Source organism: Phoenix dactylifera, unplaced genomic scaffold, assembly GCF_009389715.1.
Source record: "Phoenix dactylifera cultivar Barhee BC4 unplaced genomic scaffold, palm_55x_up_171113_PBpolish2nd_filt_p 000334F, whole genome shotgun sequence".
Taxonomy (NCBI): domain Eukaryota; kingdom Viridiplantae; phylum Streptophyta; class Magnoliopsida; order Arecales; family Arecaceae; genus Phoenix; species Phoenix dactylifera.
Genome location: NW_024067797.1, coordinates 217,997 through 290,085, shown reverse-complemented (window position 1 = coordinate 290,085; position 72,089 = coordinate 217,997). Strand labels below are relative to the sequence as shown.

General features: G+C 39.9%; 2 protein-coding genes and 1 pseudogene across 2 annotated transcripts; 1 reads left to right on the top strand and 2 right to left on the bottom strand.

The window, feature by feature from the left end:
• Nucleotides 1–23,772: 23,772 nt before the first annotated feature.
• LOC103718454 (aspartyl protease family protein At5g10770-like) lies at nucleotides 23,773–28,117 on the bottom strand. Its single transcript, XM_008807287.4, has 2 exons — nucleotides 27,902–28,117; nucleotides 23,773–25,357 (listed from the first exon to the last, which is right to left on the bottom strand). The coding sequence occupies exons 1-2, from the start codon at nucleotides 27,996–27,998 to the stop codon at nucleotides 24,099–24,101; spliced, it is 1,356 nt and encodes a 451-aa protein (XP_008805509.1). The 5' UTR covers nucleotides 27,999–28,117; the 3' UTR covers nucleotides 23,773–24,098.
• Nucleotides 28,118–32,529: 4,412 nt separating this feature from the next.
• Nucleotides 32,530–46,583, bottom strand: LOC103698731 (protein GAMETE CELL DEFECTIVE 1, mitochondrial-like). The gene is given in 5 exon segments (XM_039118325.1): nucleotides 32,530–33,192; nucleotides 37,121–37,310; nucleotides 45,635–45,693; nucleotides 45,695–45,763; nucleotides 45,765–46,583. Coding segments are annotated over 5 exon segments (840 nt in total). The 5' UTR covers nucleotides 46,059–46,583; the 3' UTR covers nucleotides 32,530–32,964.
• A 4,715-nt stretch (nucleotides 46,584–51,298) lies between these two features.
• LOC103698448 lies at nucleotides 51,299–62,502 on the top strand (annotated as a pseudogene).
• Nucleotides 62,503–72,089: the final 9,587 nt, after the last annotated feature.

Genomic DNA, 72,089 nt, shown 5'->3' with positions numbered 1-72,089 from the left:
TCCCCTGCATAATCTATGTAAATCAGATATGTTCTACAAAATCCTCTGATGAGTTGTTTGTCTACTTATCTATTGGATGATATCCATCTCAATAGCAAACCTGATCAAATATATAATAAACAGTTCTGATTACCAGGATTAAGATTAGAGCTACAAACTAGTTATGTCGAATCAGGACATGCTTGACAATAATCGAATCCAATTTCACATTCGGTTCATTGTTGTAGACTCAGACCCAACATATTAACTGATTGGGTTGAGGTGGTCAGGTCTATAGAAAAAGTTTAAGATCTAGATGACCCGGGTTCCCATCGGAATCATATCCAACTTGAAATGTTCAGGTTTTGGTTGGAACCGGGTTCAGCCAGATCAGATTTATGATTTGAGCCAAGTATCCAGTTATTCTTTTATAGCTATAATATAATAATTGATAATTAAATATAAACTGCTAAAAAATTTAAAGAAAAGAAAAAAATTAATTTAAACTTGAATTTTTCATTCAGAACTTTTAATTTCATCTAAATACTTGATCATTCTCAAATTTAAGGACTACAATTTTTAAAATACTTATATTGATATACGTGAGGGTAAAATATGGATGTTTGAATATAACATAAGGGAAAATAAACGAGAAAATGCAACTAGAAGAGTCATTCCCTGTTCATAATTTGGAATTCGTGCCCCTAAGGCGTGTAGTGTTCATGGGCTTCGGAACCTTGAGCCCAATACCTGCGAAGGTGGACTCCAATTTCCAAGAAACAGGTGCAGGACCGAAGTAGAGAACATTTCCAGCATTTATACATCTACTACACCAGCTGTTGGTATAGGAAATGTCCTCAATTTTCTTTTCATTCATTCCAGGATGAGAAATCGATAATTGACTAGTTTTGATTATGTCATTTGGGTCTTTGCTCTTTCTGAAGCTATTACAACTTTCGCCCTGATAATAGTTTCTGTTCCCATTCATGTTCCAATTGCGAACAAGAAGGAAGTAAAGCGTGATCTATTCAAAAGAAATTGTTGAATGTTATAAGTCTTACTATTCATGTTCCAATTGCGAAAAAGGAAGAGGGAAGTAAAGCATGATCTATGCAAAAGAAATTGTTGAATGTTCTGACTCTAACTACTCATGTTCCAATTGGAAAAAAGGAAGAAGGAATTAAAGCATGATCTATTCAAAAGAAATTGTCGAATGTTCTAACTCTTACAATTCATTTTCCAATCGCGAAAAGGGAAGAGGGAAGTAAAGCATGGTCTATTTAAAAGAAATTGTTGAATGTTATAAGTCTTACTTTGAAATTAAATGTTCGTCTTTCTCCAACGACCTAGTATCGGTCTTCATCTTCTTACTTCTTTTCCTAGATACCAAGATCAAGCTGATGAAAAAATTTAGACTTGGACCTTTAATTTGATCACAATCTTCCAGAGGTGGGGTCCACAACATGGAGGTTAGCATTGGCCCAGGCAGTCTGATGGCCCACGTCACCCGTTTTTACCGAAGCTGGGCTCATGAGACGGCCCGTTAGATTAGACTGGGCCAGCTTATGGTTTGCCCTTTATCACAGTTTCCCTGCCTGCGAGTATAAACTATAGGGGCTACATGCTCTAATTAGAGGTCCTAAGCTAAAATAGACATCTCAGACAGAGAATTTGCCAATTTGATGTGTAGTTATCCCGTATCCTTTCTCTCTACACTGTACAAAATTTGTCAAGGGAGCTTTATAATTGTCATTATTATTTTTAGGGAAATGTACAATAAGACACCTCCAATTTTACTTGAGAATTACTTTGCACGTAAAATTTTAAACTTTTTCAATTAGCTACTCAAACATATTTTCCTACGTCAATATGGTCCGGCCATCTATCTCTGTTAGAAATCATAAATCATAACATATTAGTTATCAACTGATAATTAAAAACTATGTCATCTCCCAAATACCCTTATCTCGCTAATTAGGGTTGGCCTCTTCACCTTCTCCCCCAACTCCTTGTAGATCTCCGTCTTTCCCTTTGCGATAAGGGCTCCATCCTCTACTTCTTTGCCAAAATTCTTGCCACCACCAACAGCTTCCTCTCTCTCCTCCACCGAGATTACCGAAAGGATCAAGGCCAGAGCCTGCATCGACAAGGCCTAAGGCACCAGTATTGTTGTAGTCACCATTTAGATCCGCTAGGGGGATCGGTTGGTGCTTGAGCCTAGTAGCATAGAGCCGAGGAGAGGTGGCAGACTCAATTTTTTTTTTTTAGGAATAAGGATATTTTCATTTTTTGAGCCGGCCTGTTAATAGTGTCACAGGCTAGATTGATTGCTGAACCATATAAATACACACAAAAAAAGTTTTGAGAAGCTTAAAATTCTTCAAATTTTGTAGGGCAAGATGTTGTTTTACTATATTTTTCCCTTATTTTTATAAGAGGGAGATGAAGCATCATCCAACCCAACCAGACAAAAGTATTGAAATCGAAAAAGTTATACATCAATTGGGTAACATAATTATGTGAGATTTTTGCATCTTTGACAATTTCTTGATGCTAATTGGTGGTGCACCAAAAGAGGGACCATTTTGTGGCTATGCCATGTGGTGAGCACTATCTCTAGTTTAGCCTTGCCTAACTTGCGGGATGTTCCACATAGGTGATATCCCAATCACCATCAATGATCTCTAGGACCTGTGAAATTTGTACCTTCCCGAGCCCAAAGGCCCCACTGGTGGCGTTATGGGGCCACGCCCGGAATCGCCAGCCCCGGCGTGGACTCCATTTGGGTGCATTGAAATCTCGACGAGAGCCGACGAAGACGCGGTACCAATCACTTTGGAGGAATGCCGGGTGTCGCTCTCATTTTTTTCCCTTCAAAAGCGGGTTGATCTCCGCGCACTTCATTAAGGCCGGTAGTGCCGGCGACCCCCTTGCAGCCACTGGCGTTACAAATGGTTTCGTGCATCACCTGTTTTGTAGACTTTTGCTATGGCTTTTGTAACTCTTTAAATCTTGTACAATAACATCTTTATATCTTATACACAAGGTCATGAAGGTACCTTTCTATGTAGGCCATTGAGGTTGCATTTTATTGTGGGATAAATGAGAGCAGGTGGGCCAAATCTTATCTCTCCTTTTGAATTATTATGTTTTATTATAAGGTCCTACCATTATTGAGCTCCTTCACAACCCCATGGTCTCTATTTTATCTCGAGTTGCTCCTCCTATCATGGTCATAAGAGTATTGCTTCTAATCCTTTATGGGCTTGTTTGGTTCGCAGGAAGCATTTTTTTTTCTAGAAATATGATTCTTGAAAATCAAATTTCAAGGAAGAGGATGCCTCGGAAAGTACTTTTGGCATATTTGGTTGAGCATGAAAAAGTGATAGATTTTTAGAGTACTTAAGTTTGGTTGACTATCCACTTTCCTGAAAAAGTTACATATAATTCATATTATACGCTTAATAAAAATTAGGTCTTTAATGCCTCTTTAATGCTCAAGGGCCTTTTTGAAAAAAAAAATAAAAATTGAGTGATTTTCGGCTCATGGAAAAGTAATTCGTCAATCAAAAAAAATAAATGTTACTCCATGTTTTTTATGGAAAAGACTTTTCCATAAAATATAGGAATCATATTTCCATGGAAATACAACTTTTTCGTCTTTCTCCTTTGAAAACTCCAACCAAACAAGAGGCATCTCATTACTTCTCTTGTTGACCCTATTTGTTTATTACTCAATTCACTTATTTAACATAGCAGTAAGGGATCAATGCGGTATACAAGAAACCAGTGGGTGATTTCTAGCGGTTTTCAACTATTTTTGAACCAAACGTGGCTTGATAAGTAGCGGTTGCAGATGGGTCTGGAATAAGATGAATCTTGCCAAATTTATTGGGACTTTAATTCGAGATCTATGGATATGGATCTTGTTGGTAGTATCTCTATCTCAGCTCTATATCAAGCCACACATCAAAGATATTACCAATAGATCTTAAGCTCGAATTCTAGAAATTCTATTTTAGTTCGTGGTCTCCAATCTAGACCTAATCATAAATGTAATTTGGTTGGGTATGGACCGAGTAGATAAGACCCAACCTAACCTGGCTAATTCCAGTCCATTCTGCTGACCATCGTAGTAATAACGCCACTTGCACTCTGAAGTCACGGAGGGTGTAGGATGTGATGCCTTTTTATTGCTCAAACGCCTCACAGGTTTCAATCTTTTTCATAGGAACGCCTTTGTTTTCTCTTTTTTTTATTTTTAATTCGAGAACAGTATTTGCAGCCATCCAAATAGTTTTCGGGGATATTTTCTATGATCCAAATTCCTGTGAAGTCAATGAGACATGGATTATTTTGCATCACATCAATATCCATTTCTGTGAAACTGACATTATATATTGATGGATGCAAGGAGATGGCAGTGGAGTTGCTTTTTTTTTTTTTTTTTTTTTTTGGTAAATGAAAAAGGGGAAGAGAGGAGGAAAGGACAAGCCCACCTCCGCGTAGCAGCCTCCACTGAGCCCCCATCCCGCTAGGAGAATATTTGATGCGGGCAGAAATGACTGTGTGTTGGGCATCCCCACCCGTGAGCCCGGCTCGATTACCCCTCTAGGCTTCGGTACGAATACCACGTGTGAGTACGTCATACCTGACACCACCGAGGCTACCAGCAGAGCGATACATTCTTCCAGACCCCGTGTCCGAGTAGAGAGTATTCGGTCTTTATAATTTAATCGACGCTCGTGCGTTTCGAACTCGGAACCACTTGATTGGAAGTAAGGCCACGCTCCTATTGGGCTACCATCTCAATTGTTGGAGTTGCGTATTTTGTTATCGCTCTTAGTGTAATAAAAATAACTGGAAAGTTGAATACCAATTTGATAGGAATTTTTCTATATTCTAATGAACATTAAATACTTGAAATGAGAACAATTCGAAACATCCTATCAGGCCAACATCCCACGGATCCCTCAATTAACGGAGAGTCATCTGCAAATAAAAAGAGGCCTGTTTGGATGCTCAAACACCTCCTGTCCATGGATTACTGCTGGTACCTCCTGAAATGAGACAAGAATGAGGGATGTCTAGAGGGAAGAGCAGAAGAAATCAGAGATTGGTTGGTCCTGCAGGATGCCAATGTGAAACCCAGTGGACTAGGACTGGGCCGATCATGAGCCCAGCCAATTTTTGGGCCAAGATTTATGTGTGGTGCACGTGAGAAAGGCAGAAAAGAGGACTCCGGATGGGAGTCTTCTTCCTCTCTGATCGCGTCGGAGATCAGGAAGCTCATCGTGATCCAAAGACCGGCCGGTTAAGGCTGGAATTGTCTATTTAAAGATCTTCTCACTATAAAAAATCGGGCATTGCCGATGCTTTTTATTGTCTATACCGACGCTTATAAGCATTACTAGTTTTATTAGCGACGCTTTATAAAGCGTTGCAAAAGCATTGGCAATGTGAATGTTAAAAAAAAAATTGACGATGCTATAAGAAAGCGTTGCTTATAAGTGTCACCATTGCCGGCGCTTTTATACGTCGGCTAATAGCAAATGTTAACGCATCGCCAATTATAATTTTATAACAACGCTTAAAGTGTTGATATATTTTTCCGTGTTTCTAGTTCAGTTCTTAGCTCTGTAGAATCTCTGGCATCATCGCGCAATATTTGCAGAATTTTGAGTTTCAATATTCTCTTTCTAAAAAGTTAATACTAAATCCCTTCCCACCAAGGCCTTTCATGCATATATCCCACTCTGTAGAGGTACTCCATTAAGAAAACTGGCTAAGTTAATGCATCGAGCAAGGTCCAATCTTGATGTATGTGGAAAAAGAACAAAAAAATTTTAACCTCCAAAGTCCAAGCCACTAGAAATTTGCTTAACAAGCAGTCACTCATAAATAAAGAGACAAAGGAAGTGCATACTCACTTTGAGCATTTTGAGGCTAGCTTCGAGCCCTTGGATGAAAGCATTTGAAGATGTCGACTCAGAGCCCGCATGACGGAGAAATGGATGGCATCCATTAACGAAGTATGGACATTGCAGTTGAGCAACCCCATACAATCATCAAATCCAAAGGGACTCAAAAACAGTTGGACGTTGAACGATCTTAAGAAATTGTACACGGAGAATAAATAATTGATCGCTTCCTTGGGTCCCTAGAGGATGCAGGCAGAAGTAGCATCCAGATCTCTTGGGATGACACAAAGGCCCGAGCACGGTGTTGATCCCCTATTTGATTTTGATGAGCCCAAAATACATGTGTATATTTCTTATTGTACTAATGAATTCAAGTGAGTATTTCAGGCATAAATACCTTTAAACTTGAAAGAGATTTATTAGAAAATGGTTCAAGGACTTTAAGACATGTTTTTCTTGTGTTGGAACCATTTTTGTCTTTGGTCTGCACTCGAGTCGTCTCCTACTATTCACGAGACGTCTCTGGCACAAGTCTGTTGTCGAGCATATCCTTGAGTCGACTCATGGATAAGCGGAGTTGACTCCAACAGAAAAAGATCGAGAAGTGTTTTCAACGTTGCAGCTCCCGAGTCGACTCCTACTATTCACGAGCTGACTCCAATAGAAAAAGACAGAGAAGTGTTTTCAACGCTGCATTGCCCAAGCCGACTCCTACTGTTCACGAGCCGACTCTAACAGAAAAAGACAAAGAAGTGTTTTCAACGTTGCAGTGCCCGAGTCGACTCTTACTATTCGCGAGCCAACTCCAACAGGAAAAGACAGTGATGCCGAATCGGGAGGGAGAAATGGCTGTAGTGATGAGAACGTACTGTTGGGGTTGCTGTATGTTGTAGCTTTAAGATGGAAACAGCAGAAGAGGGAGAAGAGAATGAGGAGGAGGAAGAGAAGAGGGAGAAGAGAAGGAGGAAGAGAGGAGGGAAAGACGCGGGAGAAAAAATTATAAAACCTTCATTAAAACCTAATCATGAAAATAGGTCCCTATATATAGGGCCCAAATACACAATTTGCATAAATCCCCTTACACAGAAATATATCCTAATAAGCCCACAAATAATACAAATAAGCCCTAAAATGCAAATAAACCCAAAAATAAAAATAAAACAAATATGCAAATAAAATGGTGGCCTAGCTGATGTCCCCATCAGACAGAGAAGTGTTTTCAATGCTGCAGTGCCTGAGCCGACTCCTATCGTTCGCGAGCCGACTCCTACTGTTCGCGAGCCGACTCCAATAGAAAAAGACAGAGAGTCATTTTCAACAAGGCAGAGTGCGAGCCGTCTCCGGAACTTCTGAGCTGTCTCCCATAAAAAGAGCAGAATATTCACTTTTGAAGAAGCCATGAGCGAGTCGACTCCCGACATTCACGAACCGACTCTTATAAGAATCAATAGAGAACCATTTTGGAAGAGCCCGATCTCGAGTCGACTCCAAACAAACTCGAGCCATCTCCTATCTTAACCGAGCCGACTCGAAGACTAGCGAGACATCTCGGATCCCAACGGATAGTGTGTCAGGACGCCCAAAAATGTCAGAACAACTCTACTTTCTTCTCTAACGGCTAGTTTTCTGGGAGTAGTGATAAACTAGGTGGTCCCAAGTGTTTTTAAAAGGAGAACACATATTCCATTGATAGCATTCAAGAAAATCACCTACCAAAGAAAAGTTAGAGCAATTCAAAGCGAAGTAAAAGAGTTATTGCAATGCCAGTGAATTCTAAGTACTCTTTCCATTCAAAGCTCATTCAAGTGATCCTCATCCCCTAGAGCATTCAAGAGAGAGTCAAGTAAAGAAGAAGCCAAGTCTTACATCAGCAAATTCTGTTTAAAGGCTTCTTTCCTTTGCTATTCAGTTTATATTGTTATATTTGCTTTTCAAGAAGCTTGTAACTGTCTTAAACACTTTCTATCTACTTCTTGTTACTTGATTCAATGAGGGGATTGAATCAAGGGGAAAGGCATAGTCCAAGCCCGTGAATCGGACTGGGTTGTTTGTGAGCCCGAAAAACAAACAATTTGGTTTTAGTAGGTGAGCCAGAAAAAATCGACTGGGTTCATTGTGATCCCGAGAAAACAACAAGTTGGGTTGTGAGCTTGTAAAACAGCCGGCTGTAATCTGAGGATTATAGTGAACTCTCAAGGAAAGCTTGGAGAGTGGATGTAAGAGCAAGAGTTAGCTCCGAACCACTATAAAATTCTGTGTGTTTGTGTTGTGGCTTGTCTTTCTTTGATTCTTTACTATTTTCTTATAAATTATTTAATTGCATATGTTTAAAATCAAGAAAGTTTTCATAAATAATTTAAATAGTCTAATTTTAATTAGAACCCAATTCACCCTCCTCCCTCTTGGGTTGTCTTCTAGGCAACACATGGGCATAGTCACAAGAATTGTTGAAGAGTCAACATCCTCAGAGAGGTCATAGTCTAACCTACTAACCGAAGGGGTATCAGCTCCATTCCAGACATCCGCATCAAGTCTCTAGTGCCCAAGGAGGCCAACTGGTCTAGCTTCCTCTTCCTGTGGCTCAGCATCATATTCGATCCCCCATCATCGACCTTGAGGATCTTGCAGACCTACTGATGATCCACATCTTCGCGATGCCTATCCTCATACACGACGCCGTACGTTCTTCTGCCGCCATCGTAGGATGCGACCTTCCCCGTTTGCCTTTAGAATCGAAAGCCCCCTCCTCATATTTCATACAAGAGGGGGGTGGGGGGGGGGGCTTCGAATCGACACTAGAGAGGAGGCAAAGGGGGCTAGGGTTGATGGAAAATGAAGGCTGATGTGTTGGGATTGGGTTTTAAAGGGGTACTCGGCCTCCGACGGACAAGGAACTAACACAACTTATTCTTCTTATTATACGAATATGTTGTTCAAGAATAGGTTGTTTTCATCAATAGATGAAGGAATATGCCCAGAAGGAGCTGTCCTAGTCCTGTTAGTACAAAAAGGCTATTAGCCAGAATAGGCCCCCTTCGGCCTATGGCCTCGTCCCCCTCGGGGGGATAGTGAACGGTTCTTAAATTTTTATCTCAAATTGTGGTTACCTTCAACATGGAAGAAAATGCTTTTAAGCATCGTCTTATGTCCTAGATTTCCGACGACGCTTATAAGCGTCGTCTTAGGTTAGTGTTTAGGTGGTCTTTAAGTGGAAGTTAGTGTTAAGGAGGGGTTAGTGTGTAGGATTCCGATGACGCTTTTAAGCATCGTCTGCTCCCTTTCCTACCTATCAACCCCTGGCGTCCGACAACGCTTATAAACGTCGTCTTACTATTTGCTTTCGACAACGCTAATTAGTGTCGTCTTACTATTTGCTTTCCACGACGCTAATAAGCGTCGTCTTAGTTTTATCCCTGCCGATGCTATTCAGAAGCGTCGGCAAATTTTGGCGCCAGAGCTAAAATTACTGACGCTTCTACCTAGCATCGGCATATATTTGTTGGTATTTTTCTGTTTTCCTATAGTGATCCCGAGCTCCTCTTCCGGATCTTCTTTCTCGATTTGTCACCGGAAGGAGCTGCTGGACCACCTCGCCGAATCGAGATAGGTGCTCGTCATCTCCTTCTCTCTCTCTCTCTCTCCCCTAGTATTTTAGCTATAAACCATCATAATTTGAGTCGGAGGATCATAGGGAAATCGTCTGAAATAGGGATGCCCTATTTCAGTCTTCATCTTCCGATTCCGCCGCCATCGGCCGCCAGGTTTGGTCGGAGTTACGGTTGCCTGTGGCCGCCATCTGGTGGGTGGCTGGGCTATCGTGGCTGCCACCCCCTCAGACCTAGGGAGAATGGGGGAAGAAAAAGGAGAAGAGGAAGAGGAACTTCCCCGTTCATGAAGAGAGAAGAAAGAGGGGTTTCTCTCTCTTCTTCCCTCTTTCTCTCTCTTGTTTCTTTCTACAAAGTTTTCCTCTCTATCTAGACTTTCTTTCTCTAGAATTGATTGGATCCCGTAAGTATGACTCTTAGTGATTTCTGGATCGACCTAGGTGAAAGGTCCCGATCCAAGGTTGTCGAGTGGTGCGTCAGCCCCCACCTTAGCCCTTGCCAAATATTGTTAGATTTGATTGGATTATGATATATATATTATTTTGTAAAAAAAAAAAATTGATATGTATCAAATTTGAACTCTCAGCTTGACTATATTGTAAACTCTGCCAATTAGGAATTATACTTTGGCACTCTCATTATTATTAAGCTCATTAATTCTACTTCTTCCCCACCACAGGGTATAAATATTGTATTCTGGCCCATTCAATAAGGTATAAGTGTGGTATTCTGGCTCATTCTGCAAAATATAAGCGTAGTATTCTGGCCCACTCTGCAGGATATAAGAGTGGTATTCTGGCCCACTCCGTAGGATATAAGGGTGAGCCTATTTCTGGCCTAGCCATAAGGTATAAGTGTGAATGTAGTCTAAGATTATTGAGTTGAATGTAATTTATTTCGAATTAGATTTATGGTTACGCAAACGAATATTTAAAAGATATAATTTTTTATAGATTTCTATTTCGAAACGGAATTGATTATGTCTTTATACTGATTCATCATAATTTGTATTTATGTAATTATATGAATTATCTAATTAAGATATTTATTACTTACTGGGTCATCTAGCTTATTATATGATTTTTTTACTATTTTTACAGATCCAAAAAATTAGCTCGACTTGAAAATTTATCGTGAAAGAATGATGAGAGACAAGATTTTGACATATTTATTTAGACTATATTTTATTTTAAATTAATACAAAATTTGGAATATTATTGATTTTGTAAGACTTTTAGTTTTGTTATTTAATTAGATTTTAAATATTATTATTTAAATTATTTTCGTTGTCTGATTATGATATCATGATGAGATGCCTTACATGCTTGTCACGAGAGTTCTCTATGAGTATGTGGTAGTTGCCGCGATCCCCGACTTACGATCTTAGGTCGGAGGCATGACAGCCAGCAATCCTATAATTTGATAAAATATTTTTAAAACTAAATATTTATGTGGTGTATTTTTGCCGATCCAGATTATTGTATTTTGCACAATATTTATAGTTTCTTCTTATGTTTGGACTAGTTTGATCTTGTGAAGTATGCTCGATGCAGAGGATGATTGATCTCACAATCATTTATGTGGAGACACTAATACAAAGATGTGGGTGCTCATTAGAGGAATGAGTTCATTGAATTGACCTACAAAGAGAAATCTTATGAAGTCTTACTTACATGTCAAAAGATGATTCTCTTAGTGGGAGTTGTGCAACTGATCCTATGACCTGAGATCACCATGGTATCTTGTGCACATGAACCCATATTTTGGTTTACACTCATTCATGGCAATAAGTTATGTACGAGGTCTTCTGGATATGGTGAATTGTGTACGAAGATTATGAGTAGGTCAACAAGGAATTAATCACTTCTAGTAAGAGAAGATAGCATCCTATTTATTCTAATCATATGATAATTCAGGAAGCCTTTAATCAAAGCAGAATGAAAATTAGAAAGAGTTTCTAATGTTTCATTATTTGAATTATCATTAAAAGATTGAGGAAAATATGAATATGAAATTGAGTTTGACATATATTCATACTCATATACATATTTGGGATGCAGTTTGATTAAAGGATTGAATTGCATGGTAACTTGCCACTGAAGGGTATTTTTGGTATTTTCACCAAATTCCATATTTTTTGGGTAGACATGACACGTTGCTAGACGCCAATCTTGTTTTATAGGTTTGATCAAATTAAAGAGTTTAATTCGATCACCAATTAGAAAGGATTCTAATTGTTAAGTTCGGGTTCGCGCAGTTTGGACTTAAATCGATTAAAATAGTTCTAATCAAGTTGGGTCAACTCGCACTCACACCTATTGCTGGCTAAGTATGGAACCCAATGGGTCACACACAAGGAAACTTATCAAGGGTCTAATTGGATTGGATCATGTTTGCAAGATAAACATCCTAGCAGGTGTTGCAAACCTTAGCTCCTAATTCGAATTGGATTCGAATCTGATTCGAATTGGATTCGAATCTGATTCTTAGTTGATCTAATTTGATTAGATCATATTCTAATATGGGTTAGCCAAGAGTTGGCACCTAATTGGCTTGGTTTGAGTCTAATTGGATTAGATTTAATAAATCATTCAATCTAGATTGTTAGATCTTGATCTACCGTTGGATGAAGACATAATGGAGAGTTGGTTTAACCCAATTGGATTGGGTTAGAGGATGGCTACCATAATTGACCATTGGATCTTAAGCCCACCATTGGATGAAGACATAATGGGTCAAGTGAATGGCGCCTTGCATTGGAGCCCTTGGATCATCATCATGAAAGATCAAGAGGTGAGGCGTGATGGACATGTGATTAGCATGTGATGTTGACTTGGTCAAAATATGGCACCACATGAAAGGACATATCATTTGATACACCTCCTCACTTGATCTGCACCTCCTCTTATTTGATATGGCCCTTTAGATGATGCCCTTTCATGAGAGGATGTGTGGATGGGATGCATCCCTTGGAGATGCATCCCTACACCTATTATAAATAGGTTAGCACTCCATGGGTTTCATCATTCCAATTCCACCCCACTCCTCTCTTCTTTCTTTCTTACATTAGTTTTTTTCTTCTAGCATTGCTTCTAGTGTGTCCTAAGCCAAGACAAGGTGGTCTTCTTTAGGACAAAAGGACTAGAAGTGATTTTAGAAGGCTAAAGGAAAATAGAAAGGAATGAAAGCAAGCCATTAGAGTTCTTTAGAAGAATTCTGCATTAAGGATCAAAAGTCTTTGGAGCTAAAGTCTTGATCAAGTTTTCGTGTGGATCACCATTGGAGGGCGGACACTTGGACGCCTCGTGGAGATTGTACACTTTGGATTAGCGTTTGAGGTATTCTACTAATTCTGCATTTATTTTATAACATTTGATTGTAATCATTAAGGTGATCTAGGCTTAAAAGGGTTTCATGCATAGGAACTTTATTAAGAAATTTTTAAAATCCCTAGCTTCCGCTGTGCATTATAACATGCTAAAACCCTTCAGTGGTATCAGAGCCATCCTTAATTGGTTCAATCAAATAATTATGTATGATGTATGATTATTAATTTACTATGAGATAGTAATGTCATATGCTTAAAGAAATGCTGAAATGTATGATTCATATATGATATGTTATGTAATAAAATATCATGATATGAAATTTTCCATATGAAAATATGTTGAAGCATGTTAATTAATTGCTTATGATTTATACATGCTATGAGATAGCCATGATGCATAATAGTTTACTTTAGACATGTTAAATATATGTTACAATTAAAGAATGTGCTAGAGACTAGTAAGCCCTCAATAAAAATTATATTAAGTCATAGTGTTGAAAAACTTTGGGCTAACCCATATTAGAACAATTGATCTAATTGGTGTCTAAGGAAAGCACTAAAGGTGGTTCTCTAATTAGGACCTTACTCTCTGAGTAAGGGGAGCCTCCCACCTGCTTACCTGGCCAATTGTTTGATTGCCTATTATGGATAAGCTTAATATTGATATAACACTATTGATAGCCTTCCTTCATGCCTCGATATTATTATGTCAAGATCCATGCTAGTTTGTTGTGCTAACACAAGACTTGCAATGGGGACTGATGTTATACTGTCTTGGTTCATTAAGATGCTTATGGCATATTTTAATATATTGCCTTGTTGTGCAACCACAAGGGCAATATTATTCGAATATGACTATATGGAAATGAAGGGTTTGACTTAACTAAAATATTATTGTTTGTTGTGCTAACACAAGGCAATAAGTATTTTAAGAGGACAAGATAAAGTTGAGAATTGCATGAGATGCAATTGGAAAGAGTTTCCTACCTTTGAACTCATAAGAGTTTGTTGTGTAAACACAAGGCTTTTTATGATGAATTAGGATCTCAACCCTACTAAGAAAAATTATATTTTCACGTTTATCATAGGAGAGGGCTATGATATTCGATAAAAATAGTAGGAGACAAATTAGATTAAAGTCCGTATCTAGTTGCAAACATGTCATCATGATTGGTCTGCTTATATTACTTTTGTTCTTGCATATGTAGAATTATTAAATGGCTTCTTCACTTTCACTAAGAGGCATCTTAGATGCCAATAAGTTGACCGGACCAAACTATGTGGACTGGTTGAGGAATTTAAGATAGTACTCACTCAGGAGAAAATTTCCTATATACTTGAAACCCCTGATCTTGGAGATCTAGGGGATGATGCTACAGAAGAGGAGGTTGCCACACATAAGATGTGGAAAAATGACAGTGTGACTGTCAAATGTATCATACTTGCCTCTATGAGCAATGAATTACAGAGGCAACATGAAGGCATGGACACTCAATCCATACTTCTCAATTTAAAAGAGTTGTATGGAGAACAAAGCAGGACTGCTAGGTATGAGATATCTAAGTAGTTGTTCCGTGCTAGAATGAATGAAGGAACTCTAGTGCAAAACCATGTTCTTATGGTTATAGACTTGATCACCAGATTAAGTCAATTAGATTTTGCTATGAATAGTGAGCTCAGTCAGGATTTGATCCTGCAATCACTGCCTGATTCATTCTCTCAGTTTGTTGTGCACTTTCACATGAACAAGCTGAACACCTCCCTGCCCGAGCTGTTAAATATGCTCAAAACAGCTGAAGGGCATATTAAGAAGGATAAAGGTCCACTCCTTCTTATAAATAGCACTTCTATGAGGAAATCGGGAAATAAGGGTTCTAAGAAACGATTGAACCCTAAGAGTAGCATCAAAAAGAAAAAAGGAAAGAAAAACTCTGGATCAAGTACCTATTTTCATTGCGGCAAAGCTGGCCACTGGAAAAAGAATTGCAAGAGTTTTCTTGCAAGTATGAAGACCGATGCAAGAGTTGCATCAAAAGGTATGTTTATGTTACATGCCAACTTGTCATTAAGTTCTTCAAATTCAAATTCATGGGTATTGGATACTGGCTGTGGTTTTCACATTTGCAAATCTTTGCATGGACTACAGAAAATTAAAATTTTGAAGAAAGGTGACTTCGAGCTGTATGGCGCTGGAGGAGAGTCCATCCAGGCTGAAGCTGTTGGAACCTACAACTTGGAATTGCCTTCGGGAAAGCTCCTACAATTAGAAGATTGTTATTATATGCCCAAAATTATTAGAAATGTAATTTCCATTTCTTTGTTGTTAAAGAAAGGTTTTGAAATTAATGGAAAGGGCAATGGTTGCTCTATTTATTTTTCTAATAAGCATCTTTGCAATGGCATTATGGAAAATGGTCTTCTAGTTTTATTACTTAATGACAATGTCTTTCATATTAATAAAAGCAATAAAAGAAAGAGAGAAGAAGTGAATAATACCCTCCTTTGGCATTGCCGACTTGGTCACATAAGTGAATTAAGAATCAACAAGTTATACAAAGAAGAGTTCTTTGATCCTTATGATTATGAATCATTAGGAACTTGTGAATCTTGTCTTATGGGAAAAATGACCAAGTCTCCATTCACTGGACATGGAGAAAGGGCAAGTGAGTTATTAGGACTTATACATACAGATGTATGTGGTCCTATGACAACTCCAGCTAGAGGTGGATACTCTTACTTCATCACATTCACTGATGATTTATCAAGGTTCGGATTTGTGTATCTTATGAAACATAAATTCGAAGCCTTTGATAAGTTTAAAGAGTATCAAAGTATGGTTGAAAAACAAACCGGAAAGTGTATTAAAATCCTTCGATCTGATCGAGGAGGTGAATACCTTTCTAGTGAATTTTTAAATCATCTTAAAGAAAAGGGCATTCTCTCTGAATGGACACCTCCGTATACGCCACAACTAAATGGTGTAGCTGAACGGAGGAATCGTACTCTATTAGATATGGTAAGGTCCATGATGTGCTTTACAGATCTTTCTATTTCCTTCTGGGGTTATGCCTTAGAAACTGCTACATATGTGCTAAACATGATACCTTCAAAATCTGTATCTAGTACTCCATATGAGATATGGAGAGGTAGAAAGCCCAATCTTAAATATTTTAAAATATGGGGCTGCCAAGCATATGTCAAAAAATTTTTTGGACATAAGCTAAGTGCTAGATCAGATAAGTGTACATTTATAGGTTATTCCAAAGAAAGTATTGGATATCTCTTCTATCACCCTACTGAACAAAAGGTATTTGTTAGTAGGCATGCCACTTTCTTAGAAAAAGAGTTTATCTTAGAAAAGGGCAGTGAAAGAAGAATTGAACTTAATGAAGTTCAAGACCTACAAATAGAAACACAAGAAATTCTTCAACCAGATGTACCCATTGATGAAGTACAACCACAACACACATATCCTCTCCAAAGGTCAGATAGAGTGCGAAATGCACCTAAGAGGTATGGGTTTATCATTGAGAATGATGAAGCCCACATCGTCGAAAATGATGATCCTCTGACCTATTCGAAAGCTATCATGAGTAATGACTCTAACAAATGGTTAGAAGCTATGAAATCCGAAATAGACTCTATGTATACCAACCAAGTATGGACTTTGGTTGATGCACCAGAAGGTGTAAACCCTATAGGTTGCAAATGGGTCTATAAGAAGAAGATTGGAGCAGATGGCCAAGTAGAAACCTACAAGGCTAGATTGGTGGCAAAAGGTTTCAGGCAAAAGCAAGGAATTGACTATGATGAAATTTTTTCACCAGTTGCCATGCTTAAATCTATTCAGATTTTGCTTGCAATAGCTGCATACTATGATTATGAAATTTGGCAGATGGATGTCAAAACCGCCTTCCTTAATGGTTATCTTGAGGAAGAGGTTTACATGACACAGCCAGAAGAATTTGTCTCAAGTGGGAGAGCAAATCAAGTATGCAAGCTTAAGAGATCCATTTATGGATTAAAGCAAGCATCGAGGAGTTGGAACATCCGTTTTGATACAACAGTCAAAGAGTTTGGTTTTATCAAAAATGTGGATGATGTTAGATGTATGCCCTAGAAGCCAATTTGGCTGACACATTGTTGATTCTAGGGACATAATTTTGTACTTGACTGTTTATTATTGAATAAATAAAAGGCATCTTTTCATTCATATTATTTATGTGTCTATGAATCGTCCAAGGAATTAATAAGATGATGATACATATTCTCAAGAGTTGAGAATTTGAGCCATGTATCATTGGTGATTAATTTCTAAATGCTCCTGATCAATGGATCATCACGAGGACGGTGATCGATCCGATCAGTGCACAGATCACTTTCCTTTTGGATGGACGAGACTTGAGTCCACAGTGTAGGGACACTGAAGTGATAGTGCAGGTGCTTGTTAGAGAACAAGGGTACTGAGCGTGACCAAGACAAGAAGTCACTTGGATGTCTATCCACTCGTCAGTGACTTGCTTGATGTTGCAGTAGTGTGACTGGTCCTTTGACCTGCGGTGCTTCGGCTACTCACAGTGAGGTTATTGTAGTTTGACTGCACACATACATGGTCTCTAGCCATATGGGTCCATGCAGTGTAGATTGGCTGCAGTAGGTTCACTGTAGGAGTAGGGTATGCACCTATAAGGAATCTATCGACCTTGATAGAAGAGGAGTGATCCTATGTGATTTGTTAGACTGAGTTCTAAGACCTTGGCCAGGGCAGTGATATAAAGTGGAAAAAGAGTTTTCCACTATCGAACTCGAGTCGAATAAATCTTGACATATGACAGACGATGGGGTTTGACGAGTTGTCCATGACCTCCGTCCTGTAGGGATCCACGATAGTAGGACTGTATCACACGTTAACTGCACCTAGAGGTTCATCATTCCATTCTACTGGGTAGCCACTACATGCTGCTAGGTGTCACTGGTGGATGGTGGGACTCATAGGGATTATCTTGATGATCGATAAACCCTAATGAGTTGAGTTGGAATCGTTCCAACCCATTGAAAGGAGTTTTCAATAATATTGAGATAGAGATCACAATATATCCCACTACCAGTCAGAATAGAACCTATGGGGTCACACACAATAGAAGTATTGACCGATCCGATGGTTGAAATCGTGATTAGGAATCACAAGAAATCAATTTGATTGATACGAAGTTGAAGAAGGAACAAAGGGAATTAATTGATTGGACTTGAAACAAGAGTCCTACTTCGGGTAGGATTCCTAGAGTCCTAATTGGATTAGGACTGGAAATCCTAGTTGGAGTAGGACTGGGATTCCTACTTGGAATAGGATTCCTACAATCCTAATGAGATTAGGAACTTTGAATTAAAATTGGATTCCTACTTGGAGTAGGATTCCTAGAAATCCTAATTGGATTAGGACTTCGGATTCAAATAGAGTCCTAATTGGATTAGGACTAAAATTAAACAAATCCTAATTGGATTAGGATTTCTTAAGTCTAAATTAATTAATAATCTAATGAATCAACATGACTCCTAATTGGATTAGGATTGAAGAGTTCAATTGAGTCATGGTTCATTCAAGTCCTAATTGGATTAGGACTAGCATAAATTGAACCCAATTTGGCTAATCCTAATTGGATTGGGATTAAACCATAAGAGAGGCACCCAATCCTCTTTGGAAGAGGATTAGGGCATCACGAGAAGGAGGGATCACGCCCCTCCTCCTCTCCTTGTGTGCGGCATGAAGAGAGGGGCCGGCGCCCCCCTTCCCTCTTTAGAAGATTGTCTTGGAGCTCCTAATTGTTAGGAGCTCCACTCCTTATAAAAGGAGGACTAGGGCCGGCCCCAAGAGAAGAGAGCTCTCCCTTTCCAAGCCGTGGCCACCCTCTCCCTCTCCTCCCTTGGTTCAGCCGCCATCAGCAAGGGGAAAAGAAGAGGAGGCGTCTCCCTCCTCTTGGTCTTCTTCCTTGGCTTCAGCGCGTGTGAAGAGAAGAAAGCTGCGAAGGGATTTGATCTTCTTCCTCTTCTTCATCCTTCTTCTTCCTCCTCTCAAGTGCAATCAAGAGTTGATTGAAAGAGAGGACATCAGCCATCAAAGCTATCTCTGCAAGGGAGCTAGCACCCCGGTGAGATAGAAAGCTTGGATCGGATCCTGCTTCGTGTGGATACCCGTAGAGGCCGGACGTTTGAACGGCTTCAAGCGAACCCTCTTCCAAAACCACGAATTCAGATTTGCGGTGATCATCTACCCACGCAAGGTGAAGATTTGATCTTCCTAATAGTTTTAAAAGTTTTAATTCTTACCTAATTACGAAAGGTCTCGAAACAACGTTCATACGATGAACGTCGAACCCGTGCATGCCGATTCCGCTGCCATCTGAAAAATTTTTGAAATATCAGCGGCATGGGCGGGTTCCCAACAGATGAACCATGTGTGTACAAGAAGACTAGTGGGAGTGCCGTTGTCTTCTTAATATTGTATGTAGATGACATACTAATCATTGGAAATGATATTCCAATGTTACAATCGGTCAAGACTTGGCTATCAAAAAGCTTTTCCATGAAAGACTTGGGAGAAGCATCCTATATACTTGGTATAAAGATCTATAGGGATAGATCTAAAAGGATGCTAGGCTTGTCCCAGTCTAAGTACATAGATCGTGTGCTGAAAAGATTCAGCATGGAAGGAAGTAAAAGAGGTTACTTACCTATGAGTCATGGCATATGTCTCTCTAAGAAGATGTCTCCTAAGACATCTGAAGAGAGGAATAGAATGAATTCTATTCCCTATGCTTCGGCAGTAGGATCAATTATGTATGCTATGCTATGTACTAGGCCTGATGTTGCTTATGCCTTAGGCATAACAAGCAGATTCCAGGCTGATCCAGGAGAAAATCATTGGATAGCTGTGAAAAATATTCTTAAGTACTTAAGAAGGACTAAAGATATTTTTCTAGTTTATGGAGGATCTGAGTTGAAACTAGAAGGATTTTCTGATTCTAGTTTTTAATCAGATCCAGATGATAGCAAGTCCACTTCAGGGTATGTCTTTACCCTAAATGGTGGTGCAGTGAGCTGGAAGAGTTCCAAGCAGCAAACTGTAGCTGACTCAACTACTGAGGCAGAATACATCGCCGTAAGTGAAGCTGCTAAGGAAGCTGTCTGGATGAAGAAGTTCATCGCTGAGTTGGGAGTAGTTCCTGAGATTGCTGGACCAGTTTCAGTTTATTGTGACAACACTGGAGCTGTTGCTCAAGCAAAGGAACCAAGATCTCATCACAAATCCAAGCACATTCTAAGACGCTTCCACCTCGTTCGAGAGATCGTCGAGAGACAAGACATAGTCATTGAACGAGTAGACACAAAGAACAACTTAGCAGACCCGTTCACTAAAGCTCTACCACAACAGCAGTTCGATCGCCACCTCGATTGTATGGGGATAAAATATAAGAGCGATTGGCTTTAGTGCAAGTGGGAGATTGAAAGAGTAGATGCCCTACAAGCCAATCGCAATATGTATTGCGAAAGATTTTTTCTTTTGATTTGTCCAAATCATGTACATGACATTTAAATATGAATAAAGGCGTTATGTTTTATCATATGCTGTTGATTATATTTATGATAAACTCCTTAGATTAGGGCAATGGTTTTAAGACTATGATGAGATCATACTAGTGAGACTTAAAATCCTAAAATCCTAATCTTAAATATTTCCAGTCATTGGTACATTGAGTCGGGATCAATGATTACCGGAAAGACTAGCATGTCTTATGTATGCTCGATGCAGAGGATGATTGATCTCACAATCATTTATATGGAGACACTAATACAAAGATGTGGGTACTCATTAGAGGAATGAGTTCACTGAATTGACCTACAAAGAGAAATCTTATGAAGTCTTACTTACATGTCAAAAGATGATTCTCTTAGTGGGAGTTGTGCAACTGATCCTATGACCTGAGATCACCATGGTATCTTGTGCACATGAACCCATATTTTGGTTTACACTCATTCATGACAATAAGTTATGTACGAGGTCTTCTGGATATGGTGAATTGTGTACGAAGATTATGAGTAGGTCAACAAGGAATTAATCACTTCTAGTAAGAGAAGATAGCATCCTATTTATTCTAATCATATGATAATTCAGGAAGCCTTTGATCAAAGCAGAATGAAAATTAGAAAGAGTTTCTAATGTTTCATTATTTGAATTATCATTAAAAGATTGAGAAAAATATGAATATGAAATTGAGTTTGACATATATTTATACTCATATACATATTTGGGATGCAGTTTGATTAAAGGATTGAATTGCATGGTAACTTGCCACTGAAGGGTATTTTTGGTATTTCTACCAAATTCCATATTTTTCGGGTAGACATGACACGTTGCTAGACGTCAATCTTGTTTTATAGGTTTGATCAAATTAAAGAGTTTAATTCGATCACCAATTAGAAAGGATTCTAATTGTTAAGTTCGGATTCGCGCAGTTTGGACTTAAATCGATTAGAAGAGTTCTAATCAAGTTGGGTCAACTCGCACTCACACCTATTGCTGGCTAAGTATGGAACCCAATGGGTCACACACAAGGAAACTTATCAAGGGTCTAATTGGATTAGATCATGTTTGCAAGATAAACATCCTAGCAGGTGTTGCAAACCTTAGCTCCTAATTCGAATTAGATTCGAATCTGATTCGAATTGGATTCGAATCTGATTCTTAGTTGATCTAATTTGATTAGATCATATTCTAATATGGGTTAGCCAAGAGTTGGCACCTAATTGGCTTGGTTTGAGTCTAATTGGATTAGATTTAATAAATCATTCAATCTAGACCGTTAGATCTTGATCTACCGTTGGATGAAGACATAATGGAGAGTTGGTTTAACCCAATTGGATTGGGTTAGAGGATGGCTACCATAATTGACCATTGGATCTTAATCCCACCATTGGATGAAGACATAATGGGTCAAGTGAATGGCGCCTTGCATTGGAGCACTTGGATCATCATCATGAAAGATCAAGAGGTGAGGCGTGATGGACATGTGATTAGCATGTGATGTTGACTTGGTCAAAATATGGTACCACATGAAAGGACATATCATTTGATACACCTCCTCACTTGATCTACACCTCCTCTTATTTGATATGGCCCTTTAGATGATGCCCTTTCATGAGAGGATGTATGGATGGGATGCATCCCTTGGAGATGCATCCCTACACCAATTATAAATAGGTTAGCACTCCATGGGTTTCATCATTCCAATTCCACCCCACTCCTCTCTTCTTTCTTTCTTACATTAGTTTCTTTCTTTCTAGCATTGCTTCTAGTGTGTCCTAAGCCAAGACAAGGTGGTCTTCTTTAGGACAAAAGGATTAGAAGTGATTTTAGAAGGCTAAAAGAAAATAGAAAGGAAGGAAAGCAAGCCATTAGAGTTCTTTAGAAGAATTCTGCATTAAGGATCAAAAGTCTTTGGAGCTAAAGTCTTGATCAAGTTTTCGTATGGATCACCATTGGAGGGCGAACACTTGGACGCCTCGTGGAGATTGTACACTTTGGATTAGCGTTTGAGGTATTCTACTAATTCTGCATTTATTTTATATCATTTGATTGTAATCATTAAGGTGATCTAGGCTTAAAAGGGTTTCATGCATAGGGACTTTATTAAGAAATTTTTAAAATTCCTAGCTTTCGCTGCGCATTATAACATGCTAAAACCCTTCACCCCATTGCAATAGTACGGTCTGAAAGACCTAATAACTTTTATTGATGCTAATTTACTATAAGGCTTTATGGCCAAGGATCTATTAGTTATTCAGAAAAAGAGATGGAATCAACTACTTGTTTTCTAATTTGTTGCAAAGGAATTAGCTGATAAAGTATCAGTATTTTTATTTCAGATGGTGATAGTGTTGACAGGCTGGGTTGGGTGCCATCTTCTAGTATGACGATCGAGGTATTGGACTTTTATAGACTCTTTTTAGTGATCCTCAGCCAAACCATGATATCAACTGGGTGTGGAGGTTAGGTGTCCATCCAAGAATTGCTCTATTTATGTAGAAGATTGCTTGGTGCCGGCTTCCATATCAAAATATTTTTTTACCAACGTGGTTTTCATATACCAAACCATTGTGATTGATGTCCGGATGTGGAGGAGTCAACAAATAATATCATACTACAATGTAGATTAGCATCTTATGTTTGAAGGCAAGCCCCAATCCAAGATTCGTCTATTATCCCATCTTTTTTCTTGATGACTTCCTTTAGACCATAAAAGGAGATCTTCTAGTGCTAAGGGAAGAACTGAAGCAATTTTGATGTATCATATTGCTTACCATATCTGGATATGTAGGAATGATCGTATTTTTCAAGATACAAGACTGAGTTCAAGATTGATTGTTTTTAGAGCATCCTCAGGAATAGGAATTGATACATGAGACTGCTCCATAGGAACCTTTAACAGTATAGGTAATCTGTGACTCTTCCCATGCAGTTTCTGCAGCTCCATAAGTAACATATTTTTTCTGAGAGCCACCACCCCTTTACTTCCTCAAGATCAACGTTGATGATAATATACAGAAGAAAGATGCTTTTGGTGGAGATAAATTTGTTATCAGGAGTGCTAGTGGTTCTTTTTTAGCCTAGGCGGTGCCAGAATATTCGATACTACAGTTTCAATAGCGGAATTATATGCTATTTGGGAGAGGCTGATTTATGCTATACAGGCTTTAAAGACATCTCATATTTGTTTGGAGGAGGATTCGTTAACTATTATTAGATGGCTTTCAGATTCAAGATACTTATATGCTATACCTTATTTTTTTCTACATGATTGCCAGCGAATGATGCATACTTTGCTTGCTCTTGAGATATCATATTTCTACAAGAAAGCTAATAGTGTAGCTGACTAGATAGTTGCTTATGGCCAATCATACTGAGACTATATTATAGAATTCTATACTAGATCTTGCAGCTATTTTTGGAAATATTTTATTTTTGGATTTTCATAGATATATTTATACTACTTTGGTTTCATCTACCTAATAACTTGATATAAAGGTCAGCACACTGGCCCGCCATAGTCCTTCCGTCATGGTCACCTTCCTTTGGAATACCATATCCCGGTGATACTATATCCCCTTCTTTGCCGCTTTATCAAGTTCCCCTTCTCCATTAAGCAAGAATAGAATATACATCCATCTTTTATTATATTATTGTTCCCGCCACTATCGTGAACCACGACCTCACCCACACCCACCGGCGGCGAACCCAATCCTCGACCTCGCCACATCGTACGCCACCCGGAACGTCTGCTGCTGCCTGTTCCCGATGATCGCCACCCTCCCGGCCGGCGCAAACGCCAGGCACGTCGTGCCGCTGTCCACGTCGATCATCACATTCCTCGCCGGCAGCCTCAACTTCGCCCCCCCTTGGAACACCATATCCACCTCCGGCACCGCCAGCCCCTGCGCACTCCCCTTGTAGCACGTGTCCAGTATCGAGTACGCCGGCGCCCGGGCGTGCCCTTTGAGCGCCGCCGTCACCGCCTTGCTCAACGCCGTGTAGACATCCGACGGTAGCCGGGAAATCACCGTGCCTGAGTCAATGATCGTCGGCGTCCTGGTGTACGCCGACGGTGCCACCGCGAGCCCCTTCCCTCCGACTGTAAAGCCAGTGATCCTGACGAAGTAGAGCGAGCTGTCCAGCGAGCTCGAGACCATCGGAGTGTACTCGTAACGAGCCGGTGGATATGACCCGATCGTCACATATCCGGTGGACGCCGTCGTCGGCAGGCAGTAGGAGAAGACGTTGCCGAGTTTGGGGGCAAGCTGCGATAGCAGGGATAGTTTATTACGCGCCAGACCGATGAGGCCGGCCGACTTGCCGAAGAGGCCCTCATTATCCTGGCCGCAGCCGAAGACAAGGTTGGGGAGGACCCCGCCGGCGCTGCCGAGTGAGAGGGTGTCCTTGCCGAGGTAACCAACGGAGAAGGAGCTGTCTCCGTAGCTGGCCTGGTAGATGCAGACGTTGGACGTGGTGCAGGCGGAGGGGTTGAGGGTGGCGGACTGGAGACCGCCGCATTCGGCTGCGGAGCAGGAGACGGTGCGGTAGGAGGAGGAGGAGGCGGGGTTGAAGACGGCGCCGACCTGTTCGTGGCAGGAGACGCGGCAGGGGGAGCACTGGAGCCAGGTGAGGGAGGAGCCGGTGTCGACGACCATGACGTGGGAGGTGGAGGGGGTGCCGAGGCCGATGCGGGTGATGTAGTTTCCGACGCCGATGGACATGCCGGAGCTGAGGGGGATGGTGGCGGCGTCGGGGTCGAGGAGGGCGGATTTCGGCCTGTGGGCGGTTTTGTTCAGCCGGGCGGCGAGGAATTGGGCACGGGAGTCGTCATGGGAGAGCACGGTGGAGAAGGAGAGGTGGTGGAGGGTGGCCGGCGAGCAGGGGCTCCGGGGGTGGTGGAGAGTGAGGTGGAGGCCGGAGCTGTCGAAGCTGTGGTCCTCTGTAAAGACGTAGTACTAATTAAGTTTGTTGTTCGGTTGTCACGTAAAGAAGTGTGTCCAATATTGGCGCCGGCAAGTTGGTTTTGAGGTAAATGCACCCACCAATTTAATTGGTGGTTGGCTCCAATTATATTTATACATGATTTGAATTATGAATGGAATTAAATGGAGTTGGACTTAATGCATGATTCATGAGTATGCTCGTGAAACAAACACTATGATTCATGTCCATGGGTTTGCTGAGCTTCCAAATTGGGCAAGAATAATGTGGTGAGCTTTTTTTTCTCTCCTTCTTTCTTTCTTTTTTGATCGGCTTACTTTTGGAAAAGAAGAGAAAAAAAAAAAAGCTATAACACCTCAATCTAATTAGAGCATGGCATTACCATGATTAATTGCATCAACTACTCAATAAAAACATCGGCGGAAACAAAATGGAAAATAATATTGCTATCCATCAACCACCATACCGGTGCTCAATTTATTGAATCCGTTATGACTGTCTAACAATCAGAGATTAACATGATACATAAGGACATTTGGTGTCATCATAGGCCACATCCACATAACTAAGCATTGATATGGAGAGTGATCTTTAACATTTTTTGATTGAAAAAAATGACCGCTACCGATCATCTATAACATAACCGTGTGAGAGAGAGACCAGTACTAGAGGCGGCAATCAAATTAAGTTGAATAAGATATGGATCGAATCGGATATATGATAGATCAAACATCAGTCAACCTAAATTCAATATATTTATTAAACAAATCAAAACTATATATACGAACCTGACTAATTCATTAAACAAGTAATATAGTCGATCTATAATGAGTAAGTTAAACAAATTAAACTTTTATGCATTGCCATCCTTAGGGACCACTAATGCTCTTATATCATATTCTGGCACCGACAAAAATTTTACCACACGTGTTGGGATTTTATTTGTGACTTCCAAATGGCTAGTCGTGGGGACCCGATAACATTTTAACTTTGTCCTTGTTAGGCCTCTAAGTTTCGCACAATTAGAAGATTTCAAATTGGTAGGCCCGGATCTACCTAATTAATAGCCCCACAATTCATACACTACAAGTAAATAGCTCAAGTGACAAGAGGGTGCATAACAAGATGAATCATATTTATCAAGAAATTTTAAAGATGCATGCATGCATAGATGACAATATCTACATTTCATACAAAACTTTGTTCATATCTAGGCTTCCAAGAAGAACGAAGTTGCTCATAGCTCAACTAGTGAGCCTATTTGATCTCGACATCCAACATTTGAATTTAACTTTGCCAAGAGTTCTGAGATCCAAACCAAGAAGCTACCAAATTTCCACCATATATATATATATCAAAAGAGAACTATATTATTTAAAGAAAATAATTTAGCTAACAAACAAAAGAGAATTGACGAAAAGAAGAAAATCTAGGAACAATTGGTTTCGATTTTTATCTATTCATAGTTTGCTTGCTTAAGACTTGCCATGACTTTCTTTCTTGTTGGTGTGAAAAATAGGATCCCAATACATAACCATGGAAACTTACGATGAAATTAGTTAGAATTTGTAAGCATTTGAAAAATATATGCAAAGACTTTGGTGGCACTCCCACCCTATTTCTGAAAATAATTAAGAAAATACTTAATAGAGTACTTGAAGATCCATGATATTGGTTATTTTGGGTTGGTAATTTAATTTATTTTGGGTTAAAGGAACAGTGGTTTGGTGGCACGTCAATTCGACTCTTGACATCAAATAAAGAGAATCCACAAAGGTTGGCAGTGGGCTCCGAAGGATGATAATTTATTTCTTTTGACATGATATGATTGTTTTTGACTAAGTCTTTGGTGGTTTCCTGACTAAGCACCAGATTAATTACTAACTCTGCTGAGTTTGCATTTGAATAAAAGAAAAAATTCTCAAGAATTTACAAGAATTAAGCAACAAATTAAATTTTCACTATTAAAGAAAGAGGCATCTTAAGTTTTTGATGTTACTTATTTTAATTCTAAAAGTAAAAATTTCCTAAAATTCTTTCTAGCAATGAAATTCCAATAATTATCTTAATTGTCTCATCAAAATTTGGCCTCCCAATCCAAGAACTTGATGCTGTCCAAGAACTTCTAATTTTTGTTTAATCTTTATATATAGACACAAGCATATTTCTAAATTTAACTCAAAACAATAAAACCACTCCTTTTTTTCTCATTATATGATTAAAGACAGCTAAGCATGAAGAGATTCTAAATATTAGAAGAAAGAAAGCTGTTAAATCTCGGTTGAACTAGCTAAAAACTTCTCAGACTTTCATAACCTAGTGAATTAATCAAGTAGAGAGAGAGAGAGAGAGAGAGAGAGAGAGAGAGAGAGAGAGAGAGAGAGAGAGAGAGAGATTAAAGACAATCTAAGACAAGAGATAGAGGATGAGGGTGATATTTGAAGGAAAAATTCAATTCTTGTTTCAGTATCCTATAAAAAAAGAGGCATCACTGCTTCAGAAACATCAATAAATCACACAAGCATGAGGTGGAGAAGATTACCTTTGGACTCGGTAGAGCATGAGTTTTGAGGAACATCTCCAAGAGGAGATGCTCTTGCGAGGAGAAGAGAGAGAGCAAGAAAGAGGAGCAGCCCCATCTCCACAAGACCTTAGGAGGTGCTCCAGTGCCGAGGCATCATGAGCTCTCTTTATAGAGAGATTACAAGAGAGCACGGTGCTCTTCAGGAAGCAAGCTTTCAACTCTTCAAAAGCAATGGTGGGTGAAACCCCACACAATATACTGTGAAATTTTTATCAGGATGGTGACACCTAGCCGTTGCTTCTAGGCAAGCAGCCAGAAAAACCTCAAGAAAAGAAAAGAAAAAGGAAACTTTGGAAAAGCTCACAAGGTTTCGGTAGAAAAATTACCAATGGATCATCTACTACCCACTCTCAATTAATAGAAATAAATAAATGCAACCATCTTGCTACTCTGTATACATACCATTGTACAATGGCCCACACCAATAATGCTATTTGAATCCAGGGGATTATTGACAAGATTGGACACTGTAACCACACCAAGTTGGTCTTGCGTGGAGCTTAAATGTACCTCATAAGCAACAAAAATAAATTGAAAAAAATTATATTCGCAAGAATATCTTGTTAAAAATTTATATTTGTGTGAATATCCTCGTTAAATTTATATTTATTTTTGTATCTTTATATAATACTATTTTTGCACAAATACTTTTAATATAACGGTTCTTCTAACATCGTTAATAAAAACTATATCTATTTTAATTAAAAATAAAATAAAATTTTGAAATTATTTTTTATCTTCCATCGCAATCGCTTTATAAATGTTTTTCTTTGCACATCTATCCATTAAGAATATTTTAGTCATTTTAATTTGAAACCCTTAATTTTTTAACGGCATTAGAAGGTGTGGATATATATGCAAAAATAAGGATAAAAAAAGAATAGAATAGCAAAACAAGTGTTTGATAGGGATATATATATATATATATATATATATATATATATATACAAATATTAATTTTGAAAAAATATTTATACAAAATTTGACATTTAAAAACATATTTTTATTAAAAAAAACGCATTCACTGATGGTCCTTGAATTCAATTTAGAACCATGCATAAATTTCAATGTAAAAAATTGTTGCACTTTTTTTTTTCAGAGAAAGGGTGAACGAGTTTGAAATAAATCCCAGGTTCTAATTCCCATGGCAATGCCCAATTCATAAAAATTTAGATACTGATGGGTACCCTGGTACAACATAGGTACTATATCTCTATCTAAGAGCATGCACCATGGCATGCATCTACAGTGTCACAAATAGTTGTCGGCATGATACATTTATGTGATCATGACCCATTACATGCATCCGGAGCTATTGTATGCTCTCATGAGGTCATTTGAGGAGCATGCATGCGTCAACCACGTGTTCAATATTCGTGCACGACAAGAATCGTGCATGAAGTAGGTCTATGTGGGGGAAAAAAATTAACGGTAAAAAAATTATTCAGTTAATCTTAATCAAAATAAGAGAGCATGTGGTTAATCCATAAAAAAGCGAGGTGCCACCTACCATGGGACATGTTACATCGACTAGACACCTATGGGCCCCTATATAGCAATGGTGCCAAATGAGAAAATTTGTTGACAAATAGTGTACAAGGATTGACAATGAAATTGGTAAGAGGATTCTCTAAATTCATGTGAAAATGGAAGCTTTCTTGATCATTTTAGTTACCAGCATTCCCAACAGACTGCAATATTTCACTCAATTTAGAAGATAAGTGCTTAAAATTTGATTGCCGGCAGTTCATCTGCTAGCTATGTCTAATAGGTCTGGGTAGCATCTTTCGCATGAAAAGAGGATTCACCTTCCTTCAAGCAAATCCATCATTGGATCACTCACCGATCACTTTGAGATATGTACAGATGGATGAATAAAAAGTTCGGAATGCTTTGAGAGCTGTGTGATGGCTGATAGAACGGTGGATTTGTATGAAAGATGGTGAATCCTTCTTTCATGCGAAAGATATGAGACAGTTCACAAGATGAGATGGCTTCGCACAATTTTTCTCTTATCTGCCAAGATGATGTGGATTTCTACCTATTTGCCTGCTTAATTTTTATTATTTTCTTTTATTTTTCAAATATTTTAAAGCTAGAGTCAAGACAGTGGCACAAAGCTATCATGCCCATACTGGAGCATAGGGAAGGGGAAAAAATGACACGGGTTAGCAAGATATGGACAATACACCAACCAACAATTCATCATTATAGAAAACCTGTTTAACGTGCATTGCAATATGGTACCATGATATATATTAAAACATTACAACTGAGTTCAGTACTAATATAAGCTTGTTAAGAAATAAATACAGGTACAGCTCATGCCTATAATCCATAACCAAACTCATAATTCACTTCCTTCGATGGGTTGGCTCCCAACAGCTGACTTGGTCTCAAAAAGCATCTCAATGATTCAAAAATGCATCTATCCAGTTGTTGGATTCTTAACAATTTTTGACAACCAGACAAGATGATTGCGATAAGAAAAGTACTATCCAAAAGGGAAAAGATCAGATTAGGCTGGCCAAGTTATCAGGCCAGGTTAATATATGGTTTTGCCTTGGAGGCCACTTTCTATCAACACCAAATCATTTCAGATGAGCATTTGTTAACAATTCACTGCTTTCAACCTAAACTGATCACACTGGTGCTCACAAGAACACCAGAACAGCCATTTGTCAAATAGATAAATGTTGTACAGCGTGCGGGCGGCCTGAGTTCGATATCATTAAAAGGACAGTAATTAGAAGATATAAAAGTGACATAATCATGGTGTTCGAACTAACAGATCGTAGCAACAGTTTCCATCAGGGAAACCAGTGATTTAGTCTTCTGTCAATCATTTTCCTTCGAAAAATTTTCAAGGTTAAGCAGGTTTAATTATACGAAAGCTTCATACAACCATTACAGTAACGAGATGATTGAAGGTCATGGTTATGATTGAAGGAATCTTGGGCATCAAATCGGTTCACCCATCAAGGAATATAATTTAGTTATCCATCACTCATTGGAGTGCTATAAGGGTGAATGGTTGGTATTAGAAACACTTCAATTCGGATAAACGAACAGAACCATGATATTGGAAGCACATATGTGGCCATGGCTTCGGGTCGTGCATCATCAAATTTTGCAAGAACTGATGAGAGAAGGATGGATTGAATCAGAAGGTCGACATAAATGATTTTGATGATAGTTAATGTTCGAGATGTTCTAAATTAACAGTGACAGTTGCGACAATTCGCTCCCAAAAGCCACACTCTACATACATAAAGCAAATGGGAATTGATTTTTTGAATCGGTATTTTGTTTTAGCATCAATCTCTGTTTAGAATTGCAGAAAAAAATCGAACTATCTAATGCACTCTCAATTCTGATGAATTTAGCATTCATCAATGTCGGCAGCCACCCCTCACCTCAATCTCTTTCTTTAATGGATTCTTGCTGGTATCACTAATTTTTGGACCAGGTACCAAGCCACAAGATTCTTGTTCTAGAGAGAATTGTCACCTTCCACGAAATGGGACTCTTCTTCTTTGTCCTGTCACTCTAAGAAGGCAGGCAGGTCTACTTGGATCTCCAATATCTAAATCGAAAATGCCAACTCACTTGCACAACAACTTATATAGCCATCAAGAACATTTTTTTTGTTTATATATCTTCTCTATTTACTTTATCAATGGGACCTCTGCTGGTAGTTAGAAGAATTATTCGGTTCTGCTATCATATGAATGGACTTCTTTGGACTTGGTTTTAATGTCCGCTCGAGCCAATTGATAAATTCAATCAAGTCCTGAAATCACGCATGTCTTTGCTCTCGCTGCATGCCTCAATCAGCTGATCTAGACGTTGCACCTTCTATGATGTGCAGGGGCCCAAATGCTGAGTAGAAAATCTTGAGTTGCCATGAACAGACAAGGAAATCCTTGAAATGTTGCAATCATATTTTTTGGTAGAAAATTTTGCAAGCATAAGTTCACTAGTTAAAGAAAAATGAAGTTCATTTTCAGAATCTCAAGGAACTGAGAGAGCAACGTATAACCCCCACCATTCTAAGATTAAGAAGCTGAGAAACCAACAAAATACTGAATATTGATGAAGTTGGCCGATTAGACTCCACCAGAAGAAGATAACTGATGGCTTATCATGGCATATTGAGGATCACCAAACTCAAACCATTTCCTAACTTCCAGTCATCCATGCTCTAATTTTGAAAGATCATAGAAAAGTGAAAATTAATGAGCAGAAGCTATAAAACATGATATAGTGGATGAGTGTGAAGTTCAGTTAAGATAAGACCACAAGAGAAAATGCCTAAAAGAACCGTCAATACTAAGGTTTTCATAAAACATGATGGCTTCAGAATCGTCTTGGAAAGTGGGTTGGAGGAGAGCACCTAAACAACGAATATGGAACAATAGGCATTGAATTGACAGCAGATGATGACACACAAATTTAAAATCAACCCAAAATATGGGAAAATGGTTGCTAAACTGATAGAAATAATATTAAGATTGCCTGTACAATTGCTAAGGCAAAAAAGAAAAAGAAAAACGGTTGAAAGCAGTTTGTCTAAAATATGGCACTGCAATTAATTTGTTGATGTCATTCAGAAGTGATAAGCACAGCAAATTTATTTTTTAAAAAAGCTACAATAACAATTGGCCAAGAAAGTTCTTCCCCCTGGAGACAATCTGTTTTAATGACTTCGAGAGCATTAAATGATTGAGGTTTAACTTACAGTCAGCATAAGATTTCCATCAAACAACATCGAAATTTTACTTACATTATCAGATGCAAGTTGAAAAACTTTGCAGCCTCCCCCTCAAAAAATGACCTTGAGTTCCACTCTGAGAGTGAAGTTTTTCCTCCCATTGCAGCATATATTAGACCTCCAAACAGGTCATGCGCTAAAATTGGGTTGTGGTTTACAACTCAGAAAGGTGTGCTCCTAGAAACTTTTATCTCCAGGAATATTGCAGCAGTAGCGGTTTCCCTTACTAATTAAGACTTTGTTATAGTTATTTAAAGGGTGCGATAATTCTCCTCCGACGCTTAGGAGTCTCCCTCTTCACATACATTTTCTCCATATCATTCAATTCACGACTTGATCCATCAGGCAAGCTCACAAACTTCCAGCCACCGCCACCTCCACGTTTTCCACGAGGACCCATCTTCTCTATTGTAAAACTCCATCCTTCTGATGGTCGCCTTCTGCTATACTTGTGGCATTTCACCTCCCCAGCCACCTGGAGAAAGAAGAGAAAAAGATGAAAAGGCTTTACCGAGAGCAGAAGGTTCAGAACAATGCAAAACGAATCATAGATAAGTTTAATTTGCCAGTTCTTTCAAGGAAGCATTGGATCCTATTAGACTATCTAGAGAATATGCCTCCATTATCCAACCTCAATCCAAAAGCTTAGAAACTAACATTGCGAGAGAACAGGCTAGTAGTGCCTCTCTGAAGCTGTTTCTTTCAAAATTTCCATTTTGTACTAACAGTTACTACTAAAACATAATGCACTACATAATAGATGCATAGACTGAAATTTTGGCCTTGCTACAAATGTTTCTGGACGCTATGTTAGGTTATATAAGGAAAGCATGACTGGATCAATCAAACATAAACTAAAACTGGATCAATCAATCATTAACTAAAATCTAAATTACTGGTGTAAATACAAGTCCTTGCTTTAGAAAGAGAATCTCCAGCCTCATCAACACACACACACACATACAGCAGTCAACTTAGAACTAGACTCTGCATACTCAAGGATCCCCTTCCCAGTCTCCAACTGTCAACTATTTCAGAAAACAGCCATTTATTTTTCCAGCAGGCGATCAGACAATCCACTGTTCTATTCTTATCTAAAGTATGAAAAACAATGGGGCATCCAAACATGTCCAAGCATCAGATCTCTAAATGGAAAAATAGATGATAGGTATGGTTGATAACAGTTAGTAAATGGAAAACTAAATGAATATAGATTCAAGAGGCTGGAGATACAATAACACTTAATTAGAATATAGTAAATCAACTATCTTTTTTCTTTCTCTTTTTGAGATCAGGAGGCTGCCCCATTGGAAATATAAGGCCCGGTTTTTTTCCTGGAAGAGTATTTGGGGCCGAATGAGGGATTACACCTCTCAAGAGACTCGAACCCCTGACCCTTGCAAACAAGCAAGTTGGTGCTACCACTAAGCTACCACTCAGTTCAGAAATCAACTATCAAATTGATTGTCATATATGCATATGTAACGATGTCGTAGATTCAAACTTCAACCAAATGACCAATGCCCCTGCTCTCCCCCAAAAGTAAATTTCAGCGAATTTCATACGACATCCGTGATCTCTCTTGATTTGTAACCCAATACACAAATCAATTGGTTCCGTCAGGTTAGCTATATATTGTGTCATGTCACCTATTTTTTAACATAATGTGGTGAGATAATATCTTGAACAGTTACGTATCTAGGCCCCCTGCCCTGATTTTGTATTCCACCATGCTTCCTATACCCCTAATGTGACTCTTATCAGTGATGATTACTCCTACCTCGCTCGACAGAAATGAAAGATAAGCGACCTACTAGATGGCTCTTCGCTTAACCTTACACTATTCTATAAATTAGGCTGGCTCTGACCGCCTTTGTTGTTTCCCACTTGCCTAGCCTTCCAAAGAGAATGGAATAGACTGCTAATATAATCTCTTGTGAGAGAGGCCTTTATTGATTTCTTTATTGGACTCGGTCCTTGCCAATACAGTTGATTGAATAGAGATGGAGCAACTCGGCTAGGACTTGTTCCAACTTTCTTCCTCTCGACATCCTGAATCATTACACCCGCCTATCAATGAAGAACTTGGATTGGAGAGAACCACCTGCTGGTAGCAGATTGGACAGATTGGCATGGAATGTCTGGCTCCTACTGAGATTTGACAAGTACTAATTACATCTATTGGAATGAATTATTATTTTTTATTGTTTTTTATTTTCCTATCCTTGTATAATTACATGAACATGTGGTAATACTTTTGGACCAATCAACTAGCCAGTCTATAAACAAATACTAATGAGGAAATAGAACTATACTAAACTAAAATAGAATGGATTAAGTCAATATGGACTTGAATCCTTGACCTTCTTGATAAGAAAGATCAAACTGAATATTATCAAAATGATTTGAACTGGTTCAAAGACCTAACATACATTTAGTTGCATTGGGCTCTTTCATTAGCTGATGTAAAGATCAGTTGTTCCACTAGATTTTTTTCTTTACATGAAATTAATAAGATAACTCCATGTGCTCTGATTCATCACTTGTATTTTGATCTAGGAGCAATACCAAAGTGTTTCAAAGAAGGGTTACCTTGATGGGTTGATTGATTGATTTGAAAGTGAGAGCTCGGAAGCAGACTAACCAGAACCAAGCAACAAATGAGTTATGAACCCAATATCTAGGGCTCGCATACCTCAAGAAATATCCCAATTTACTTCTAATTCTGATTCTGATAAAGTCACAAGCCATATTGAAATGAAAGGAAGGTAAGCCGCTTCACCTCCTCCTCCTCTTATATCCTAATTTTATCTTTAATTTCTATTTGTGAAATAGAGAGGAAAAGTGAGTTATATACCTCTTCCTTCATTACTTGATACTTCAAGGGGATTGCCTAGAAAGAAAGAACAAAAATTGATTCATGAAGGTTTAATGATTGAATCACTTCCCAACAGTATGTTCCGGATCCGTTTAGATGAGAAGATCTAATTCTAGGTTATGCTTCAGCGAGGATCCGTAACCGACAGAGCCATCTATAAAGGAAAACATCCAATAGTCTATCATATTATCAATTAGCATGTCCATATTAGGAAGTGGGAATTCATCCTTCGGACAAGCTTTACTCAAATCCCTGAAGTCCACACAAACTTTCATGATCCCGCATTGAATCAAGTTCATACCAGTTTGAAATAAAATTAAGGAATGTTATGACAAAACCTTGTTTGAAACAATATGGTGGAAAGGAACATGTGACTTGAAGGACATGATCGGCTGTGAATTCTTACATCCACCATTTCTATACGAATGGAGATGTTCTTGGCTTAACATAGGTTGCTCTACTTTGCTAGGAACCTCATTTGTGTTAGGTTGTAAGTATTAAGTAAATAGTACATGATGGAGCTCTAATAAAGTTACCATTATCCTTTCTTTTTTATGTGTTCCTAAGACAAGGAATTTGTCCATCACTATTTTTTGAGGTCTCAAAAAAAGGGCGTGGAAACACATAGGAACTCTTGAATAGAAATTGAAAAGAAATGTAGCTCTAGATCCTTCAGAAAAGAAGATCTTTAGCTCTTGGTAACAACATTGTAAACAGCTCATGCATCTCTAGCTGCTCGGCTTGCTGTTGGGTTAGCTCAGGCAGCCTAAGTAGGAGCCTTACAAAGGAGAATCATTTTCTCTTTCCTATCAAGTACTGCAATAGTTGGGCCTGGTAATAGGTACCATCCATTCAAGACCTTGCCAAAACTGTCATGGCCAAGTGTTCTAGCAAGCTATCCTTTGCATCCGTAATCCCTCCCTCTCTCCCACCTTCCAACAAAAAGAAAAAATGGAAGCTAGCCTTCAAAGCATGTTCAGACAACCTAGAAACTGCTTGGGTAGTTTCTCTAATCCTCCTAAAACAGTGTCAAGACAACTCCCGTCAAGATATAATCAACAAAAACTTACTAATTGAAGCATATATTTAGGAAACAAAAAGGATTGCCAAGGAATGTTCATTCAGGCACATGTGCATTTAATATGACATTGAAATTGAAAAAATCATAAAACAATTTCCAAGTTAACTTGGTATCAGCTGGGACTGATCAGCTGAGCTTAAATTGTGCTGATTCAGATCTTGTCTCAGCATGTTTATCAGTAAAATCTCAAAGGCCTAATCATTTTTTCATATAAGAAATGATTTATTTGATTTATCTTAAAAATAACCTTCATTTCCATCATAAATACTTCCATGTTATGAATTCCAAATAAAGTGAACTGTTTTGGTTTATGCCAACCAACTAGTTTAACTATGCTAAAAACAACTGGCTTAAGTAAAGTGACCTGTTCTGGTTTATGTCGGCCTACTGGTTTAACCAAGTTAAATACAAGTACAAAAGAGGGGAGAAAATAAAACTACTTACTTTCTTTTTGTTGAAGTTCAACCGCTGAACAAATTCTTCATACAGCATCTGGTCTTCCTTCATCGAGATCTCGTAGAGAACCTCATCAGGATCTCTTGTGGTGCCATCCCAGCCCTCAGGCATGACCTTGAAGTCAGGTTTGTAAGGAAGAGAAGCTACATGGAATTCTGTATCATGGGAATTGAAAAATCTACAAGAGGAAACAAGAAACACCACATATAGAAACTATTTCAGCAAATATATTATTGATATGATAAACAATTTAAAGATGGATCTCATTCCTTGTGTAAAAATATGGCGATTTTCAAAGATACACACCAACCTAGATCCTAATACCAGATTAATCATGCCCTTGATATTCTAATAAAGGGGAGTAGCAGCATCAGAACTCTGTCCATTGTACAATATTGCCTTAAAGTTACAGAGGCACCACCAAGTGCTTCTTGAAATTAGTATGCAATACACCAAGAAGTTAACTCTATTCTTTCACCAATCCTACATACTCAGTAGATGAGTAACCTAAATTGGATCTGAGAATAAAAGAAAAGGTCGACTTGTTTGCAATAATTCTTCTGTATATTATGCAGTACTGATGTAAAACAAAAAAAAAAAAGAAAAATTTCCTATAAGTGTAGTAAACAGAAAGAAAAGTTTCCAATCGAAAATATCAAGAGAAGGAAAAAATAGTGCTAATTTCTCTTATTCAATTATGGTTAATTGCTCAATATACATCAAACTCTAACACAATTTATTACATTGAGATGCTAATTAGACCTAATTGCTCTAATCAAAATCACAAACACATCGAAGTAACTACAAAAAACCATAGAAATACCCCTACATCATTCATTTATGCATGTGGTACTCTGAGCTCATTGGTTCTAAAACTTATGAAGTTTGATTATCATTCTTATAGATCTTCTACCTTGTATATACTCGACTATCAATACCTGCTCGAACAAAGATATTTAGTACATTCAAGTAAAATGGAACACATATAAGAGCTCTTGAGAGCTCATTCACATTGATTTGTTGTATATCTTTATGACATCAGTGAAAGATCCACAATACTATTATCCCCATAGCTACTTAAAGATTTAGAGGCCCACCATGATGCTATAACTCACATTATCAATTAAATGTATATCAATCCCCAGGTCCGATCAATTGCTGAACTTAAGCCATAGATTTAAATCCAAGAACCACTATATCTATGGAGGTGATCATTAAAAAAAAATATATGTTATTTTCTTGATCATTAATAATTAGCACTTGGCTCAAACTTTATCTAGAATTTTGGCATTTCACAATAAGAATTAGTATCACCAGAATGATTTATTAATAATGGTGTTGGACACTTTGGATAGAGTATGCCACACGCAACACCAAAGGTTTCTCGATCACCAAAGAGACAGTTTAAGCATGGATTCATATCATTGATATTATAGTGGTAATGCATTACATATAACCTTTATCCCAGCAAGCATCCATTTTAAGCCTACTGAGCCTACACATCCCACCAAACCTTTGTTCTATTGCTCGGCATTGACAGGCAATTCAACAGATTGCTTCACTTCTTATCAAGCACATCAGAAAAATAGAATACCATTTACAGTTGAAAATGGAGGTTAACAACCCAATACTCCAACCAGAATTTCTGGATATGGATATGAACATCCATCTAACATCAGTCTATGTAATATTGACCACATACAGGTTAGAAGATGAACTTGAATGCTCATTGAACTTCAACCTGTATAAATAATGATGACTATCAAGTAGAAGAATAATTAAATATACAGTATTATTTATAATAGAAGGTCTTTGATATGTGTGCTTTCGTATTGATACTTCTTATATGTCCCTCTCTAAACTTGTCCTATAAGAAAAGAAATGCAGCAGAGGAAATACATTCAAAAACAGGAGTGCAATTATATTTCCTCAGAGTACAACATGGTGTATCATGGTAGTTACATTTAATATATCAAACAACAAAGAATCCTTATGCTTAGATTATTGAATGAACAGCTGATTAGCAGCTAGCTGGTTCCAACCTTGGCAATGGAAATGGAAAAGGGAGGACTATATTCGTAGTCCACGCCATACCTAGTCCAAATCATAATCTGAATCCAAACTTGACACTATTGGATGGTGATATGAGCTCATATTTTTCAAGTCCATGACAGACTTTGCTGGCGTCTTTGAGTTTATGTTATGAGCCAACCTTTTCTGATCCTAGTTCATAGTAGGGCAAAGCAAAGAGTCCTATGCCCTCTATTCTGATGATATGGATTCGACTTGTCGGGTGATTATGGAAAAGTGAGTTGTCCCTCTTCGGAGTCAAATTCTGGTTTGGATGCAGATGATACTGAGACATCGCCTGATGCTGAGGGATCAGGATATTTTGTTTCAAGAGAACCTGGATCCTTTGGTTCGGGAAAAGCTGCTTCACGCTCTTGCCTCGGTTGCTTCGCAAGCTTGCTTGTCAGCTTGCTTTGCTCTAAGTTGACCTCTTACCTTGAAAAGGAAAAAAAACCTCGACCTAAGTTATTCAGTTAGTCCTTTTGAAAGGATATTAAACCCATGCCTTACGGGGCCCCCGTGGATTTGTTTTACTAAATATTGTCTATGCCTACTTTCTTGTATTTGAGAAAGAAAAGTCCAGTGCTTTCTTTCATTGTCTATCTCGCCTAAGGCTTCTGTTTCGGTCGACTCTACGGTTGAAACAGTAGGTGGTGCTGCGTCTTTATGGTTCGGCTTTTGATGCCTCCGTTCAAGACTCACACTCCTTGGCGGACTGGAACTTAGTTGGAAAACTCAAAAGCTCTGGCTCGAGCTACGCTATGGCTCTTTGTGCAGCGGCATTTGCTTGCCCAGTTGCTTCTGTCTTTTGGCTATAGACCCTATCCACACCCTTCTTGAAAGGGGAGGAATTCTTCTCCCACTCGCCACCCTTCCTTGTGCGCGGCATTGCGTGAGGGCGTTTGACGCGCCACACCAGCTCTTCCTTTCCCACCCTCCGAAGTTACCCGTGAATCTCCCCTTCAGATCTTACCACCGAACTGACCTTCTGCGCTCTTCGAAACCTTTTCCGATTCGACAGAATGGTAGTTTTCAATCTCGTTTGAGTAGGTGAGAAGTATCAGGCTTTCATCCGATTTCTTGTGGATTGGATGATGGATAAACCAGCAAGTAGGGTCTTGCCTAGGTTGAACATGCAACTAAAGGGCTGCGCTATGTAAACACAAGGTTTGCTCCAGCCTATGAAAGGATGGTCCCAGACCTGTCTGACCTACCGTTAGCTTTGCTAAAGCAGTACTCCCAGGGTAAGGACAGGTGGCATAGCGCAGCCCTCACCGATGTGAGTGACTGGGCACCACATCTCGACCAGCTCGTCCCAACGGAGCGAAGGCCTCCTCAGCGCGAAATCCTGACATGAATACAAACAATTTGGTGGGTATTTCAGAGGAGCCCAAAGGCGCTTTCTATGAAATCCTATGGTCATGTCTTTATCCTAAGGGCTATAGAACTATCTCTGGCAAGCATTAAGCCGTCGAACTACCGACTCTATAAGCTTCTACGTGCTATATTCTCTTCGCCTAACACATTCAACTACCTTTTCTTGAAAGGAGTCCGACTGCTGCTTTAATACAGTCTGTTTAGGGTCTCTTTTTATGCGGCTCCCCTTCCTGGGAGGTAATTACCGTTAGCGTACAGCACCCCTCGTAAGCAACTCGGCTACCCCGTAGGCCTCCGGCGCGCACAACAACCAAACCACTTGACTTCTTCAATCTATTCGTTTGGATACGCGGTAAGTAAGGCGAAAGAAGCGCGATTGCGCAGCTCAATAGGGCTCCTGTGAGTCCGAAAACTAGCTGCCTATGAGCTATCGAGACACTGGGAATGTGTATCGCTATTAGTGCCCCATCAGGTGAAAACTTTGACCTTCCCTCTTCGGCCTAAAAGACAGACAACCAAAGCCCGAGTAAGGGTACTTGGAGGAGGGAAGCCGGCCATCCGCCTCCTTCCTTTAGATTACTAGGTCTGTGAACTGAGTCATCGGATGCAAAAGGCGCATAGCCGACATCAACGTGAAGTGCAGCCCTTATCTTTTCAGGTCTAGTGCTAGACCCTGACCGGTTAAACCGCGACGATCAAATGCTTTCATATGGTTGGCTGGCTTCGATAGAAACGAAAGGGTGTTAATCCGCACGGAATCGGATAGGCCGAGGGTTAGAAAGCCGCCTTAACGCCTTATCCAAGAAGTTGCCCTTCTGAGGCTAACCCGTCGTACCCCTGCGCGATGGCGTCGTAAGAGGCGTATTCAAGCTCCATGTTGCTACCCGGAAGACCTATAGCTTGTTCCCATATCATTGCTACCTGGAAGCATTTATACCCACGAATGCTGAATATGATGACTTTGTCTAGCAATCTCACAATGGAAAAGATGATGAAAAGATCTGTAATTTTTCTGTTCATTTCAAAAAGAACTATAAGCAAAGGAGTAGACTATGATGTCTCCCATTCTTGAAACAGAACCTTAGGTCACCTCATCCTTGAACATGGCCCTAAGTGAGTAGAACCAATCAAGAAGATAACTTGCTTGCACCAGTTTCACTATTACAAATGAAATTTTCCAGTTAACTTCCAATAGGTCTCCTCACGTTAACCAACCTCAAAATCATAATAACAAAGTTAAAGCAAGCCCACAAATCTTAAGCCACAACCCTGAAAATCTAGCCTATAATCAAATTTAGAAACATGAAATGAAAAAAAAGGGGGAGGATCCCAAGGATCTCCAACTCATACTCTAAGCATTGTTTTAGATGTAGAAATCATGATTTCCAAAAGTAATAAGAAACTGTGAAGAAATAAAGATGGAGATATTTCAGGCTCTCAACATGACAGCTATGGTCCAAGGAACAAAATGCATACTTATCCTTAACATGATGACAACAGTAGAAGGATTAAAAGCATCATAACCAGGCCAAGATTTAATGTTCTTTCGACATGTTACTGTTGATTAAAACCTTGGTCTTATCCTTCCACACTTCTGACTCGATATCATAAGCAGTTGACATCCTCCACAATCAGAGCCTCATTGGGGGGGTAGCATCTGAGCCAAAAGCATAGAAGCATTCTCATCAACAGTGGGATCAAGAGTCCCAGCACTGGCAAAGAGACTATAAAAGGTAGAAACTGAAAAAAAAAAAAAAGACCCCAAGACTCAACCTTCACTCGAAAAAGAAGAGCATTCCTATGTATGACAGTCAGCGATTTTTTGCAAGTTATTCATGAGGCTTGTATTTCCCACCACAAATAGTTAGGCTATAGGATCCCACGAGGGCCAACCCTTCTTATGTTAGCAAGAAAGAATTCTCCTAATAGAAACTAAATTAGTAATGATTACACTGACAGCATAGAGATCAAAATTAAGCCAACAAGCTTTCTTCAGTTTTTCTCTTCATGCAAGCCTAATATAGGAACCATACACCATTCATCCTCCCAACACCCCCAATCACTAGCCATAGATTTATTATTGGAGATGTCATTAAAAACGTATAAGAAGCAGGAGCCTAAAATGAATCATGGAAGGGTTGTAATGAGAACATCATTAGTATCCCATCTCTATACTCCAATATAAGGTTATCAAACTACCTAGGCCATCCAAAGCAAGAGATGACCTATTAAATGATTGGGCCAAACCAAAAAAAAAAACTAGATAGCCAGGCTATGCTGAAGATTAATAATATTGCATTTATTTATAAAAATGTTATTATTTAAAGTTCTAAATAGATATTTTAAATTTTCCAAAAAACATAATATGAAATACAGCAATTAATATTTACAAAAATCATAAAACACATCCAAAAATAATACGCCCATCCCTGATAAGTGCCCATAACATCCCCATTGATCCAACAAAAAATCAAAACAAGGGTTCTTGATTGAATGGTAGATACATGGCGATTGACTCAAGGGGAAAGGAGTACATAACCCAGTTAAGTGGTCTGGATAAATGGGTTCACAATGTTGTTTTATGAACATCTCTTCCTTCATTCACAAACTATTAGAGGAACACTGGAAAGTGTATTTAATAAAGAAGATAGTGTTTGTTAATAAAATTAATAATATATATACATGCAAAACTTCTAGTTCTATGCTTTTCATAAGTTCCCTTAATATTTTATCAAAAACGCAACTGTGGGCAAAAGGACGGATAGTTTACCATCATGTTTACATGCAAGCATGCACGTATAAAGATTAGGATAAGAGGACACAAGTGTCCACTATGTGTTAGACTAACACCAGACCTAGAGTCCTGATAGCAGCAAGTGCTTATGTGATGAGTAGACGTATTCATGAGTCGGGTTGGGCTGGGTTTTGCCCAAAGGTCAACACTATTTACTTAGGCCCAGACCTAGGCCGATCCAATCTCTGGGCCTACCTTCCAAGCCCAAGCCCAACTCTTACACGAGATATAGGCCAGGCCTCGATTTCATGACCCTTTTTTAATTTAAAAAATGCTTAAAAATATCTTAAATATTTCTAAAAAATACAAAATATGAAAAATTAAATATTTCCAATAACCTACAATATGTATATTATCCCATTAAATTTACATATCAATGACAATTATTTATTGAGTCTACAATACATCAAACATAAACAGATAATACAAGAAAATAAAAAAAAGGCCGAGCCAAGCTTAATACTTTGACTCGAGCCCAGGCTCATTTGCTGAACAGGCCTCTTTTGCAAGGCCAACTTAGCCTGCTAGGCCAAAACTTTTGGCCCGCTCAAGAGGCCTCAAGCCCAAGCAAGCTGGGCAGCTCTAGTAGTCAGTGTTGCCCACACACTTAGGTAGAAAAGCCACCCTATTCACATAGTGGGCTTATTGACAGCACGAGGCTCATTGCATTCAAAATTCATTTCAGACACTGATCATGTTGATTAGAAGCCAAGGAACAGCCTTCTTTTTTTAAAAAACATTCCTTCCTCTTCATACAAGTCTTATTTCAATATAAGCATGTGCTAACCCTCGAACCTACCAATACTAACATGCAACAATTTAGACTCTAATTAGATACTATAATCTAACAAAGCATGAGGCCTAGTCATCTCTCTGCAACAATGCCAATCAAAATTTAATCCTGAAACCTTCCTCATATATCACAAACCAACTTTTCAAAAATTCTATCACATCCTTCTAAAATCTAAACATCATATTACTACAGTTTACCTCCCAAACATCTACCTCTAATATACCGTTTAATTGTGCAATATGACATAAATTATTCTTTGATTGTGTTAATCTTCATATTATCTTTATAAAGGAGCCTTATCAATCTGCATCAAGTCCCTTAAAACCAACCACCTTCAACCTTAAATTTATTACAGTATCCTAAACAAGCAAATGTATGCCCTGATAAGGGCTATAGAAAAAATATCACTGCATTTCCTTTAAGCTAAAACAAGCAGCACTTTGTGCCTCAAAATAGGTATATGTAAACTGAATGTTGGTTAACACAACCCTAATAGGCTTTTTGGAGAGAAAATAGGCATGTAATAAACCTGAATGTTGGTTAAAACAAACCTTGAGAAGTTTTAATAGAGAAAATAGACACACAACAAACTAGAATGTTGATTAATACAAACTCAATAACTTCCAAGGAGATAAAATTGTGTTGTAGAATTTTTGTGTTCAACTTTCAACCTTACAATTAGAAAGATGGGAAGATAATGTTGATTTACAAGTGACTAGTAGTACGTAATTAATTAAGCCAGCTTATGAGTCAAAGTAGCTTCTTCTAAAAAAAATTAAACATCCTCTGACTACTGATATTTCCCATCATCTACTTACATAATTAGATAATTCTTTACGCAATTTGTTTTCTTATCCTTTTAACCTATCTATAACCCATAATTTCTTTCTTCATATGTCAGGAACATCCATGCTAAGGTTCATAAACAAATTAATTGCATATCAGTTCCTACTTCAGCACCATAGTGCTTGGAAGTTTAAGGTGGATCCTAGGTCATGCATTCCTACTACCATAAGTTCAACTAAACTGATAATTGCACTTGATGACAAGGGAACTCACTTCATAACCCCCACTTCCTCTTCTCACTTCATCACTGTCATTACAATCCTTTTGTCAAATACATCTGGCAAAACCTTGTTCCATTACATTAACATCCATCCAATATCATAATTTATAAAAGCAACAAATTCAGTCATTAACAACAACACCTAATATAAAAGCAATTGCATTTGTTTTTGTACTTGCTGAACCAAAATGACCATAATGCATATGACAAGTGTTCCCACACAAAATCAGCATTTTCAGCTCAAAATGAGCTAAGAATGCACCCACTTTTGGTGATGTTATCAAAAGGGTAATCTTTTAACCAAAGAAAGAATAAGATTTTAAAGCTGATAACAGGGAAAATGTATGCTCAAATCATGCAGCTAAATAAAATGAACCCAAAAGTTCTGGATTTCTGGCTTACTCTGGAAAGTTATCGAGCAAAATCTCAACGGAGTCGTCCAAAGGCCGGCCTAGCTTCTTCCTCCTCCTCCTCCTCCATCTCCTTCAACCACAGGATGGCATGCACCCTCTGCCTCATGATCCTGTAGTCCATTCGCCAGCCGTTCCACCGTGTACGCCTCGGGATTCTCCTTGTGAAGCCGGTACATCTCCGCCTTCTCCGAGTCCTTGAGATAAGCCACCCTCGCCCCGGGCTCCCTCACCTGCTTCAGAAGCTGGTAGGTCTTCATCATCCTATCCTCCCACCCATCCACGAACGCCTTGTTCTCCCTGTTATCCTTCTCCACCGCCCCCAAGATCTCATCTTCCTCATCCATCGCCCGCACCACCGCCTTGCTCTCGCTTCTCGCTCTCGGGAGCGACCTGGCGGCCGACGGCCTCGCCATCGAAGTGCTCCTGAGTCAGGGCCCGTGGGACCAGGAGGAGACCTCGCCCCAATCAAGGCGGGGATTGGTTCTCCTCCTCCGTCGCCGCCATCAGATCGGGGGTTGGTGCGGAGCCGCCCCAGCGGCTGTCCCACGCGTTCGTCCTTCCCCCCGCCATCGCCTCCGCCGGAGGAAGCGGAGTACAGCCGAGCGAAGGAGGCCCTAATGCTGCCGACCAGGGACTGGGATCGGAAACGCTGGAGACGGCGGCGACGGCGTGGGGAGGGAAGGGAGGGCGGGAGGAGGGGAGAGGAGTCGGCGAGGGAGGCGGCGGTGGAGGGTTCGGATCGTCGTCAACATTGCTGGATTTTTTTCTTCTTCTGCTGCGAGGAGAGACGTTAGAGGAGGTTTTGGTTACTGGGATTCTTCCTCCATGGGAAGGGTCGAATTCGAAGCTTGGAACTCCGCTGTCGTCGGTAGGGTTTTCTCGCTAGGGCTTATGGGGCTTCTTTTCACTTCGCATACGGGCCTAAACGAGGACCCAAACGAGACCCGGCTAGGTAGTGCTTCACACTCTTAGTTTCATCTGAATTTATTGGTTTTTCAAAAAAAAAAAAAAGTTAAAACGAGACTTGACAAGTTCCCATCACGTAGCCAGATTACTTCATAAAATAAATTTGTTTGAACACAGGTTTAGCAGAAATTTTAGCAATCTGAACTTATCTATGTAGCCAGTCACTCCAATACTACCTTATAGACCTAAGATAAAAGTTGCCACTAGCATTCCAAAATATTTTATTTTTTTTTAATTTTATTGGATGTATCCGTGCTCGTCGGATATGATCCATCCGCCTTAGCTAATTATTAAAAAAAAAAAAAAACTTACCTACTACATACTTTGTAGATGCATGGCATATGCAAACGGCTTAGAGTGGAAAATTTTTCCTTTATTGTCAATTTGCAGCAAAACCTAAATTACACTTACTTTATTGGTAAATACAAGAAGTGGAATTGCTAATTTCACATGATTTTCTATACGCCGACACTGCTGATTAGCCAATGCAATACATCTATCATACAAGTCAAACAAATGCGTAATATAGAAGATGACATATCGCGCAAAAATAAAAAAACTACACTTACCAGTAAGATACCTTATTACAACAGTATTAATACAAATATTAATTTAATGATAGCATTAGTAACATATTAAAAAATGTAAGATTGTGAAGAAATGGTATTTAGAAATATACAACAATAATTTAATATAGAATATCACATTATTAACACGAACATTAATTCAACAATAACATTAATTAACATTGTAAAAATTTATAAGTATTATCAAAAATCCAGTATTAAAAGCTAACTATAACAATAATATAATACGTAACATCACATTATCACAATGGATGGTATATTATTATAATACACTTTAACATAATTCATATTAATAAAACATGTAATATAAGAATATTTATTTTATTATTACTTAAACACATATTCAATATGGGAAATAATACCCAAGTGCTTTTTTTTTTCTTTTTTTTTGCTACATAATACCGAAGTGCTTTATCAGATATAATTTTACCTTTTTTTAATAAAAATCAAATTCTTGATGAAATTATCATTTTGTAACAATCCAGGACCTTACCCAAAATGGCTAGCCGGAAGTTATTATTTGGTTCTTTGATCCTGCATAAGTACCCAAGATCTACCCAGCGAATAACCGATGTGGGACTAAAACACACGCCCACACGTGTCCTCACATACTCCCCCCGTTCAAGCCCTGACGTCCTCGTCAGGCTAAAGGTTCAAATCTATTCAAATCTAATCACAAACACCACGATTGGCCCGTGGTCAGCCCCGATGGATCCGTGCTGCAGTATCCCCTAATCCACATAGGTTTATGGGCCGAGTCTGCTCTGATACCATTTGTAACAACCCAGGACCTTACCCAAAATGGCTAGCCGGAAATTATTATTTGGGTTCTTTGATCCTGTATAAGTACCCAAGATCTACCCAACGAATAACGATGTGGGACTAAACACACGCCCGCACCGGGTCCTCACACATTTTCATATTCAAAATGAATTACCAAACATATATATCAGTAGAATAAAATTACTAAAAAAATCCACCATCTATTCCGACGAACTAAACATGGTATTACAATTGTTGATTTTGACAACAAACTGAACTTGGCTTGGCAAAGGTACAAAAAGTTCTACACCATGAAGCTATGAAATCATGACAAAGGGCATGGCCTGTAATAAGTCAAAGATCGGTATCACAACTAGATCCAAGATCATCAGCCTAGCTGGGCAAAATTATTTGTAATCATATAATAATTGAAGCTTAGAGCCAAGCCAAGCAAACATCAAGCTTGTCATAAAATGAATCATGTCGACCAAATTAGGCTCACATAAGGCCAATAGCTCCCCCAAACAGGCCTAAATATCTCATTAGTCATATTTAATAACCAAGAACTAATCTTTGATAAACCAAAATGGGCAATTAATTAGATCAATGACGACCTTTGAATCCATCTAGTCAATCACTGATATCGAAATGTTCTGGTTAAAGTCTCTCCTCCATATAGCAATTTATTTTCAATCAAGTTCAACATCAAAGTCCAAATTGATAGACAAGTTGTTGCTATGAAACAACACAAGTCACTTATGGGTTCTCCATCTCATACTCCCAGCGAGTCCAAGTCCAAGCTTGATTAGGTGTAGCCATAACCCATCTATGCCCAAAACTAGATATAGTTCATGTGGATCTGCAAAAGCAATGAATATGAAATCAATCTTAAAAAATGCATTCATTTCAGCATATCACATATTTTTAATATTTTTTTCGACGCCTAATGCTTTATTCATCCACCTCTCTCCAATCACAGACTAATTAAAGCATTCAAAATCAATTATAATTAAAATTTTGTTTTTTAATTATTATCCAGTTTAGAACCTGATATAGAACTATTATCCTTCAAGAGTCTGTCTCTTAAATAATCCATTTATAAAATTCTATTTCTCATTCAAAAATCATAACATTTTCTTTATATTTAAACATAACATAAGCAATGTTAGATCTCAAAAAAAAAAAAAAAAAAAACTATTTGAATTCCTCTAATCGGTATATTAATCCTAGTCATGAAGCAATGTTTGGAATTAGCTGGTAGGTCTTTCACCGACGATTGGTTGCATATAAGAGGGTGGATGCCCATGCCGAACCCACTAGAAGAAAGTCTTTGAACCGTGCAAAGCGTGCGAGCGCAAGTGGACTCAACGCATCCAACACCAGAATTGACGACATTTTATATATTAAGGGAAACGGTTTTCATACCTGGGGAAACGACCAAACATGAAATCTTTCGAAACGGATCCGCTGTTACGTCCCAGGAAGTAGGGCGTGATTTGCCACGCGGAAATCGGATGTCGTGCCTGCGGATCTTTTTTTCCGGGGATCCGCTGCTCCGATTGTAACACCAACAGCTATAAACGAGCAATTAAAACGCAAAATAACTGTGGGCCCCATAGAATTCCCTTACGTGGCAGTTAATCATTCGTTACGTTTTCGTTAGGATCCACCTGATCATCTTCTTCGAAATTACGACTCATAGACGGTGGATCAAGTGAAACACAACGAACACATAATAGCTCCAAGTCAACCCGGGCGACAGCCACCTGACCCACTTTTTAGGTGGGCACCACACGATGCACGAGGCATTGCTTTTTCCCGCTCCATGTGTAAAAAGGACAGGTAAACAAGAAAGGGAGTAAACGAGAAGGGAAGAAAATATATTAAACAATTTTTTAAAATTTAAATTTATTTACTCTTTTAATTTCTCCGCCCTCCTTCTTGGCAATCGGGGGGAGAAGGCCAACCCCACCCCAAGATCTCTCTCTGGGGTTTTTAGGTCTGTTTCGATCAGATCGGGACCACTTTGCCATGGAATTCTAGGGTTCCTTGGAAGGGAGAGGAGGGGCACGATGTCGGGGGAAGAGTATGGGATCGAGGACCACATGGCCCTCCTAAGATCCGCCCCCTCGGCGTCCGACGCCGATCCGGAGGGCCAGGGCCGGCGGCGGTGGGGACGCCGACGTCGGGGAGGAGGAGCGGGATTGGCGACTTCTGAGGCACCTCGATCGTGGCCTCTCTGGCGTAGCCGGAGCCGCCGGTACACGGACGGGGGCGCGCCTCTGGCGTTAGATGACGGGGCGTACGACCCCTCGGCGACGGCGCGCCGCGGAGTGGGGCTGCTTCTCATTGGGTGCTTGCTTGGTCTTGCCACCGGAATTTTGCGTCGCCGCTTTAACCATTGCGTAAGAAAGAGATCTTGCCAACTCGCGGCTAAATTCCTTTTTTTACCTTCTTAGTTTTCTGCTATTCTTTATTTGTAATTAGGAATCATTAAATTGAGTCTGGCTTTTTCTCATCATGTTGATTAGTATGGAACTATATGAATAGTAGCCTTTTTTTTTAATTTTTTGTTGACTATGAAAGAGTCGTGCTTGACGAGATTTTTATATAAGTTATTGGATCGAAAGGGGTTTAGCTTGAATCAGGAGCGGGCATCTGAATACACTTCCGTTGAGGGGATCTGAAATTCATTAGCAAATTGGTAACCATAAGGTCAACTTGGTGTTATGCATCGGAGCCTTGCTGGTATGCTTAGTGCAATAGATAGCTGGTTTTTCTCGTTGCATAAAGGGTAGATTCACAAATTTAAGGTTGCCCAAGGGCAGATTATCATGTTATTATATGGATTTGAAGTGGTCACTCTGAGTTCTTCCAAATGTTTGAGGAACTATTTGCAGGTCTAGAAAAACTAAGCCTTCCTCTTTTAAATTTCTGCAAAAATTTCACCTAGCTTGAAAATCCTTTTGTGCAAAATACATATGAGTGGTTGACTTTGATGCCTACAGAATCAATGGAATAATTAATTTGCAAATTTCAGTAGTGGCACATAGATAGATTAGTCTGTGGCAGCTTAACCAAATCTTAAATCAGTTCATTTAATGGTTCACTTACAATGAAGCAAAAAGGTCAAGAACATTCCTACATTTGAGCATGAATGAATGACAGTCATCAAGACAATCATAACTGATGTCCTATAGACAATTTTATATCAAATTCAGATGCTAGTTTACTTTGACTTCTCTTGTTGAACTCTTCCGAATCCCGCAAATTCAAATTTTGAACTTGCTGTTACATAATTCTAAAATATGAAAATGTGGCAATATCTTGGACAGGTGCATGTAATACACGATATGGGCATGGGCAGGTACCCCAATGAGGGTGCTGCTTGGCTCGCTTACAGAGACTGGCTGATACTTGGCAAGAATATGTTGATTCCAGTCACAGAGGAGTGGTTGTTGGCATGATGCATGGATTACTTGAAATATTTGAGCAGATAAGCAGTCAGATCTTCACAGAGGCAAGGTATTGATTTGCTGGCTGCAATTTTCCAACAATAAAGGCCATCCAGGCTGCTGTGACTTTGGGCACAGGTTGTTCATTAGGCCCTGAGGGGCCCAGGTTGATATTGGCAAATCGTGTGCAATGGATGTTCAGAAATGATGGAGAATAATAGGGAAAGAAGAATTGCTCTGTTGCAGCTGGTGCAGCTGCTGGGATTGCTTCAGGTATAGCTTTTAAATTACTTTTTTGTAGATTGCAATTATGTTGTTATTTTTCCATATTAGTGAAGTACTTTTCTCATAATCATAAAGATGCAAAGTTTATTAGTAAATGAGCTGATATTACGCAGAAGGAACGAAGTCGTCTTCTCAATATATTGATGAATTGTATTATTGGAACCAGTTATTCATTTTCTCTAGGCTTCGCTGTTTTATGATTTCTCTATCAATGAGTTCAATCTTTCTTTGTAATGCTAGGTCTTATTCTGTCTGGAAGAGAATATGTTCTTAGTTTTTTTTTTTTAAAAAAATATATGCTAGATCCATTTTATTTATTTTGTCACCCGTTGATCTTCTTTCTCGTCATGTCGTTTAATTCACTAGACTCATCTAAATGAATTGCTATGTGATCTTGTTTGGATTTTCAGGTTTCAATGCAGCAGTTGCTGGATGTTTCTTTGCCATTGAAACTGTACTGAGGCCACTTCGAGCAGAAAACTCACCTCCATTTACAACTGCAATGATAATATTGGCTTCTGTTATATCATCCACAGTGTCAAATGTTTTACTTGGAGAAAAGCCAGCTTTTACTGTGCCGACGTATGAACTAAAATCTGCTGCTGGTATTTTATCTTTGTCTAACCCAGTTTGATATTATCAATGGCAGTTTTATATTATTGTGGAAACATGCTGTTAGCTTTGTGGAAAGTGAGGCAAACTTTTGCTTCTTGTTTCTTAGTCCATCTGCAAAATTTTAGTTGATCGAAGGAGAAATGATCAATTCGATGTAGCATTTGCTATTTTTTGGTATGTACACTGTAAAATAAATCAAGATTGATGCACAAAATGATATTCATAAAATATATACGAAAGCTTTGGTGAAGGAAATATTGCTTTGATGTCATCCATCAACATCTTCAACCTTGTTGATGCTACTTCTAATTCCAAGACATCATCTGGTGGACACATTTGATGATTAAACAAGATATCAAAATTCTCATTTCGTGGATAATGGTCTGTCGTTACCTTTAAATTGATGGTTCAAAATTGGAATATGAAGAGCTGTATGAGCATTCAAAGAAGGGCCTTCTTTGGGCTTGATGGGGTCAAGAGGTTGAAACTCGGCCTGTTACTTGCTTGTACTGTCGAGCAGTGTCATGACGTGAAGGCATTATTTTAGAATCCATAGTGAAAATTTGAAAGGGTACAGCAAAAATGTATATCTGGACTATTATCATTTATCTTTTTCTCGTTACATGTGAATATTACATCATCAAAGTGGGATTCTCAAGATTTTTATTATTAATGTTTCTAATTGTAGGAAATACCAACGCCCTAGGTTAGTGTTTCACTAGACTGACTTGACTTCTATTAGGTCCTACTTTAGAGCTACCTAGTACTTTGGCATTCAAATTAATGACAGGAAGTTTGTTTCATCTTTACCCTTCATCTTGTCGTTGTCTTCATCTTTTCTCTAATTTTACTTACCCCTTATCTGATCACATCAGAAACTGAAAACCGAGCAGCTCTGAACTACATAGCTTTGAAGATCTACTTGGTAGTCTGTCAGTTTTAGTCTATTTATCACAAAGCATGAATTCATTATGAAACCAATGTATGCGGAACAAGGGGGAAGTTTTTTCTCATAAAACTCATTTTTGGGGTGGCAATGTTTAACTGTTTAACCCATTTACTGATTCATCCTATTGTAGGTCGGGTTAGTTACTTTTAATAAAATGGTCCAATTCGAGTTATAGAATTTACCCCTTTAATTAGCAGGTCCAATTTGGGTTGACAGATTTTTGATCTATCTTGCATCCGACCCGACTTGTATCTGGTCGAGCGAACCTGATTGCCAGTGCATCTCATTTTGAAGTTTATGATCTGTCAATTTGGCGAAAACAAGTTTTATGAAAAACAACAGTATAGATTTATCAATTTTTTTATTTTAGTTTTTATGCATCTTTGTCTTGATAAACTTTGAGAACCAGTGAGCTCCTATGTCCAAGGTCGGATAAATATATCATGTAGACTATGAGTAGAAAGATGCTTTTGAAAGCTTGTGGATATTGGCTTCTTGGCCATTGAATGTGTGGCTGACCTGCAAAAAATTTATGTTGTATTTTATTCTTGAATTCATAGTCTGACCACTACTTTCCCTTGCAGAACTACCTTTATACCTTATCCTAGGGAGCTGTGTGGGAGCAGTGAGGTGTGGCTTTCACTCGATTGGTAGTTTGGTTCACAAAGTCTTTTGAGTATATGAAAGAAAGTTTGGGTCTTCCTGCTGTTGTATGCCCCTGCCTTAGGTGCTTAGGTGCAGGCATGAATAGCTCTTAGGTATCCTGGATATTATACTGGGGTTTTCACCATGTTGACGAAATCCTACACACAGGGAAGAGTGCTTCAGCCCCTGGAATTTGGCTGTTAGCTCAACTAGCTGGGGCAAAAGTAGTAGCAACTGCTCTTTGCAAAGGTTCGGGCCTTGTAGGTGGTCTATATGCTCCAAGCTTGATGATTGGGCTGCTGTTGGTCTGTTTTTGGTGGTTCAGCTGCAGAAGTGATAAACTCAGCTATTCCAGGAAATGCTGCTGTTGCCCAACCACAGGCCTACGCACTGGTAAGTTTTGTTGAATCATTTAGGCAAAGAACAAATAAAGTTTTGGTCGTTGTAAAATGGTTTTTGAGTTTCTTCTACATACAGGTTGGAATGGCTGCTACACTAGCTTCAGTTTGTTCAGTTCCACTGACCTCAGTATTGCTCCTCTTCGACGCTAACAAAGGATTACAGAATTTTGCTTCCACTTATGGTAAAAGTTCAGCATGTAGAAATATATACTTGTATATTTGTATATTTATGTATGTTTGCATGTATGGATGGATGAATTATGCATGTGTCACATTTTCTTTATATGTTTGTCTCTCTTATTGGAAACTCAGCTTCTGTAATTCTTAGGGTATTTTTATTATCCATTCCTGCCCTCTCACTTTATATAATTTTGCATTTTTCATAATGATGCGACCATTTCTCTTTGTCCCCTTCCCTTCTTTTCTCCGATTCTTCTTTCTTCTTGGGCGCATGATGCTTTTAATTCAGCTTTGTTAGATGTAGAAATACATTTTTCTTTCACCTTTTTATGCCTTGTTCAACATTGTTGATGTGAATCAATGATTTAAATCTTGAGGATTGTAATCGTTTTTGATGGCTGGCCGGTATGCTATGAATCCTCGATATGGGGTGGTAGGACTTGATCTGCCTTAGTGCAAAGGAGAACAAAAGAAAGTGTATGAAACAATATGGGGCATTTTTACATGGGGTGAGATGCCTGATATGGACAGTATGGTGCAATTTGAGCTTAGTTCGCTTAGTATTAGCCGCAATCATATTGGTTCATTGTGGTACGTCCAGTATAGGGCCGGTAATGCCACGAGATTTCAACTCTCGATGGAGGGAGGGCATGTAATTACCTAGCCCATCTGCAGGTGAGATTATTGTGGATCTAGTTGTTGCATTAAGCTTTTGGCCACCAATTTTGCAATGCGGTCCTTCATGCATGTGGCATCAAACATACACTAAAGTCCACCCTAAAGCAACTATTGGACTGCTCATCCAAAAACTTTTATGTCTAACGAATGGATAGTTTCCCCTACACTTCAAAACAGTTTGCATGTACGAAGAAGGATATGTCTAATCTAGGAAGCACAGATAGTTAAATCATATGCCATATCTATTGTGTGTCCATTTCAGACGAGATAAGCAAAACTAGCACCAACATGCATGCCGGCCGGCAACCGGTGCAGTATGGTACCGACTCATACCATATTGAACCACGCATATTGGAACCACAGGTAGGGAGAGAAGAGGGCCGGAGAGGAAGAAGAAGAGGGATGGAGAGGGAGAGGGGGAGAGGAAGAAGGAAGAGAGAGAGAGGGGACTCATTTGACCGGACTTCAATGGGTTTGGATGAGCTTCGAGGGCTTCGTGGCGAGAGAGAGAGGTCGGATCTGAAAGAGAGGGCTTCGAGGTCCTTGCAATGAGGGAGAAAGGCCGGAGAGAGGCCCCAAGAACTATCGAGCGAAGCGCTCGAAGCAGTCTCCTTTGTTAGACTCAAATCGAGTAGCTTATGGAAGGGGAAAAGAGGAGAGAGAGAGACTAGAGGAGGAGGTGGGAGGGGGAGAAAGGGGAGGTGAAGGTTCGAAGTGAAGGTGGCTATCGTTTTGAAGAGAGCCTCTGCACCATATTGGTAATGGAACAATTTGGTTCAATATGCCCCAAGCCGGCCGATTTGGCATGGTCCACCAAACCTTGGTATCCAAACCGATACTCATCGGATACTTCTAAAATGCATGCCCGAAACTTTTTATTAAGTATCCTATTTTTTAAAATTATAAAGCACCTCAAATCCTTCTCAAATACTCTATAGATACTATATGAGGGGGAGGGTCAATTTTGTACTATATTGATATTTATATTAAATATAAAGTATGGATTATAATTTATGGAATAATGACTAACAATGAGCTTGTGAAAGATAATACTATGGTATAAAGTATGGACTATGTTATTTTGATAGCCTACTAAATTTTATGGATGCTTGTTTTGCATGCATGCATATTGTAACTCAATGGCAACTAACGTTATTTTTCTGCTATTTTTTAGAAAAATCAACTAATTTTAAAATTTTTGAAAAATCGGCTTGGTTTTAAAATTTTTCTTTTAATCAACTTTCATCATACATGCATATGTATTGCAACTCATTAACAACTACTATTATTTTTTAATATTCCTTATTAAAATCAACTAGTTTTGAAATCTTTCTTTTAAACAACTTTCCGGTGTATGTATACATGCATATATATGTTGTACATACATTAGATACTGCAACTCATTGATAACTAATGTTATTTTCTACCATTCCTTAGAAAAATCAACTAGTTTTAAAATTTTAGAAAACTCAACTATTTTTAAAATTTTTCTTTTAATCAATTTTCTGGGTATTTTACTTACATATGTACATACATAGGTACAAACATATTGCAACTCTTTGACAAATAATATTATTTTTTATCATTCCTTAGGAAAATCAAGTAGTTTTAGAATTTTAGAAAAATCAACTAGTTTAAAATTTTTTCTTTTAATCAACTTTCTGGTGTATTAAACAATCTCCCTTAGCTACTTGATGGTGAGGAAAAATTTTTCTTGCTCTCATATTCTCTTAATCACAATTAAGTGAGACCTATCTATGACTTATCCTCACTTGTTTATGCACATTCTCATATACTAACTTCTGTCAATTCTTGTTAAAGCTGTTTAAAGCTGATTTTCTGCTTCATTTGAAGACATTCTATAGGCCCTGATAGTTCTTGGTAATTGAAGCAAAATCATGAACTTTATTCTTTATTTCGGTGCCTTGAAGTCATTCAGCTTGTTGTTCGCAAACTCAATTTTTCATTAGGTCCTTGATACATATGATTGTCAAAATTTGGTACATGTAAAATAAAAATAGAATTATTTGATGATGATTTAACACTTGATTCTAATATATGGTTATGATGATTCACGTGGTATCCATCCATGGTCAAATTCTAGTAAGCTATATTGTTCAAAAAATATAGACATTTCTAATGGAGGTTTCTAGGTTATCTAAAATCCTCATTACCTAGAACCAAGGTCGGCGGAACCATCCCGAACCTGGCAGTTTCGGCCATCCCGAGCCGTACCGGTGTCTCACCCCATACGGTTCTGGCAACAGAAACGGAACCCATTGTCAGAGCCGGAGAAGAAGAAGAAAAGAGAGAGCTAGCGGGGGAGAGAGGGCGGGACGCCGGTAGAGGCTGTCGGAGGTCAGCGGAGGCCGGCCTCGGCCGTGGCCGCTGCCCCTGTTTCGAAAGAAACAGGATCCGTCCGTAGCCTTAAAAAATTTTGCATTTTTTAAGTGAAGTCGGCACCGCTGGCCTCCGACGGCCTCCACCGGCACTTCGCCGGCGTCCGCAACCCTCCTTTGGCCCTCCCTCCCCCGCTCGCTCTCTCTTTTTCTTTTTCTCTTTGCATAGTCCCTCTCTTGGTACAGGCCCAGCACGGCCCGTACCGAATCATCTCGCCGGAGAACCGGTACGGTGCTCGGCGCTAGTTCCTCCGACCTTGCCTAGAACCTAAGAATATGGTGAAAACTCGTTTTCATCTTTCAGTTTTGCAGGCATTCTAGGGAGATCATCTTGCACTTATGTGTTTTTGGATTGCATTAGTTTGTTGTGGAGTCATAATGATTATACTGCACTCTAGTCTAGTAATGAACCATTAAGTTTATGAATGAGGAACCTAATATGAAAGGTGTTCTAATAGCTGTTTCCTAGTAACATGCATGACTCAGTATTTGTGGCATTCAGAAATGAAATTCAGATCTTTTTGGTTATTTCTCAAATCATAGAAAAAATAACTCAGTAGTTTGCAGTGCTCCTAATCATTGTATGATATGATAGTTTAAGTTCTCAATTTTACCTATATGGGTGAAAAGTGAGCTATGATGGATTGTCTGTTTGCTGATTTAATGAATCATTTAATCTTTTTTGGTCAACAGGGAGCTGTCGGTTTAGCAATATGGGTGCCTTCTGTGGTAAACCAGTCCAAAGATGGTGAGATCTTGGAGTCCAGGTTGCCTGGGCGTGGTTATTCTTCACTTTCATCCGCTGAAGAAAAAAATGAAGCTCTCTGGAGAAGACCTGATGGAGGAGACGATCTTGAACTTTCTACAATAGAAACTGGCATTCACCAACATGGAGCTATTAATGAGGAAATGCTTCTGGATGACCTGAAGGTTCGATTCTCCATTTTCTTGTAGTTGGTGGTCAAGCTGGGGTGTAACTTGCTTTGTTTATTTATTTTTTTTTGTTAAACGTATTCAATAATTTTGATCAGGTCAGGCTAGAGTAATGCATTTTCTGCCATCAGACTTTATTAATTCACATCTAGTTATTTTATCAGGTTTCTCAGGCCATGTCAAAGAATTATGTTAAAGTTGTTCCAACAATCATGTTGAAAGAAGCTATAAAACTTATGCACGATAATCATCAAAGTTGTGTTCTCGTTGTTGATGATGAAGATTTTCTGGAGGGAATTCTTACACTGGGTGACATTCGGCGGAGAGGATTAGAGGCACGTGGAGAGACTCCTTGTACTCCCAAGGGTGATTCAACTTGTTTGGATGTGTGTAATCTCTGACAATTTTGTTGCCTGTTAGTTTTGATTATCATATTATTGTATGAGTAGAATGGTTACTTATAATATTACGCATGAAAATATTAAGATTTTAGTAGAGAAGATCATATAAAGCACATTTTTTGCTCTTAGAGAGAGAGAGATGTCATACACAGTAATTATTCTGTATAACTCTCTGTCCAAGTGGGCACAGGGCTTCAGCCTGGACATTGGACTCTTGATGCAATTAAGTAGTGCTAAGTGGGCAAATCTAAGTATGTAGGACTGCCTTGGCTGCGCTAGTCATAGCGTAGCTGTACGTAGATTCATATAAGCAATTTTAAGCTTCAATGTAAGCACATGCAGAGGTATTAATGCGGCATTTTATCAATCTTTCTACGTATATAATGATGCAATATATGTAAATGGGTGAGGAAGTCTCCAGGTTAGGTTGTAGTCAACCTAAGCATAATCTATCTAGTAAGTTATCATGTCTGTGCACCATACTGGACTTTTATCCAGTTTGCACAACTTACGGCTAGACGAAATCCATTTCCTAGGTAGTTTTAAGGTAAATCAGCAACATCTATACCAATTGATAGTTTCATTAAGAAATAGCAGGCATGTAAGTATGACTGCTACTATCTGGGTCTCCTTATTGTATTGCATACTCTGTCATAATCTTCCATGTTGACCGTAATTAAATCCCACCAAAATTCTAAACCCAACCTCATCCCACTTGACAATGCAAATTTTAAGATTTCTAGCTGGCCTTTTGATTTTCTATAATCTTTTTAAATACATCTATTATTGACTTGAAAATTGTTTTGCAGGTGAATAGTTGTCTCATTTCATCATGCCTTACTCGAGGGTTCAAGTATCGGGGAAGTGAACGTGGACTATTAACCTGTTTCCCTGACACAGACTTGACAACTGCAAAGGAGCTTATGGAGGCCAAAGGAATCAAGCAGTTGCCAGTGGTCAAGCGTGGTGGGGGCCATAGAAACAAAGGGAAGCGTAGACTTGTTTCTCTTCTTTGCTATGATTCAATTGGGCGCTGCCTTAGGTCAGTATTTCTGGGTTCTATGCCCACATTTTTGCTGGATTAATGGATTAATTTACTTCTTGGTTCCAGTTTTTGAACACACTTCTTATTAGCTACACCAGATGATTCAAGTAAGAGATACATAAAAAGGGGAAAGTAGTGTCTGAAATCTCAACTCACTATTCACTAGACTATTATGCTGTTGCCTAAAGAATTAATGAGCCTTCCCATAACAGAATATTTTTTAATTGCTTCTCTTCAGTCATAGTTAATAGAAGTCCATGATTCTTGAATTAAAATAAGTTTACATCCCTCTATGTAATTGTGTTATATCATGACGATATTGCAAGTTGTTACAAACTTTATTGTTGGATCCCTGATCTTTACAAAATTTTTGAGGTCTTTGGACTTCTATTTGTTAAATATTATATTCTTATAGATGTAAATTAATGCTAATCCAATTTAATTTTTCAAGTCGATATTGATTGATATAAATATGCAGCTTTTCTCTGATGAAATTATAAAAAAAAATATTAATGTTTAATGTTATAAATATATCCTCTCATGATTAACCTTAACAATCATTAGGGAAGAGATCACAAACATGAACCTTTCACATGTACCAGTTGAGTTGTCAAATCTTGGAACATGCCTTCGGACCAAGTGGCTGCTTGCATTTTGGACAGTGTGGAAAGAAGTCATATTTGCCTGCCTCTTATTCTGACAGTCTTTCTTCATACTCACTTCTTTTCGTGCCTCCCTTCCCTTTAGGGAGATGTAGATTTTCAATAGAAAAAGCTCTTTGGTTCATCTTTTACATTGGAGTAGAGAATTAAAATTGTTCATTTGCCAAAAGTATGGTCTCTTAATCAGATGACATGAACGATAGAAAAGTTGTTATTCAGCTGGGACATCACCTCCAAACTTTCTCCTCTCATGCATCACAAATTCACACACTAATTTTTGTTGAAAAGTAGCCTGTCCATCATAGTGCTTCTTTTCGTAGTGCTACTCTATAACTTTTTGCATCTACTAATCTCTGATTTATCTTTAGTTTTTCACCCCATCTATGTCAACCTCCTCATGTCTTCTAAGTGTTTCATGCATGTATGCTCTTTTGTTATTCGATTTACATGCAACATCTAATGGTTACAAGTTATTCAAGATGCCGAATTTGCTAAGAAATTCCGGGTGAAGAATTTGAGTAAGGATTTAAGTCCTATCTCAATTCGTAACCTGATGAATTCCCATCACCCTTTTGGGCTCATAGCAGTCCAAATAACATACCCTTGAAAAAGGTTAACAACCTTAGCTCGGGTAGGTGGTGCTGGCTTTCGTCGCCGGAGTCTTTTCAATCGTTCCAAATATGTCTTGTATTTCTAACAGATCCTTTACCAGCTTGGGTCCTTTTGTTTCTGCCTTGCCCTCATAACTTCAGTTATGAGACAGCCTAGTGATTTTTGCAATATGAAGATATTAATAAAGTTTTTCTTCGAGACATCCAGACGTAAACCAGATCCTAATTCCCACTGAAACTGAACACTATATTCCATTAGCTTTAAGATCCTTACTTGTTTAAAAACTCTCCATTGTGATTCTGATATAGGATTTCCTCTTCTTGTTGCATGACTGAACACAGTATCATTTGCTGATAAGCATGAACTGAAGTTCTCCTACCTATCAATATTTAGGTACCTGATGACAATGGTTGAATGACGAGGTTTAATCCTACGCTTTACATCTATTGTAAACTTAAAACTTTTTTATTTTCAGACTCTTCCGTGCTCTCGTATGTTAGTTGATGAGATCTTTATGTTTTCTGGAAACATCACTACAACTTCATTATGAGAACTATATGTTTTCTGTAAATGTCTTGACGACTTTGCACTCTCTTTACTAGTATGCTTCTACATTTCCAAATAAACGAATGTCTTCTCGTTTCTCCTATATAGCATCACTGCAACTGGTGTTCAATTATGCAGTGAGGAAGTGGAACGCCAGAAGACCATCTACCAGCAAGGGAAAGAAGATCGTCTGGAAATCACCACAAACGGGCACTGACTATATACAGCAAATCATGTAGTTACCTTTCGGTGTTCCTCAAACAAAGACATACAGGCGATCTAGTCCAATAGCTACTACTATGGGGCACACGCGAGTTGGAGGATCCCATCAGTAAGCATGTTGCAATGCATTGATTCTGTTTTGCTGGTTTTGCTCTTGTAGTTCTATGTGCCATCTCCACTGTATGAGCCAGGCTCTATGCAAGGAATCTTCCAAGCCAGTGGATCCATTAGTGAACACAATACTGTTCTGACACATTCATCTGCAGCTTGTAGTTATATAGTGGATTTAAAGTTACAACATGTTACAACATCTCCGTTACCATGGGTAATTTACGGAGGGAGTAGGGTGAGAGGTACCCTCTATAGGGTGATAAGCTAGTGCTTTGGTATTCAGTATAAGCCAATAAACATTTTTTTTTCTTTTCTTTTCTTTTGTACTTATTTTTTTTGAAGATATAGATCGAATTATGTGGATAACTGATTTCTCTTCTAGTTTCAATCTATGCTTTTTGGATGACTGGGTCATTGACAGGATATTGTAACTCTGGGGAAACGAAAGTATTGAGTGATGGTGCTTGTATGCGATACTAGAGAATAGATCGTTCAATATCTGCAATACACTCAGCAACAGGGTGGGTCTTGTTGGGGGAAAAATGGATCGCCCCGAAACACGTGAACGCATCGCCAGCACGTGATCGGAGGCATCCGACCTGGAGGCAGGCCCGTTCTCTGTCATCAGTTGGTTGGGACTGTGCTGTTGTCGGGTCGGAAGGTCTGCAACAGATAGCGCGCCAGGTAGAGGATCCAGTCGCGGTCATGAAGCTAAGAAGCAAAGGAGCTTCCAACGTCTCTCGGCGTCCTGCATTAAGTTCCGGACACTCAGTTCAGAATTCACCGCCAAGACCTCCTGCGGACCCAGTCCCTCAAGTCCAATCGGAGCAATTCAATATTTTGGTACAGCAAGTTCAAGCTTTGGCCACAGTAGTCTAAGGCCTGCAGCTCACGGAGGCTCCTCCTATGCCGCCTCCACAGGTTCAGGCCCAGTCGGTCCTCCCTCCAGACGGATCAGCGGCCAACAATGGAGAACGGCGCTGCTATCAAGGCTCAACTTGAGCGTCTCCTCGGAGAGAACCGCTAGGGAGGAGCTTAGACAAAAGGCCACAGCCCTCGGAGGCGGAATTAGCTCCAGGCGAACCAGCGCCGGAGCAGACCACCGTGGTAGTCCCCCAAGGTGGGGAACTCGATAAGAAGGTCGAGAGGCTCGAGCGGCAGATCGAGGCGCTCTACAGCTAGAAGGCAAGGCGCGAGGGTGACTTCGAGTTTTCCACCAGGTCACCTTTCTCCCGCCAGATTGAGGAGGAACCGGTCCTAACATGGTTCAAAATGCCCCAGGTAGAGCCCTACAATGGGACTATCGACCATCTCGACCATCTGGAGAGCTATCGGGCCCTCAAGGCACTCCAAGGGTCCTCAGGGGTCGTGCTCTGCAAGGCCTTTTCCGCGACACTTCGAGGAACGGCTTGGCTTTGGTTCTCCGGACTGAAGCCGAGCACCGTGTCCTCCTTTGAATAGCTCGGCAGGCAGTTCACCACCAACTTTGCTGCCAGCCGACGTCAGCGGCGAACGTCAGATCCCTCCTTGATATCAAGCAAAAGAAGGGAGAATTCCTTAAAGACTATCTCGACCGTTTCACAGCCGCAACCTGTGAGGTCCGCGAGCTCGACCAATCAATAGCCATGTCAACGCTAAAGACTGGAACTCGGTCCTACAGGTTTCTCTTTTCTATTGAGAAGAACTTTTCCGCCGACTTCACTGAGATGTTGGCCCGAGTTCGAAAGTATGCGAAGGCCGAGGAGGCCATTGCCTCCAGGCGGGGTGCGGCCGAGCAGGCCCCGAAGAAGCAGAAAAAGCGCCGCGAGGAACGCGGTCGTCCGAGAAGCCAGTCTCCTCACCGAGACACGAACTTTCCTTGGCTGAGGAGTCCACCTCGACAGCGGCCGCAACCCCGGCCGAGGTCCCCACCTCGGCCGCGGGCGCCCCCGGGGAAGTACAAGAATTACACACCCCTCAATACACCTCAGGCAGAGATCCTCATGGAGATAGAAGGACGAGACTACCTCTGACCTCCACCCTCGATGCGGGAGATGGGAGCTCGGCGCAACCCAAGGAAATATTGCTGCTTCCACCGGGATCACAGCCACGACACAGAGGAGTGCTTCCAGCTTCGAGATGAGATCGAGGCGCTCATTCGCCGTGGAGTACTCAACCGGTTTGTGCGGAACCGGCGCGAAGAAAGGAGGCCGGTAGAAAATGTCGCACTGCCCGAAAATCCAAATGACAACAGGCCCATCGCCGGCACCATCAACACCATTGTGAGAGACCCGACCGAAGGAGGCTCGGTTGAAGAGCCAGCTGGGGGAGAAACCCCTCTGAAGCGCCCACGTATTTCTGAAGCTATCTCGTTCTCGGACGAGGACTTAGAAGGTATTGAGACTCCCCATGATGACGCTATGGTCATCTCCATGATCTTGAACAAATTTGATGTAAAGCGTGTCTTGGTTGATAATGGAAGCTCGGCGAATGTTTTGTATTATGATGCCTTCCAAAAAATGGGGATGACAGAAAGCCAGCTCCGGAGAATGAATGCTCCGCTGCTCGGGTTCACCGGAGATTCAGTCTCGGTTGAGGGCGAGATCAGCCTTCTTGTCACGATCGGGCTCGCCCCTCGAGAAAGCACCGTGAGGATGGATTTTCTTGTGGTCTGCCTGTCCTCGACCTACAACGCCATCTTGGATGACTAGGGCTTAACGCCCTCCGAGCTGTGGTCTCGACCTACCACCTGCTCGTGCGGTTCCCCACCAACCGAGGAGTAGGCGAGGTTCGCGGAGACCAGTCGATAGCTAAGTAATACTATATGGCGATCCACAAAGCATAGCAACCGGCTGAAGCATCGAGCTAAGAGGAGCAACCGGCCAAGGCGCCAAACCAAGTGTTGGATCAGACGCTGCCCATCGAAACCCTGGAAGTGCGGGATGCCTTCCGGAAAGAACAGGTAGAACCTGGTGAGTTTCTTACCCAGATCCCCTTAAAAGAAAACTGTCCAAAGCTAACCATGCAGGTCGGCTCCGGCCTGAGCTCCCACGAAAGAGACCACCTGATCGTGTTCCTCCGGTCTAATATGGACGTCTTCGCCTAGTCACCCGCGGACATACCGGGGATAAACCCCGAGGTCATGGTTCACCGACTTCAGGTGAAACCGACCTGCAAACCTGTGAGGCAGAAGAAACGGAGCTTCGCGCCGGAATAACAACGAGCAGCGGCCGAGAAGGTGGACAAACTTCTCGGAGCCAGCTTCATCCGGGAGGTCTCCTATCTAGATTGGCTCGCCAACGTGGTCCTCGTGAAGAAAGCTAACGAGAAGTGGTGCATGTGCCTGGACTACACCGACTTGAACAAAGCCTGCCCAAAGGACAGCTTTCCTCTTTCCAGCATCGACCAGCTCGTTGACTCCACCTCGGAACATCAGTTGCTGACCTTCATGGACGCCTTATCAGGATATAATCAAATCCGAATGGTGCCAGAAGATGAGGAGAAGATGGCCTTCATCACCGACAAGGGCATTTATTGCTACAAAGTGATGCCGTTCGGGTTGAAGAATGCCGGAACAACATATCAAAGGCTGGTCAGCCAGATCTTTAAAAATCAAATAGGCCGAAACATGGAGGTCTATATGGATGACATGCTGGTGAAGAGCCGAACAGCAGAGCACCATGTAGCTGACCTCAATGAGGCATTCTCCACACTCAGGAAGTATCAAATGAACCTCAACCCTGCCAAGTGCGCATTCGGGGTCACCTCAGGCAAGTTTCTCGGCTTCGTAGTAACCCAATGTGGAATCGAAGCAAATCCTGAGAAGGTCCAGGCATTACAAAAGATGGTGTCACCAAAGACAGTCAAGGAGGTACAACGACTCACTGGCCGGGTCGCAGCTCTGGGAAGATTTGTTTCCAGGTCGGCCGAGCGGTGCCTCCCATTCTTCAAAATCCTCAAGCGACCGAAGAACTTTCTATGATCGGAGGAATGTCAGCAAGCTTTTGAAGAGCTTAGGCGCCTTCTTGCTTCCCCTCCATTACTCACAAAACCCCAGCAGGGTGAGCTCCTCTATTTGTACCTAGTTGTCTCTCCGGTCGTGGTAAGCTCGGTTCTGGTCCTGGTCGCGGCAAGCTTCAAAGACCGGTGTATTATACCAGTCGGGTCCTGAGGGATGCTGAGACCCGATATTTCAAGCTAGAGAAAACAATCTTTGCCTTAGTCATCTCGGCTCGAAGGCTCTGACCCTACTTCCAGGCCCACACTGTGGCCATACTGACCGACCAGCCTATGAAGCAAATTCTGCAACGGTCGGATCGCGCCGGAAGGATTGCGAAGTGGGCAGTCGAGCTCAGGGAGTTCGACCTTGAATATTGTTCGAGACTGGCGATCAAGGCCCAAGCACTTGCTGACTTTATCGTGGAGTGCACTTTGCCGGACAATCCCGAGCTCGCACGCACACCAGCGGAGGAGACCCTGAGGCAACCATGGGTTCTACATGTGGACGGCTCCTCAACCTCGGGGGGTAGCGGAGCAGGCCTCATTCTCACTAGCCCAAATGGGGTAGTTGCGGAGCAGGCTCTACGCTTCGAGTTCCTTGCCTCGAATAATGAAGCAGAGTACGAGGCACTTATTGTCGGGCTCAAATTGGCAAAGGAGCTGAAGTGGAGGACCTGAAGGTCTTCAGTGACTCCCAACTGGTCGTGAGCCAGATTTTGGGAGACTTTGAAGCAAGAGAGCCATCGATGCAGACATATCTCCAAAAGGTGCGAGACCTCACATCCATCATGGGCTCCTTCAACATCCAGCACATTTTCAGAATAAAGAACATAAAGGCAGACCAATTGTCAAAGTTGGCGATTTCCTGCATGAGCGAGCTCCCTAAGACAACAGTGCTCGAATACCTCCAAACGCCCAATACAGAGGAGCCCGAGCCAACCCTCTGCATCGAGACCGAGCTGAGCTGGATGGACGAGCTCGTCAGCTATCTGCAGAATAAAGTCCTCCCCAATGATGAGTTCGAGGCCCGCCGAATCAGGCGTCAAGCCTTCCGATACATACTATATGAAGGCAAGCTTTACCGAAGGTCGTTCACTTCTCCCCTCCTCAGATTCCTCCGCCTATCAGAGGCGGGCTATGCTATGCGAGAGGTTCATGAAGGGGTATGCGGGAACCACTTGGGAGGCCGAGCACTAGCCCACGAAATCCTGTGCCCAGGATACTACTGGCCCACACTTCAAAAGGACGCATCGGATTTCGTCCGAAGGTGTGATCGGTGTCAGCAGAACGCCAACATTCAGCGCCGACCCTCGGCCCCACTGACCTCGATCAGTGCCCCCTGGCCATTCGCCCAATAGGGGATTGACATCCTGGGACCATTTTTCCTGACCACCGGGCAGAGAAAATTTCTGGTTGTCTCCATCGACTACTTCAACAAATGGGTCGAAGCCGAACCAGTGGCCCGGATCTCCGAGCCAAAGATGTGGGACTTTGTCTGGAAGTTAATAATCTGCAGATTTGGACTCCCCCGCATCCTTATATCTGACAACGGCCGTCAGTTCGACAACGCCCATTTCAGAGAATTCTGCTCCGAGCTCGGCATCGACCATCGCTTCACCTCGGTCGCCCATCCACATACGAACGGAGAAACCGAGGTGACAAATCGCACCATCCTTCAGGAGCTCAAGGCTAGGCTCGACCGATCTAAAGGGCAATGGGTTGAAGACTTCTACAATGTTCTCTGAGCTTATAGGACTACATTTCGACTTTCTACCGGCGAGACCTCCTTCAACCTGGCGTACGGAACGGAAACTGTCATCCCCCTGAAAGTCGGGCTCCCCTCACCAAGAGTAGAGCACTACAACGCAGCCTCCAACTTCTCTCAGCTCCGGGGTAACTTGGACCTCATTTAGGAGACAAGAGAAGCCGCCCGAGTCCGCATGGCGAGGTATCAACAGAAAGCGGCACAGTACTACAACTCCGGGGTAAAGGCCAAGCTTTTCAAGGTGGGAGATCTCGTCCTCAGAAGAGCTGGAGTTTCTCAGCCTACCGAGTAGGGGAAGCTCGCCCCGAACTGGGAAGGGTCATATCGAATTGCCCGAGTCCAACGGCCCGGAGCATACAAGTTGGAGCCTCTCGAAGGGACCCTTATTCCGCGAAGCTGGAACTCTGAAAACCTTCGGATGTATCATCAGTAGAGCCCCCAGGGGTCCTCGACGATTGGGAACACAACTCTCGTTCCCTTCCTATGTTAATTTATTCGCAGCTCTCCCTTAATTATTCCATACTCTTCCTGATATTGGGATGCTTGTGAATTTCAGGATACCCGACCAAGCTCGGATGCCCGACCAAGCTCGAGTATCCGACCGAGCTCCGATGCCTGTTGGAAATTGTATCCTAAAAGTCAATCGTCAGCATATTGATGATTGAATTTTGTAAATGAATTGACAAATTAATAAAGTGTTATTTGGCATTATTCATCATTTTACATCTTCAAATGAACTTTTATATGATGAAGTCCTTAGGACTTATTAATGATAAAGGAGGATTTATCTTCGAGTCCTTAAACTGGTTCGCGACCAAATGATATGTTGTTACTGGGACGACAGCATTATCGAGATTAGGTCGTTGTGTGACATATACGTTGGTTGTCCTCTTAACCAAGAAGTGTGGAGACACTGGTATGCCACATAGGTAAAGTGTAGGAGTACATTCCACTGAATGTGATCAATTCCGGAATGCTCTACTATCAAGAGATGTTCCGAGTGGATATGGGTATAAGTTTGGCCCTCTGACCTGAGACCGCAACCTGTGACTAGCAAGCAACTCACTGTACTTTGGTACCGGACTACCTGAATTTCTAATTCAGTGACGGAAGGTCACTGGGTGCAATCAAGTACTTGCGTAGTCAGTTGTGAGTCGAGATGGAATTGACTCCTCCTGGAAACAGGAGATAATGTCTTGTGATTAATTTAGCAAAATCTTGGCTAGCGTAATCCTAGTGAGGAGTCACGGGATATCTAAAGTTAATCACATAATGGATGTACTAATTATAGGGTTGACAGTAAGCTCTAAGTCATCCTGGCATTAGGAGTCAAAGAGATTGAATTATATAATAACCATAGTCTAGGGTTCCAGAATATTTGCTTCACATATATTCGGTCTATCCGAACGTCGGGTACCATTGCTAAATAGTCACATCGATTAGTGTAGAAAGTTATTCCTATACTACCGGCTTAGGTTCGAACCTATAAGGTCACACGCATAGAAGATTCCAGATTGATCAAGAAGGCTGATGAATGATTAAGAATCATTCAAGGATAATTTGGTCAATTCGATTAGCAAATTATCTTATAAAATAATTAAAGTAATTATCGAAGGATTAATTAGTAATTAGATTGCTAATGTACTCAATTGAATTGAGTAATTAGACTAAGGATGAGCCAAATTGAATTAGATTCAATTCTAGGCTCAATCAGGATTTTTGACCTGATTGGATTAGGTCTGAATCAAGAGGACTTAGGTTGACCAAATTAAATTAGATTAAATTAGTGCTTAATTAGGGATTGACCTAATTGGATTAGGTTCAACCCATGGTAATTGGATTATTCTAATTGTTAGGATTTAATTAAATTAAATGGGTTTGATCTGAAACTGTTCGGATCTTAAAATCCACTTGTTACATATCCATGCATGGCGCCATAAATTGATTTTTAATATGATTCAAAATTAATTTAATTTATTTAATAGTGCCATGGGACACTTGGAAACATCAGAAAACTCTTTCATCATCAGATGGGGTGATATGGAGAGATAAATTCATGAAAAGAATTGGATAAGATCAAATTCTCTCTCTTCATGGCATATATCATCCTTATCTTTATCTCACTTCTAATTAAGGTTGAATTTCAAATTTAATCACCACAAAATCACCACGTGACCTTCTAATCTGATTGGGGGCATGGAAATTTCAAAATTGATAGAGGAAAGTGGCAACATGATGAATGGTTTAGATTAGATCAAGCTTCATCTGTAATGGCGCATGAACTTGAATTTTGAATTCAAAATTCAAAACCTCACAAAATCCTACCCAAATATGGGATGGTTGGCATGAAGTTAGAGGGGATAGCAACATTAAAAGGACCTACATCAGCTGGTGGTCGAATTCAAGGAAAAAAAGAGAGAAAAAGAAGAAAAAAAGGGGAAAAGAAAAGAGAGGAACCCTAGTTCATGCATGGAAAAATTCTGCATTCAATCTAGCCGACTTCTTCCTCCTCTAAGTCCATCGCGCCATTAGAGTTAGGGGTCCCTGATAAGAGTCTTTAAATCAGATCTAAGTCCTCTTCAATCCCTCTAAACCTTTCCTCCAAGTTCTTCCAAGAAGGCAGATCAAAAGTTGATAGCGTTGGGAAGATCAAATTTCAGCCTCAAGAAATTCTGCGCAAGCTAGCACTTTTGCAGGATTAGATCTCTCCAGGAACTTCACGTGTACTTCTCGTAGAGACCATTCGTGTGCGTGGCTGCGAAGTCAAGGATCAGATCCACAACTTTCATCCATCATAAAAGGTATTAATCTAGCATTAATCATTTATTATGGTGTCAAGATCTAGGTCCGATTCCCCGAGGTTTTACCCTCTTTTGGGGCTCCTCACGGAGATATCTCCTGAATCCAATCGATGGATATTCGAAGATTAATTGGAATAGAGTTCTTAAGTTTCAAATCTGATAGTAAATCATGCATGAAAGTTTTAGCATAATTGTTTAAACGATTCCGGCATAATCCTATGTATTCTTAAGGTGCTGATTTCTAGATTTGATCTTGTAAGCATGCATGAATTAAATTGTTCGATTCGATTTTTCCGCTGTATTTTTTGAAACTTTAAAAGAATTACGTATGGCTTGATCCCCCTTATGAAGAGGTACGTAGGCAACCCGATCAGGTTCAGCCATGGTTTTCAAAAAAAAATTCAGAATGCTTAACACCAAAGAACCTAGGAATCACTTTTAGTGGTATCAGAGCGAGGTTCATGTTTAAACTTTTATGTTTTAATTATTGCAATTAAATCTGAAATCATGAGCATGCTTACATTGGATCTAAAGTTTTTTTATGATTAATTTAATTGCTGATTATGCATGATTAACTAGATCTAAAATTTTGAATGCATATGATGCATGTTTGTGTTAAGATTTGTGACATTAATAAATCTAAAATCATAATATTGTTTAGATTAGATCTAAATAAAATTTATGATTCATATGATCTCTGATTTTAATGAATAAATCAGATCTGAAAATAAAAGTGGAAAAACAAATACATAAAATGTATGTTGTTTGAATTAATTCATGTAGTTATGTATATGTGATGCATCAACATAAAACATAATGACTTAAACATGAATTAAATCTGATTACATATAATTAATTACAAATACTCATATCTGAAAATGAGTTTTAAAAACTGAAAGATTGTAATTAATATATAATTAAATATGCAATGATCAAAACTTTCATAAATCTAAACTTAATTGAGAATTAAGTGTCATGAAATAGAATTGTGACTCAACTAAAGGACATTGCATAATTCTTTGGGGCATTTGGGTTAGCTCAAATCAAGTTCTTAGGATTGGATTAGACCTAGGGTTAGAATCAAACATGGTCTAATTAGAGTTAATTGATCAAATCTAATTAAGTAGTAATTAGATTAGGTCAAGAAAACTCTAGGTCAAATACAATAGTTGTAGATTGATCAATTACATGTCTTTGATTAGACCAAGATGGAACTTGATTTAGGCTCGGAGGTAGAGCCCGAGTCATTTGAGTAATCAAATCAAAATTGATTAACCAGTTGGTGTCTAAGGTAAGTTTGGCAGTTTTGACCGGTGGTTTTTAATTGGGAGCTACTCGCACTGATTCGTCTTGGTCGAGTTAATGGCATATCTCTTCCACCGATCTTACTTACCTGGCCGACATGGTCAATCACATTTTGATTGAATCACTTAATGATTCGAGTTA

What these genes read in the sequence shown, in the direction of transcription:
- LOC103718454 (XM_008807287.4), bottom strand. Translation starts at nt 27,998, where the DNA reads ATGGGGCTGCTCCTCTTTCTTGCTCTCTCTCTTCTCCTCGCAAGAGCA. An exon ending in ATGCTCTACCGAGTCCAAAG is followed by an intron (nt 25,358 to 27,901) that starts GTAATCTTCTCC and finishes ACGTCTTTACAG; the next exon opens with AGGACCACAGCTTCGACAGC.